We start from the raw sequence: 60,948 nt of genomic DNA, 5'->3' as shown, positions 1-60,948 counted from the left end.
AGTGCAAAGAGTGTCAGTTGACAAGGCGAATAAATCAAAAGGACAGAGTACCAATTACTCCTGTGGCAAGACCAGAATTGCCGTTCCAAGTTGTAAACATCGATATCATTGGACCTATAGATCCGCCAAGTGCAAAAGGTCACAGATATATATTATGTCTAGTTGACCAACACACGAGATGGGCTGAGGCAGTACCACTGACCAGTTTAACTGCCAAAGCTACGTGTGAAGCACTGTTAACCATCTTCATGCGGACAGGTGTGCCTAATATAATAGCATCAGACAATGGGACTAATTTCAATGCTAGTTTGACACAAGAGTTTGAAAAAAGAATGGGATCCAGCCCAAGATTTTCGACACCATTGCATCCAGAGTCGAATGGGCTGGTAGAAAGATTTAATCAGACGTTAAAGCACATGCTACATCATGTCATTTTGGAAGAGCCACGTACATGGCATACAAAAATACCATTCATTTTGTGGGCCTATCGAGAAGTCCCCAACAGCACGACCGGCGTAGCACCTTTTCAGTTGTTATATGGACGAAAACCAGAAGGACCCTTATCTATTCTGAGGAACACTTGGGTGGCAGATGAAGAGGGTTTGCAGTTGTATACTACTCCAGTACCTCTTTACATGGAAAAGCTTAAGAAGCAGCTAGAAAACGCAGCTGAGAAAGCAAAATTGATTTCAACAGTACAGCAAGAAAGAATGGCTCGTTATTACAATTTGAGATCTACGAAGAAAGTCTTTAATCCAGGAGACAAGGTAATTGTTCTATTACCTGATTCTAGAAACAAGCTTTTAGCTAGATGGCAAGGTCCATGTACCATCGAATCATGAAAGAATGAACATTCATTTTTAGTGAAGATGCCTGATGGTAGTCTGAGGCATGTGCATCAAAATAAAATGAGAGAATTTATTGCTAGCTCCGGAAGTGTGAACGTCATATTTGAAGGGGAAGAAGAATTTGGTGACATCGAAAATACTCCATTGAAAGAAGACTCCTTTTGGCAGGAAGTAAAATCCGTAGCCTCACCTGACTTATCAACTACGCAGCAAACAGAATTGGAGACATTATTAAAAGAATTTGAACCCTTATTCAAAAGACCAGTGCAACCAGTTGCAATCGGGGAGCACGTGATTGAACTTTTGCCCAATATTACTAGACGGAAACCGCATTCCTACTGTGTTCCAATGTCTTATAGAGCAGAGGTGGACAGACAAGTGAAAGAACTGTTGGACTTACACTTGATTGAACCTTCGAATGCAGACATTACATATCCTATAGTATGCGTGGCAAAGAAGGACGCATCCATTCGAATGTGTATTGACTATAGAGCCCTTAATGCTGTAACAAAAGTTCCTAATTACCCCATGAAAGATACACAAGAATTAGTTTTTACTGCGGGGATGGCTCAATGGTTATCTTGTCTAGATTTGCTAAAGGGATATTACCAAATTAAAATGAATGACGAGAACAAAATTTTAACAGCTTTTTCCACTCATAACGGAGTATATCAGTGGAAGGTTATGCCTTTTGGTCTGTCGGGAGCATCGGGTACATTCCAAAAAATAATGAATAGTGTTCTTCGAAACCATTCTAGTTATGCTCAAGCTTACATTGACGATATAATAGTGTACTCCAAAACATGGAGCGAACATTTAATTCATCTGAGAAAGGTATTGCAGGAATTAGAAAAGACAGGGTTTTCTGTAAAATTTAAAAAATGCACTTTCGCGGCCCGAGAACTACAATTTTTAGGCCATAAGATAGGAGGAGGTAAGCATGCACCAGACGAGGAAAAAATTGAGGCAATAAAGCGACTAGAAAGGCCAAAGACGAAAAAGGAAGTAAGATCTGTGTTAGGACTAATGGGGTTTTATCGATCATATATTCCTAATTATGCGGAAATTGCAACCCCTCTAACTGAACTAACCAAAGGGAAAAAATCAGGAGATGTAAATTGGGGAAAACGCGAAGAAGAATCGTTTTTTAGATTGAAGAAAGCTTTATGTGAGGCGACAGCGTTAAATGCCCCTGATTTTGGTAAACCTTTCGAAATTCACTCAGACGCTTCTGACTATGCAGTTGGTTGTTGTCTAACCCAAAAAGATGGAAAGGGAAATTATAAACCCATCACATTTGTAAGCCAAAAATTTAACAAAACTCAAAAAAATTGGTCAACCATTGAAAAGGAAGCTTATGCCATTTTGTTTGGATTTAAAAAATTTGATAAATGGTTGCATGGAACTACGGTAGAAATCGTAACTGATCATAATCCATTAAAATACTTAATTGAAAAAACTCCAAAAAGCCCTAAATTAACTAGGTGGGCATTGGCTTTGCAACGATGGAGTTACAAAATTACTCATCGTCCTGGAATCTTAAACAAAGACGCTGATGCTTTATCTCGTCTACAAACTAAACATTAGTTCTTTTTCTTGTTAAAATTAGTTCTCAATATCCATTGTGTTAATGTATGTTTAGTTCAGTTTTTATTTCAACATATGTATGCTATATTCTTATTGTGTTTAATTGTTTTCAATATATGTATTCATTTTTATATAATATATGTATGCTATGTTCATATTTCGTTTAATTATTTTTCATGTATATATATATTCGGAGCTTTCATTGTTATTTCAATATGTGGATGAGATGTTCTTATTTCGTTTAGTTATTTTTCCTTATATGTTATTAACTTTGTCCAAAGGAATCAGAGAAAAACTTTTGCCGTTTGAAGACCAGTTTTTCTCTTAGGGGCTTGTGAGGGCGCTGCGGATGATTAGAACCAGAAAACGAACTGAAGGGAAGAGGGTGGAGAAGAAGGACGGCGGGAGAGACGCGGCCGAGAGAGGAGAGAGATGGATGTTGGAAAGCTCTATGATGTTAACGTACTAAATTTTGTAATAGTGTTCTTATATGTTATGTTTCGTCCTACGTCAATTAAATGTTATCAAAAAATTTAAATATGGTGTCAGGCCAATTATTTTCGTTTACATTTATTTACTAAAAGGGCAGTCTTTGCCTTATTAATTTTTCTGATGAGAAATAAGAATTAAAAAAGCTCGGCAGCGCCGACAACCGTATTAAATCTCTTTCACATTTTGGGAAACTTTGTTGTTTAGGAAGAAAATACACTACATTTAGACTTTTGGCTGTTATAATATGAAAGAGAAAAATGATTATTATAGAATGTCTTTCATTTTTCCTAATAAAGGATTTTTATTCTTAAATCAGATGAGGTATTCATTTTTAATTGTCTCTGAAACTGATGGGACGTACACACCAGTGTCTGTATTTATTTATAATTTTAAGAAACTAAAATGTAACAGAAAAAATCTATAATTATGAAAGGAAGTGTCATTTACATGCAAATGTTGCCCAGACGAAACTTTCGTAATTACAGACCCAAAATTTGGCCCAGATGTAATCGTATTTATGACTTTAATATGCTTTGATGCCTACAATTTAAACTTTAATCTAGATCAGTTTTATGGCTGCCAATTGCATTGCAGGAGATACTAGCTATGTTTAATTTTAGTTAAATCTTTTATAGATATTACTTCATCTCCATGATTTCGTCAAACTATCAGCCATTAAAACGTATTATTTTAATTGTCTTACATATGCTCTTTTCTTTATATACACAAACATTTCTAATGTAGATCGGTCCTATAATATCATGCTGCTTTTAAAAACGTAAATTTACGATTATCTCTTTTCTAAATTTCATGGTAATGAAAGTTTATATTTTTTTTCGTCTCATAAACTACACAAATGTGTGACATAATCCTCCTTCTTTTAGCTTTCAATAATAGAAGAAAATCCTTCTTTAAATATTTGATGAAACAATGAAAACGGTTTAATTTCAGGCCAATAATTAAAATAATTGCTGGAAATGGAGCAAAAATATTTAAAAAATTGTCAAAACATGGGGAAAACTTGCATGACTATTGAATTGTCATTATTAAAATGCCATATTTACAAATTTTGAAACGTTATAAAATTAGTATTTTTTAAATAATACTTTCAGAAGTTTTTGCAGAAAAACGCTAAAATTCTATTTTATTTTTAATTAATTAAAATTACAAAAAAAATCACTCTTGGGTGCACATTCCCACACTCCAAATCAGCTGAAAGTAAAACATTCTGGCTGGTGGAGCCTCAACACATTCATTTACATTTATTATTACTTGAGAGAATCCTTCATGCTGTCATGCAAGAAATTTTCGCTCAGGCTATGATTTAAAAAATTTTAAAGCCTCAATTTTAAACTTTAATTTGAAACGTTTTATTGAGTATGTCGTTGTTTTTGCTAATTTTATGCGTGTATTTGTCCGCAATATCGTATTTTCCCTAAAACTGCGAATTGCTCCACAAAGTTGTTTGGTATCTTCCTAACATTGACCGACATTCGGAATATCGAACAACAGATATCGTACAATAGATGCAATACAAAAGTTATCGTACAATATTTTGTGCTAAAAGGGTGATGATTATAGAAAGGGAAAAATCGATGCCTCATCATTGATCAAACAGTCGCCATTCTAATTAGAGATCCATAATCCACGATTTTTTGAATAACAAATAATTTTGCTATTGTTATTTTTAAATATTTGTTCCAAATATCTGTTATTTCAATCATGTTATTAATTAAAAATTATTACTTAATAATGAATATAAAATTTCTTAATTGTAATTAATACTTAATTTACTCAATTAAGTAACGTGTGATTGAATTAATTTATCTATTTCAGCTTACTTCTTAAATTTGATTTTTTTTTCAAAACTATTTATTTAATTCTTTATTGGAGTAAACCATTTTCTGAAAAATTTGAATTAAATATATATATTATTTCTTTAAATTGTTTACTTTAGTTCTATATTTTACCAATAGATGGCGCCAGCAGTAAAAGGAATATATCCAAAGTCAAGTCACAAGCAATTAAATAGGATTTGTATGGAATAGTGCATCATCAAATGCGAATATCGGAAAGTCAAGGTTACTCTCATGAAGTGGAGCGGCGACTTCACACTTTCCAGTGAAGTCACCGTTCCGATAATTTTCAGTGATATGTAATTCAATGACACGATAATTCCAATAACCGGTCCGTTCACTTTTCAATCCATTCACAGATTTCTCTTTTTCGGTTTTATTCGAGAGCTTCCATTGGACAGATCGTATCGTTTGTTACTTTCCAGTGAAGTCACCGCTCCGGCAAATTTCAGTGATATCGTATCGATTGTTACTTTCTATCGTGATCCCAAACCTGTAATCGAAATATCATCAGTAAGATCGTATCAAGGATTTGAATCACACCCCTCTTTGAACAGTATTGATCACTGGTATTTGTGACCAGAGCGGTTATTACGTAACCAATATCAAAAAGTCACAAATACCAGTGATCAATACTTTTCAAAGAGGGGTGTGATTCAAATCCTTGATACGATCTTACTGATGATATTTCGATTACAGGTTTGGGATCACGATAGAAAGTAACAATCGATACGATATCACTGAAATTTGCCGGAGCGGTGATTTCACTGGAAAGTAGCAATCTATACGATCTGTCCAATGGAAGCTCTCGAAAGAAATCTGTGATTGGATTGAAAAGTGAACGGACCGGTTATTGGAATTATCGTATCGTATCATTGAATTGCATATCACTGAAATTTATCGGAGCAGTGATTTCACCGGAAAGTGCGAGGCTTCACTGGAAAGTGCGAAGTCACCGCTCCACTTTATGGGAGTGGCCGATATTCGTATTTGATTATGCACTATTCCATCCAGATCATTTTTAATTGCTCGTGACATGATTGACTTTGATTACATGTACTCTGTTTACTGCTGGCGCCATCTATTGGTAGAATATAGGACTAAAGTAAACATTTTAAAGAAATGACATATATTTTTAACTCATCTTTTCCAGAAAATGGTTCGCTCTAATAAATAAATTAAATAAATAGTTTTGAGAAAAAAAAATTTGTGAAGTAAGCTGAAAACGATAAATTAATTCAATCACACATTAATTAAATTAGTAAATTAAGTATTAATTACAATAAATAAATTATATATTTAATATTAAGTAATAATTTTTAATTAATAATATGATTGAAATAACAGATATTTGGAACTCATATTTAAAAATAACAATAGCAATATTATTTGTTATTCAAAAAATCGTGGATTATGCATCTCTAGTCATCCCTAATTCTAATACATTTGTTTTGAACATTTAACGCACTTTTCTTAATTTTGTAGAATTTTAAATACATAATTAATTGTTCAAGATAATTTTAAGAATTTAATTTAAAATTATAATTTTGTTATAGTTTTTCAAATTTTATGCGGTAGTAATTAAAATATTTCCAATGCTATATTTAAAGCAAGAACGATCGAAATACTCATTTTTTTAATTGGTGACTCAACCGGTGAGGCCAAAGATTTTTTTTTTTTTTTTTTTTTCCATATCTGCAGTAAAATATATGTTGAGGCGAGTGATCCCTTTTCGATGGATTGTTATCATTATAGTATGTCTTTATTAATTTTACTTAGCACTAAGTCAAATGAAATATTATGAATGTTCCAAGCATCATAACAGAGTAACCTCCACTACATTGCTAGTAAAATTTAAATAAAATTAATTAAGTATGTTATAGAATTCTAAAAAAAAAAAAATGTTAATTTTGGTAAGGCTTGCGCAAATGAAGCTAACAATTCGAGAGAAATGAATGTGGACAAAGAATATATATACTGAATAAACTTCGTAAAACAGCTGAAAAAATTAACTTTTATTGCTTTACTGCAAAATAGAAATTGCATCATTTAAAGTACTTTGTACGTTTTTTAGGCTTCAACTTATTATTTGTTATTTCAATTACCAATGCATTTTGAATTTTTTTTTTTTTCCTCAGATGAAACAACTAGTATTTATTTAGAATTTATACATAATAAATCAAGTGGTAAATAAGTTTTGGAGATATAAAAAAAGCGTATTACCATCTAGAGCACAGAAATGTGCAAAATTTCCAAATTCTAACAGACTGAAAAATCGGTTACAAGGTAGAATAAATTAGTAGCAAAAATACCTGTATACCATTACAGAGTTTTTCTTAACTTCAGAATAATTTCCATTTATCACGTGAATATGAATTTCCCCCATGGGTACTCTTTGGATAAATTATAAAATTTTTATATTTGTAGTAATTAATTTGAAATATGAAAATTGATGTTTTATTAATTCTCAATGTAATGTCTTTTCGTTTTTAAAGAATCCATTTTAAAAGTAAAATGGATACTACAAAAAACCTGTTGAAATGAAAATTGCACTAAACTCTGAATCGTCATTCAAAATAATGATCCTATGCTATGAAAAAGCAAATCTTTAAAACGTTGAAAAGTTGTAAAAAAAATTAAGTCTGAAATAAACATCTTGTTTTTATATAAATGAAAACTCCTTGACCATGCATGAACACTCCTGCTTGAATTTTAACTGTTATTTTAACTGTTTACCATAAAACTTTTGGTTTCATTTTAGCGCGTTTTTTGTTTTCTTTGATGCCCACAGGTAATGAATATATATTTTTAAAAATTATAATTTAAAATGTTATTAAAAATAAAGAAGGATTGTAAAAAATTATTATACTCTTAAAAAGTCCGTATTTATACAAATTTGTTTATTTTCAAACAGGAGTAAACCTTAAAAATATTTCCTAGATGTGGTGTGAACCATGAAGTTACTAAGTTTCAACGGTAGCACATTTTAAATTTTGAGTTAAATAGTTACACTTATTCGTAAATAATATAATTTGCATTCAAAATTTCTGAATTTTCGAATAAAAATATTTTTCCAGCAAGCATTTGATTTAAAACAATAATTATAAAACTCTTGTCTAGTATTGATTTCTATAAAAAGTTTTGACGTATTTAGATAGTCATTAAGGACATCAATTTATCTGCACATTTCGCATATTTATTTTCATTATCTAAATATCTGATTCAACCGTTACATTTAACGTGAATTCAATTAAATTTTTTAAATGAAAAGTCAAAAATAATTATTATAGTTAACTTAAATTATATGATAATTCTTTTTCATTTTAAATAGTTTCTGCACTCAAAAAGTATTACATAGAATAAAACTTTATTTTCTGGATTGTTAAATTATACAGGTTAAAAAAAAGAAAATTATGTTTTATATAAGGTGTGATTCTAGAATTTTTAACCATTTATTTATCTATATTTTTTCTCATGGCTATCAATTAAAAAAAATGATTTCATTATCAACATGAAAAATTAAGGTGTCTTTATAGCAGTAACTTGCATAATATTTTTGTACATCTAGTGCTTTGTTGCCTTTTTAGTATATTGAAAATATACTGGAATAAAAATTATATAAGAGAAAGCTGAAATATTTTTTACATCAGATTGATTATTTTTAGACTTTTAGCAATTTTTTGGGTTTTAATAAGGTAGTAAAAATATTTTAAATTTATCAGACACATTCTCTGCTTGCCTTTCTTCAGCAGCTTGTTCAGTTTGGCTTGTATCAGGTTGATTTTCTTCAACTGCTGCTATTTTGCTGTAATTATATACATCATTATCTTATTTAATATATTATATATAGGTGTAGTTAATCTATAATTTTTTTAGATTGAAAATGTTAGAGTAATTGGTTGATGGAATAGAAGATTTCTTTTCTTTTTTTTTATTTATATTATATTACAAATGGATATTTAATGTATTACAACAGTATTCATGTGTAAAATTACTTTTCATAATCATTGTTTATAATTTTTTTCAAAATTTACCTTAGAATTTTGTTACAAAATTTAAAATGCCATGGTCTTCCAACATTTTAAAAAATGTTAGGCTTTTCTGTTATTCATGCCATTTGGTAAAAACAGGAATTTAGTTATATAAATTAAACATATTAACTGTGCATTTGCATCATGGCAGTTTAAGCCATTGAATTTATCAGCATTAATATAAAACAAGAGAATTTATTTTCATGTTGAAGCTATTGTTAATCAGATAGAAAATTCTATTAACTGAGAAGTACTTTTTTTTATATTAAAGAAGAGTTGAAGAATCTTTGGTTTCAAACAGATTTTAATGATATTTTAATCCAATAGAATGCTTTATGATTTTAAATTGCAGAAATAAAGATGTTAGGCTTTTCTGTTATTCATGCCATTTGGTAAAATAAGAATTCAGTTATATAAATTAAACATATTAACTGTGTTGTTACATTATGGCTACAGAACAAAAAGTAGTCAGTTATTGAAGTGTTATTTTTACAGTTTTTAAATGATATACAAACACAAATTCTTTGTAATATTTGATTTTTTAGTATTTAAAATTTAGTAATAAATTTAGTATTAGAGCATCTTTTTTTATTTCACTTCATTTTCATTTGCCTGTATAAATAAAAATGAAGTTAACAAATAGTTAATATATAATAGAAATTCATGTTCCTAAACATATTTGTTTCAAATGTGCTCAAAAATTGTAAGAAGAATGAGATTTTGACTGTTAATTCAATAATTATTTTTTATTAATTTAAAAACTAAGATTTCATTAGTAGAAGATTGTATTTTATCATTAATTCTGTTTATCCTATTAAATGAAAGTATTGTTGGTATTTTAAATCATCCTATTTATTTGCCTCTCAGTTGCAATTTTCAAATGCTTTCTTAAATTTTATTCTATTGTTTAAAAATTGTAATTTTGGAAAAAAAATAGTTTTAGGCAGCTTTTAAATATCTTTTGGTTTATTTTGCTTTTTCAACAATCTATGAGATTTAAAAATAGTTTTAGATTATAAGAAGATTTTGTGTATTTAATATAATTTGTTTAAAAGTATGTTTGTCTGAAAAATATTATATACATTTTAAAGTGTGATTATTAATATTAACTTTAGCATTCTGATGACTGCTGATAAATCTAACCTTTTTGTGCTGTAATTACTTCCACTTTTTGCTGAGATTCTGAATCTTGAGACAAAAGGTCTTTGAGAGAATAGTTTTTTAATTAAATATAGCAGGAAAATGTATTTATTCCTATAATTTATCAGGTAGTGTGAAACAAATTTTCATTCATCTCATTATAATTTTTTTTAAATTTTATATTCATTTTCATATGTATTCTTGGAATCAATTTAAAATTTTATCAGTTAGTTAAATTTGCTCACTGAATTATATTCAATTGGAATTTTCTGTGTCCTAATATTAACTTTCTTTATTTTAGCTTATCCTCAGATATATAATGGTTTAAGGGAGTGGCAAATGAAGTGGTGTTATGATCCTGATAATAATATTCCACCAGATAGAACTTCAGGATTTCTCTAGTTGATGTCTATGTATGTTGAAAGAAATTTGGTATAAGAAGGTAAGTAACATTGTATCCCTGAAAGAAGAAGAAGAAGGGAAAAAAAAAAAAATTAATATCATATCATGAAGTCCCCAAATAATTTCAATCTGCAGTTATAAAATTTTTGTAGGAAGAAAGCGTTAAAGGAACTACATTTACTGTCTTATGAACGATGTATATGGGATGTATGTTATAATTTTTCCTATTTTAAAGAAATTGTAAGTATAGACTTTTGAGCATGGATGACATTCTATAAGCAAGTTAATTATATTTATTTACTGTTCTAAAAATCACTTCATTATCAGAAAAGTGAAATTTGCAACATATGATTAGTTCACAAATCCTACTTTTAATTGTAAAGCATATCCCCCAACAGCTACAGAAAATTGAGGAAAACTACGGATTTACAGATATACAGAGACAAACTACAGAAAATTACAAAAAAATGCCAAAAATCCTTACTCATAGCAGTTCTAGTAGTGAATGAATTTTTAGCATAGTTAGAGAAAATAAATAAATGGAATCTTGTACTAGCATGAATACAAAAACTCTGGAGTCACTTTTCATTACAAAAATAAATATGAAAATTTGTTATGATGTTAAACTGAGCAGTGATGACTTAAGAAAAGCAAATGAAACAAAATTATTAATATCTGAAAAATAATGTTGATTTATTTGATCAACAATATCATGTTGTGTGTTTAAAATTATTCCACTTATATATTTAGTCAGTAATAAATGTCTATAAAATTATTTTGAATAATGTTTGAAAATATTTGTTTTAACTAATTAAAATCTGTTGGAAATATCTATTCTTCAATAATTTGCTGATAGTAGATTATCTGTAATATATTGCTTAGAAGTGCTACTGTTGACTGGTTAACCAATGTTGGAGGTAATGGTAAATCTATTTTAACAAGCATCCTTTATCAGTAAAAGTTGGATTCTTGCACATTGAACCTATTTGTAGAAATCAATTGTGTGATCAGTTGCCGTTCAAAGAAGTGAAGAATATGTATCAATCAAAGAAATCTCTATAACTTTGTTATTTATTATTGTATTTTCATAAAACTAGTTTCAATGGAAATTACTCAAGAAGACAATTTATTTCAATGGAATAACTGATTAACTGAGTTAATTAATTCGAATCTCAGAATTTTCCCATTACAGGAGTTGAGATTTTCATGTAATTTGATCCAATATGCCATTTTATGCATGTATATTAATTTTCATTCCAACATTTGCAATGGGTTTTGCAATATAATTCATTTTGTTTGTTTGAAACTTCGTCTGCCGAGAGCCTACTCACTAAGGACAGTAAATCTCAGTTTGTTAATACCAAACTTTGCATTTCTTTTCTTTTATTTCACTGAGATTGCAAAAAATTGAATAAAAGTAAAGTAAATTTTTCTTTATTAGATTGATTTCAAATTTCAACGGGTATGATGTTTTTATTGGAAATTTAAGCATTTTGTTTCTCTTCAAAATATTTTTGAATTCTTCTTTATAGTTTATCTGGTTCAGTTTTACCCAGAAATGATTCTCATTTATATGAATTTTTTTTAAAGAAATGAAACTTTTTAAAATTGTACATCGAATTTTACTTCGCTGGGAAAAGACAAATTTGCATCATGGCAGTTTAAGCCATTGAATTTATCAGCATTAATATAAAACTAGAGAATTTATTTTCATGTTGAAGCTATTGTTAATCAGATAGAAAATTCAATTAACTGAGAAGTACTTTTTTTATATTAAAGAAGAGTTGAAGAATCTTTGGTTTCAAACAGATTTTAATGATATTTTAATCCAATAGAATGCTTTATGATTTTAAATTGCAGAAATAAAGATTAATTAACAGAAATAAATTGAACTGATGTCATCTGGTTTAAATAACTGCACATTGATAATATTTATGGTGATGAATTGAAATTTCACCAGAATTAATTTTTTTTTCACTAGAATTAAATTTTTATCTATTATTTATGTGTTTATTTGTAAACAAGACAAAACACTATAATCATGTAACAATTTGACCCCTTAGAGCTATGAAATTTTATGTATGGTCTTTACACCAAAAATATAGTACTCCGATTGAGGTTTTGATTAAATCAAAATAAGAAAGATTAATATGTTTGTCTAGTCAGCCACATGTATGTGAACATGCTATCTCAAAAAAAAAAAAAAAAAAAAAATCTAGAGGGATGAAATTTGGTATAAAGTTTTATTATAAAACTTAAAGATCTGTATCAAAATTTGGACCGTCTCTGTCTAAATGTTGACTGCCTGTTAGTCTGTCAATTCCTGAGTGTTCAAATGAAATTGCTCAAAGATGCAACAAGCTAGATATATAAAGCATTTGTAGTACTAAAACTGTAGTCATATATTGAATTTTTCAATTCAATTAGTTAATGTTAAAAAGTCATTTTTATCTACTTGAAATTAGTTAAAAGATCAGTTGCCTTTTGAATATTTTCAGCAATAGTACACATCTGGAATACAGATATAATGAGGGCAATCGAATCTAGAAAAACAATAAGTGAAAGGATCGAATAACCATTAATTTGTGTATGAACTTAATGATATTGTAGTTTTCCATTCATATCCTAATACAGACACTAAAAACCATAAAAAGAAGCATGAGAATGCAATAAACAGAATTGTATCAAATATGAACTATGAATATGTCATTATATATATTTTTAATATACCTTTGTGTTATAGCTATATAACTTTTGTCTTTTTAAAATCTTATTTTAGTTATCTTCATATAATAAGGTTTTGTGATGAGAACAAGCGATTTATTCTAATTTGAATGAGAATGATATTATTGTTATTGCTAATCTCTTATAATCAAATTAACATAAAAGAATAAAAACCATTTATTTAATAATTTCAAATGAGAGATTTAATTAAAATAAATGGCTGACTTAGCCTCAGGAGGGATATAAAACGGAATACATTTGAAAGAAAAGAAATTCACATTCATATCACAAGAGAAGAAAATTATCATGGAAACAGTTATTTAGTATCGACTTTGATGGGTGCCACCTCTTGTATTTTTCAAAATGAAGCCATCTACAAATACTACTACTACAGATCAAAGTGCAGGCATTTATTACTGCAACAAGAAAAGTGAAGATACATTTTATTTACTTCAACTTTTGTGATAATTGGTTGACTACTATTTAACATAGATACAATTATTTAATTTCTTTGAGTTATACCATCTCAATTTGCAATTTTCAGGAAAAATATAAAATCGTTTTTGAAGCATAGATGAGATAGAAATTTTAACCAAATATCTTGATTGTAGTTCCAATACAAATTTATAAATAAATATAAAATAGCATCCTTTTTTTAATTTCTTGATAAAGAATATTTTTCAATACGAAAGAAAGAAATTTATAACTATCTCTGTCTGTCATGTATAAATAAGACAGTTTTTATCACCTTTATTTGAAATCCTTATGTCTAATGAAATCTTGTAATTAAACTATAGAATTGCAGCTGAAATTTTCCTTAAAATTTCGTAAAAATGTATTCTTTGTACATCTAATTATTTATCATTAAATCTTGGAAAGAAAGTTAAAACTTAAATAATTCATTAAAAATCGCAATCCAGCAACATAAGTATTCTTTTATCTAATAAGAAATTCTTCTACATCTTTTATATCAATTGATAAGATATATTTATTTGTAATGAAAAAGGAAATCCTACTTCATATAAAATCATCTGATCTGGAAATTATTGAAAGCAGTTTTATAATTGTAGTTAAACTGATGTTCCTGATGAGTAGATCAATTAAAAACAATTCAAAATTATATACTGTCCTTCAACAAAAACGCATGTCAAGACATTACGAATCAACAATGGAAATTTTGCGAATTTTTGGAAATGTTTCAAAAACTATTATAAGTATACATAATTTATAGAAATCCAATGTTTCATTATCTCATGCTTTGCTGTCATATAAAAATTTTACTTTTTTACAGTTCACTTTTGTATCACAGAGAAATTTAAAGATGAGTGAAAAATACAATTTTTTAAAATTTTAAAATTTATTTCATCCATTTGTGTAGTAAAAGTATGTTCTTTAAACAAATAGGAAAATTCTTTTTGAGAAATATATTTTTTGAGATATCACCAAAAGTTTTTAAAATTGGACACTCCATTTTTCAAAGCTTTATAACACTTGAAATCTTTTATCAGAAACTTACAAAAAAAATTTTCGTGGCTAATTTCATGATGAGCATAATGTTAAGATTTTGTGATTCTAATGAATTAACTGATGACTGTTCCGCTCAATCAATTTGTCTATCTAAACAAATGTATTATCTTAAGCTGTTTCGATTGGAACCTGTTTTATGAAGAAGTGAAAATAAATAGTAGAGTTACAGAGGTGTCCCGTTATTTTTGTAGATGACTGTACCTGTTGCTCAGAGTTGAAAAAAAAAAAAAAAAAAAAAAAAAAATTACTTTTTAATATGTCCTTTGATATTCTCATGCATAGCAAAATTTGAAGACTATAAATTTGATTTTAAAATTTGAAAAAGAAATCAGAAATCTTCATTAGTTTTTATTTTAAATGTCAAAAATTAATTAGCATTTTAATAAAGCTAGAACGTGTATTTTAGTTTTATGAGTTTAAAAAGATTAATTTTCATGGCCTGCTAGTGAGTATTTGATTTAATGCATCGATTCCAAGATTTAACTCCAATGGAATTCATTTTGGAATCAAATCAAAGCAATGAAATAAGATTAAATATTTAAAAATATATAGTATAGATTTCATCTAAGCTCGTTAAACTTCAAATTTGTGATCATTTGAGGACAAATCATCATAATAGATGACATACATATTCATGGTAATTAATGGCTGACCATAAACATGGTCTGCCAGAGAAATCTCAAAATTATACCTAATTGGAGAATACCAGAATCCCACTTTCATTTGAATTACCCTTTTAAAGGCTTAGTTTTAAAATTTAAGAATTGTTTTTAATATTGATCAGTATTGTACTATCTTACTTGTTTATTAACATGTACTATCTTAAAGAAATTCGTAATTATTAATTTCAAAGAATTTCCATTATTAGTATTAAATTTGTTACAGTAAAAATTATCAAACAGAAAGACAATAAATACCTTGAATGCTCTTCATTACTGTGGCTTGAAGACATTATTCTTGTCTGACAAGAAGATAGTATAAGATGAATTCATCTTAGCTATATAATGGAAAAGAAATATGTCAAACTAAAGAATAATGTTTTACTTTTGTTAAAATGTGTTATAAATACTAATACTTCAAAGTTTATATAATGAAAAGGTTTATCAATAATATTTTAGCATGTTTTGATACAGTTAATTATCTCATAGCTGAAGTTAAAAACAGTGTTTACTTTCTCAGACCGATATTATTTCATCATTTCAATTATATTATATTGCCTTAATCCTTCAGTATTTTACGGAAAATGCATAAAATGTAATTATTTTCCATAAATAAGATGTTTAATAGCAATACTTTTTGGCTGTCAATAAATTTCATTAGAAAATGCAAAATAATCTTTCAACATTTTACAGAAAATTGAATGTAAAATGATTATTTACGTATTATCAAAAATGAAATTATAATTTTTCTTACCTTCCTCGCTTGTCAATTTCCTTAAAAATTTTGAATTTTCTTATTTCGAAGGATTGTACAGATCTGGATTGACGGAAGTAAACGGTTCTATCCTGTACCTAATGACCGAAAAAGACAATGCAGTTCATATTATGTTTGGAATCCATATCCAAAACCAATATTACATAATAGGATTTTATGGCAAAAAGAATATAGTTTTAAAATTTTATATGAGCAAATTCTGGATTATTCACAGATTTTAATCTCAAAATGAAATTCAAAAAATGTTCATGACAAATATAAAAAGAGAAGTTTTAAAACAGGAGGAAGAAAAAGCCTTTTATTTTTTTTAAAAATAAGGTATACCAACAAACTACTAAATGTTGAAGTCTACTAATTATTAAGTCGTAATTATACGTATAGACAGATCTTTACTATATTTAGAAATTGCTGATTTTTTTAGGGGGGATTTGGAAGTTGTTTTTTTTCCCCATTATGGAAATTCTGATGATTTGCGAATTCAGATTCAATTAATTTTTCCAATGATTCGCGAATTTGTATGTTCGCGTATCTGCTACCAAACGATTACATGGTTGAGCGGAAGTTTCCTGCATATAAATTTAAAATTACATTTCCTTCAAATGATATTTAATAGCTCTTTATAGAAGGAATTTTAAAAAATTACGAAGAAGTACAAATAAATATAGGGCTGTTGAATATTTAACCACATTGTATAAGATAATAATATTGTTTTTCAAATTATTTTACCGAAAAATAAGATTGTTTTTATTTCTCAAATCACTTTTGAGTTTAGTAGAATGTCAAAATTATATTGTGAAGTAGCACCTTTCATTGTTAAAATAATTTATTCTTTGTTTTATTTATATATAGTAGATTACAGATTTTGGGTTTAATTTAAATATAAATTAACCAAATCAGAATGACAAATTGCATTTTATTTTCCATTTAATATTCTAGATTCATTGATTATCTAGTTCTGATGATTTGGCTTTGTAACCAGAGGGTCCTTGTTCCGAACCTTCATTCCATGGTAGAGCTGCTGTATAAGCAGATCTTTTACAAGCTAAGACAACAAGGCCGAATCTTCTCTTGTTGGTGTCTTCTGTGATGTGAAAGTACGTGAAGAGGATATTAGTTCACACATCACCCTAATTATGATCTTGTTTCAAAATTACTAGGTCTGTCCCAAAATACTCCTAATGTTGCTTCCAAATGGGACATTAACATAATCAGATTTAAAAATAAAAGCTAATCATTTGTGAAACTCAAATGGAATATACTCATGCTTGTTATTTAGTGGTGAATGACTGTATTCTTCTGATAATTATTACTATCTATAAAAATTGTATCTGAAATAATCTTCATGAGCTTGTAAATTCAAGTATTAAATGTACATAGAGTTTTATATATAGTTTTATTATCCCACATTCCATTTGATTGGTCAATGATTGTGAAATAAATGAAATTACTAATTTGAAGTATATATTCTTTAGCTTTCACTACTCTTAGTTTGCTATTTGTTTGTGTTGTTTCTTGGGCATCCTAATGTTGAATAGACAGTTGGGTTGCCATAGAGTTAGTATTGTTGAAAACTCTACCTGACTACTGTGATAGTTGATGTTTAATGTTTTCTTGGTGTTTCTTATGATTCATTTTGTCAGTTATTAGATGAAGAATTGCTTCAAAGGACATAGATAAGCTTGGCCAACAATAAAATAATGACAGTGATTCATAAAGATATGATAATTTATATCAAAGCAGTTTTGAAACACATTGAACTGCAAAAAGAAGCTTGAAGTATGAATATGATACTTCTTCAAGAATTAATGAAGAAGCATTATATCCTTACTTCAAGATATACAATACAACATCTATAAAACAGCAACAGCTATATAATATTCATCTTTCTACTTACTGTTGCACACATCCACAAACCTGTTTTAACATTCTAGATTTGCTTAAAATCTGCTTTCACTTTTTTATTTTAATAAGGTAGGTTTGGAAAAATTAATAGCTTTTCATTTTCAAATACAGTTATGACAGCTATTAATATATGATGTAAATTAGCCAGGGTCAACCCAAGCAATAGCAGAGGCTGGTGGGAAATTCAGTTGCAAGTGTCCTTTGATTCTCTACTCATATCTGCCATAATGACGATTGAAGTTTTGCTGATAATGGCCAATGCACATATTAGGATGCAAAATATATAATTTTATTTATAACTGAATAATTTAAGTATCCTTTTTTCCTACTGTAGAATGTTTTTTTCTTTGTTTTTATAAATAATTCTTATAGAATAAAATGTGTTTCCCCAGATGCTCACTATCTGTATATCTCCTATAATTTAATATTATGCTCAACATATATTGTCTTGCTAATAATTCATTTATTCCAGCCGAACAGAAGATGAAAAGCTGCTGAGCCTAGGATCTTACTAGCAACCATCAAATCATTGCTGTTCACTTGCAATCCCATGTAAACAAATTTCACACAAATTGTTACACTTTGCTATATATTAGATTGTTTTTGCAAGGACTTAAAGGATATGTGAAAATGTTAGATAATTAAATTATTTCGTATGAATATTTTAATCGCTAATAAATGAAATTAAAATCTTTGTTTTATAAATTACACTTCATTATGTAAATCACTAGAAGTCTATTTATTTTCTCCCATGTTTTATAAAAATTTGTTGAAAAAATTGTCATTATTTAATTTATTTTCTAATTCGGATTTGTTGGATAAATTGATTAAGGTGATAAATTGTTCTTGACCAATACAAGATTCTAAGTATTTTCTGTCCTGAGAAAATTTTATCTGAAGATCTGAAGTTGCAATGTAAATTGGTAATTGATTAAATTTTCAGAACAGTAAAAAAGTTTGAATACAATTCCAATTTTTTTAAAAAAATAAATATTGTAATAATTTTTTAAATAAATATCGTACCACAATATTTGTCATATTGTGAACATGGTAAAAATATTCAAAAATAAATTTTTATTTCATTAAATATATCAATGCATTCAATTCGGTCTTGGAAGTCCATGTTGCCTTTAAATATAATTCTAATAATTTTTAGGGGCATTATTCTAATTGTATTAGAAATTATAGCATGCCATATTTCATGATAAATTTTGAATCTTTTCTTAAAAGAATTAATAGCTTTATAGTGCAACTAGAAAACAGTAAATTTGTAAATATTCTTTTCTTAATGAAATAGTTTAATTAATTTTTCTTAACAAAATTTTGTCTTCCAGTTCTCAAATTTTTAAATTCAGGTATCATTTTCAATCCCTTAGATATTTTCTTTGCAATTATTTAAAAAATATGTCAATCTCAATACACACTACTTTTCAAAAAATATTTAAACATGAATGTACTATACTGTTATCTGTATTATTATTTTGTATTATCTTGCATGCATCATTTATTTCATTCAATATGTCTTACCTAATGACCACACTAAATAAAAATTCAAATGATGTAAGGTCATTTTTGATTGATTGAATTTCATACTTCATTTGCACTAGTATATTTATAAAGATATTTCAGAAATTATGTTGTTTAATATCTTCCAGATTTCATACTTTCGAGACAACATTCCTTCCACATTTCCAGAACCGTACCTATGTAAAATCGTGCTAGGGCAAATATTAAAATAGTGTCTTTATAGAAATTAAATCTAAATAACTGTATAAAAGCCCATTTAAAATAATATGGTCTAGCTGCCAATCCATGCATTTTAATTATTTTTTTATTATTTTAAAGGGGATCCCCAATATATTGTCATTGGAGTTAGCGCCATTGTGATGGCTCCAGAAAGTTTATTTTGACCCTGATGAGAGCAACGAAATAATATTCATTTTATGTTTTTTTACTGTATTCAATTCAAGTATACATATTCATTGTATATTTTCGCACAAACAACTGCTTAATATTTTTTTTTATTATTATTTAAGCTTTTTTTCCAAAGGTTAAAGCATTAATGTATCAAAAATTTCCTGAGCAAGCTAACAAATTTTATTAAAATGTTTGAAATCATTTTATGATCCTCTTTAAAATAATAACATACATTTCAAATCATAAAAATGTAATAAAAAATTTCATAATAATACTATAAGTAATAATTTTATAATATCATAAATAATTTTTTAATATCATAAAAATTTTTGTATCAAGATTTTTATGATATGTTCTTATGATATCTGTAAGGCAGATGAGTGTTCGTTTTCTAAAATTCATTGTGTTAATATTTCTACTAAACTCTCAAGGGTTAATGTATGTATCTGTTTTCTATCTGTTTGTTTGTACATTATAAAACAAACCATCTGGTTTTATGTTATCTTATTTGATGTAAATACATTTTTGGAAGATGAGAATATGCATCCTGGAGGAATTTTTTCAAAACTGTAATCAGTTTTTACTAATTAAAAAAAATGAAGCAAAATGTCATTGGGGGTAGTTATAATTTCTGACGCTGTTGCCATGCAAAAATAAATATTACATCTTTTGAAAATTAAAAATCTCATCTTTTCAGCGGTACATTCAGTTGCTTTACAATTTTCGATAAATTTTAGCAATTTTTATAATATATTAGTAAATCTGATTGATTTCATTAGTTTTCATTGTTGAAATGTATTCATTTTATTGTTCCATTAAATGTATAAATCGTCTTTTTTTAAAAAATGTACTCATATTAAAATAATTTTTTTTAGGGACAGAAAACCAGTACTTTGAAATTAAATAAAGATGGCGAGATTAGTAAGTATCATTTAAAAAAATAAAATTGAAAATTCGGCACGCAATTTCAATATGTGAAAATATTTTGAATTTAACTGAAATTTATAATTTGTATTTCTCTTTTAAGGTTCGGTGAGTTTATGCCGTTATTTTTTTAAATTGATCATTCAGCTTTAAATGCTATTCAGCAATTATACTATATATTAAATGAATTTGATCTTACTAGCTATGAAAACTTCTCCAACTGAATCACATAATTAGACAGAGCAATATCCCCATTTGTTACAAAGAATTTGATTTCTGAGCAGCTTTTCCTGATGTTTTTTATTAGAGATTAAAATCTGTCTAAGTGTATTCCTTTGTTGCTCTTTAATCCAAGGTTTATATCTTTGTTATTCTATGATTTAAATTGAAATAAATTCAATCCACTCTGAAGAACTAGTCAAGATACTCAATTAATAAGTAATTAATATTTAATTATTTTACACACAGCATCTTTTATTTCAGCAAGGTTTTCATTGTTTATCATTTCTACATTTGGGACTTTTATTTTTAATGAAATATATTCTTGGTTCTTCTCATTCAGTTTAATATTCAGAAATTCCAAAGAAAGTGTTGTCTTTCCTAACACCTTAATCGCTGTTTTAATTTTGTGAACAAAAATATATGTTTTCTGAGCTCTTGTCTTACCCGATGTCGTGTTGAAAAATTTTTTCTTACTGTCTTCATTCAGAGGCCAGAAAATCTAATTTATCTTATTTTGCTTGAAGATTAATTTAAATCATGATAATATATGTAATTTTGCTTTTATTAATCACTAAAGTGTCTTCAAATACTTTATTACCTGGTTGTCAATGCTACAGACAAAGTTTGCACAATGAATTGAAATTTGGAAATTTTCATATTAAATGAATATTTATAAAACATTAAAATTAGCGATAAAAAATCTCTATATTAATTTTTTAGAACTTAAAGCATATGAGTCAGTAAAAAAAAGTACTTTTTTATTAAATGAAATTAACATATTCCACACTTTTGCCTCCATTGGTAATGGTGCCCACAGCACTTTCCCTGCCTGCCCCACCCTAATTACACCACTGTTCATTTCTGACAGTGCCTTTAGAGTAAGGTTGACTTGCTCTTATAATTTATTCCCCAGAATTAGCTGAAATATTTCATCTACCTTATTATGTGCCAAAAAATGAATAGGTAAGGAAATATAATTTTGAAATGTCTCCTATTGAATTTTTTTTTTTTTTTTTTTCGCCTTCTGCAAGTATGTATTTGTGCTTGGGACTTTTTTTTTTTTTTTTTTACAGGATAAGAACTTGCATGCTTTAATATGAACTTCTCATATTATTAGATTTGTTATCCTTTCTCTATCTTCGACAATTCCCCAAATTTAATTCTTCCTTTTTTTAATGCGCTTTTAATTTTGGCTGATAAAGCTTTTATTGTTTGAAAGCAAAGAAACTCGTTCTTCAATGCTCACACTTTTCGAGTCATCTACATTAACATATCCTGAAATGATAGTTAATTCTTGATGTAATATGTCTCGATTATAAACTAATTTAGTTTTACTACTAATTGAGAGTTTAACTACCTGAACTCAATTGGTTATTTCCTTCCCCAATTTTTAAACCAGTACAAAGATCAGTTAATAATGCATTTTCAGTGGATAAAGAGGGTAGCCATGTTGATTCTGCTTCAAGATCTAAATACTGTTTCATGATTAAGTCCAATTTTGAAAATTATTTGAGGAGATTCAATACCAAAAAATGATGAAATATATTTAGTAAAGTTTAATAATATATTATATCAAGTACATGTCTTCCTTTTAAATATGGATGTTTTTATTCATTTCATATTTCATTGTAAAAACCTCTTATGTGCGATTAAGCATTACAGTGCATGTACAATCAAGCATGTTTTTACTTTTTTCAGTATTTAGATGCCACATGCTATCTGCAAGCATTATCATTTTCAAATAATCAATAATAATAATAATAATTTTTTAAATTCAATCAGTAGCCTTTCGTAATGCAGAGCCTTATGCACTGTTACCATTAGTATCCCTTTGGAGCCAGTATTTCATTCCAGCCTTAAATTTAGTTTACATAAAATGAGTTTTCTTATTTTCTTTCCCATTCATTCAATTTCAGAAATCCAAATTATGTTATTCTAAAAATGTATAGTATTGAATCAGATTATTTTTGTTCACATAGAGCTTATGTTTCTATATTGAAAGAAACAAACTATTTTTTATGTGTTATTTCTAGTTTTTAATTTGCTATGTGTACAACATGTTAATGCTGTTATTGTGGAATTTAAAAAAAAAAAGAATTGTACCATGACAAGTGGTTCCATTTCTTTATTTAAGTTCAAATTTCTCTGCATTTCCCCTGTTTTTTAGATTATTTTTAAATTCCCTGTATTTTCGCGATTCTCCTACTGCAGTAGTAACCCTGAATCAGAAATATTCTGGAAAAGTTTTAAAACATCTGAATATGAAGATAGGAAATCAAATCTTTCACAGAAAGAAGATATTGTAACATTTAACATTTTTAAAAAAAATGCAATTTTAAGCTAGTCTTGACTTTTGTGAGATTTCCCTCTCCCCTTTTGTAGCCTTAATTAAAAAAAAAAAAAAAAAAAAAAATTGTTAGGGCTTTTAAAACTTGCTTCTTCAATATCCTGCTTGTTTATCAGTGTACTTGAGTATATCATTGAAACCTTTATCGGATCTGTAGTCTTTTAATAAATAGTTTATTATTATTAATTATTATTCTGTATTAAAAAACTACTATTCATATACAATTAAATTTTAGATTTTTTTTTTTTTTCTTAACGATATGGCCTGACTTTTTTAGATAATTGCAACTTTTCTTTCTCCTATTTCCTAGAAGGCAGAAAAACCTCTCTCAATTGACAATTTAAACAGAATTATTATATCTGTTCAATTCAACCACTTCATACCTGACAAGGATATCAATACTGAATTTGAAACACAACATTTTGAAAACAAATGATCAATTAAATGAAGGGTGTGAGGTAGAGAATTGTTAAGAACTGTTGAACTTTATTATTATTATTTGAATAAATTGTTGTTTGCAGTGTTACTTAAAACAAATTTCCATGATTACAATAGGTAAGAAAATATGCTCTGATATCCAAAATTCTCTCTTGCGTCATTATGCTAGCCTCTCTTATTACTCTGCTGATCTTATTTGAAATATTTTCTTTTATATTGTCTTCTAATAACCAAACTGTTTTGTATTGAATATTATCTCCAAGGTAATGAGGTATGCATTTTTGAGTTCTGTTATTATGCATGGATATCATATGCTACAAGGGATGTTCAAATGAAAAAGTACGAAATGACACTGTGGTATAAATGAAGACTATTCAAAGTTTATACCACAGGCCTGAGCACAATGATCCCATTGATTAACGAGCCGAAGGATTCCTTGTTCCCAGAATTCCTGGGGCCGTGACGAGACTTCACAGCGTCCTTGAGTTCATGGTCCGAGTTCCCTTTCAAATGTTTTTTCAGGGGGACCAAACATTTGAAAATCGCAGGGCGACATGTCTGGGCTGTAGGGCGGATGGTCGAGCTGCTCCCACTTGAACTTGGCCAGTTCCGCGTGTGTGACCCTGGAGACGTGTGGAAGCGCGTTATCGTTATCATGGAGCAGAACCATACCCTCCGTGAGTAGCCCTGGTCTTGTTCTTGAAGGACCTACTTAAGTCTTTGGAGTGTCTCACAATACACTTCGGAGTTCATGGTTCTTCTGTGCTCGAGGAATTCAACAAGTAGCGGACCTTGGACGGCGAACTCAAGAACATTGTGAAGGACTGGATCTCGTTACGGCGGCAGGAATTCTGGGAACAAGGAATCGTTGTGCTCAGACCTATGATGTATACTTTGAAAAAAGTCTTCATTTATACTGACAGTGTTGTTTCGTACCTTTTCATTTGAACACCCCTTATACTAGGATAATTTCAAATCTCGAAAATCTTTTCTATATATTTTCAGTAATTACCATTATTTCTTTTGAATAATTTATTACTCAAGCCACGAAAGTTTTGTTTAGCTAAAATCCCAATAATAATAATTCTTCAAATAACATTGTACTAATACTTCGTTTTTTCTTTCTAATAAATTTTGGAATCTCAGATGAACAGTTATATCATTTCGTAATCCTTCTAAGGAATCATATCAATGATATGTAATTTGTTGATCACATCTAACCCTCATATAAGCATTGACATTGCATATTTTCATGTATAGAAATGTTCGAACAATACAAGACTTTTAATTTTTAGGTAAGTAGAAAGAAAGGCTGCTTGTTTTAATAAACATTAAAATTTCACCATCATCACAGATGTATTGAAAAGTTAAATTTCATTATATCATCATTATCATTATCTAATACTACTTGTTTACTTGTTATCTAATCCGAAATGCACATCTTCTTGTGGTGAAGTGATTCAAAATCTCTTTTATCACTTGAAGATATTAGGTTTGATTTATTATTAGAATGTATTATTTTTTATTTTGGAATATTGGAATTAGTTGATTTGATATGTACATACATGGTATATACCATATACATTGTATTAGTGTACATATGTACACAGATAGAAAACATTACGATGGTGTATTATATTGACAACACTGTTGGAATTTTTATATTTTATAAAAAAATTGTACAAATATAAATTCACATAAAAAAGGACCACATAAAAACAGATTTGTATGTATGTACGTACTTTGGTGTGTGTATTGTTAACTAAATTACAAATCAAAATTGTTCAATATGCTTATATATAATCATTTTCTATTTCAAATATCATTGTAGATTGATTTTTAATTCTTTCTTTTGGCATAAATTCATACATTGATCAGAATAAAAGTTTAGGATTTAATCTTTCAATAATAGAGTTGTAGTGTTATATCTAATCATAAAGTTCTGATCCTTTCTATCAGTATAAATTCATTCCATTCTCTAAGTAAATTATTCTCATAATAGAAGTTCTAAATGACATCCAACTTTTTGAGTGAATCTCCGGAAACATTTTGATTCTACCAGTATAGTTATCTTTATTTGTTTATTTCTTTATTACAAATGGAGATTGTCACTAATCACTTAGATCGTAAGTCAAAGAGAAAGTGTATTAACTTATAGATTTTTGTGAATATAGTTATTAGGGTGAAACAGAAAAATCAGCTTTTGAATTTTAATTTGTAATAGCACAGAAAAGTTGTCTTCTGATGTAGATAAAATAAATTATGAGAAATATTGGAGTATGTCTTGAGGTATCCGAAGGATGTTAAAGTTTTATAAAAACATATTTTTTTGGAACTTTCTAAAGATTTTTGTCATGCCTTGATTATCAAATAAAAAGCTTTAAGAAGGCACTGTTATATCAATAGAAATATAAACAGCTGTACTATTGTATTGACATGACACTGAGTTATTGCTGGAGTTGATGTTATTGAGGGGAGGCAGAGATTTGTTTGCATCCGGTGACAAGGACAGAGCTGGTGTCAGATCAGTTACTTTGCTGAATTCAGTTGAGTTGTCTTTTCCTCTCCATCTATTGTATAACTGATTTGTTAGTTTGTGTTCTTTGTTATGAGTAAAAATGGCTCAGTCTAAATTAATGAAAAAAGGACAAATGTCAAAATGTCATATTTTTGGTAAATTTAATGATTTGCTTAAGTTGAACTGTCAACTTACAAATCTGTTAAGAAGTACTACTGATTATTAAACATAACTTCAAAATTGCTTCGTGAAGGATCCTTCTGTAAGTGAAATACGTGACACTTTAGTTCCCATAATAGAACAAATATAATTAAGAGCTTCTAGTCTCGTTATTTCTAGTAAAAAACTTTTACAAATGATAAAAGCTTTTCATGCTTAAAGTCTAAAAGCAGAAAAGGTTCAGATAAATTTAATTCCAACCTCACAAAATTTAAAGAAGCTTAATGTTTATTTGGTATTGCTGCATGTAAGTATGTAAACTTTAATACTTGTATGAAAGAACAAAAAATATATCGATTATGGAATAAGAGTTTCTAAGCAATCAACATTCCAGCAGGAAAATGGGTATAGGTAATATCAGTATAGCTACTAGAAGCACTTTGAGGAAGAAAGAATCAAGAAAAAAATAAAGAATAACAAAGAATAGTAAGTTTAATCAAGAATGGACAAAAGATACTAGTGTATCAGAAATTATTACTGTCGAGAATGACAACAATGAAGAACAACAGTGTTCTTTACAAGAAGAGGCAAACTAACCAGAACCTTCATATATACAAGAAGAGAAAAACCAATCACATCCTTCAAATATACAAGAAGAGATAAAGCTACTAGGTGCCTGAATGGTTTAATATTGTTAAAACCTTCATGTACTTATAATTCCAGACATCTGTTTAACCTTATTTCATATTCACGCTATCTCTAACGATCTCAAGAATGTTATAGACCTGATTATTTAAAGAAATGAGTACTTTGCTGTTTCAGAAGATATCCTTTTTTCCATTCTAAGTGATGAACATAAAATTCAAAGAGAACTTGGTTTATGACATGTTTTAAAAGTAAGAACAGAAAGTAGAGATAGAGTTAGGAAATTTGAAGTTCCAAATTTAAATTTTGAAGTGAAAGATTACATCGCCTTGATCTCAGGGCTTGAAAATGATATAACCGAGTCCCACTCCCATTTAAACAAAAAAAAATTCTGGTGACTTTTTGAAAGACTTTATACAAAAGGTATATGAAGCTGAACCAAATAGTATAGTGAACTCAGATATCAACTTTCCTTTCTTCCTTGTCACGTGCAAGCAGTGGAAAGAGCTGTGAAACTGATGGTCAAATTGGCTCAGAATGTCTGTGGTTCAATCACAAGAGAAGGATGCATAAGAGCAAAAATTGACTCACCTGCAAATTTGTCAAAATTTGATACAAAAAAACATGTGGCAATGAATTAGAAGCAAACATTTTGCATTTATAACATTTTTAATCATTAGGGGTACAGAAGTAAGAAAAACAAAAGTTGACACTTAAAAATATTTTATTATTATTATTATTATATTTTGTAATTAATAATTTTTTCCAATTGTAATGCTCATATATGTATTTAAAACCATCTTTTGTAACATTATATGTACGAAAAATTCATAAAGATATTTTATCAAAGTTTATAATTTTTCGATTTTTTTTTCTTACAAAATTTAAGCTTTTTGTGGCACCTTGAGATATTGTAGTATTGCAACCAAATTTTTAAAAATTCTTTTTGAAGCTAAATGACAATTTTTTTCCACTTTTAAACTAAAATCCAAGAAAAAGTTTAAAGGCCCGTTTTAAAATTTCTCAATTTTTTTTTTTAAACTTCAACTCTTTGTGGCAGCACCTTAAGATCATGTAATATTGCAATGAAATTATTATTATTTTTTAATTTAAAAGGCAACCTTTTCCCACTATTACTAAACTAAACTCTAAAAAATCTAATTTAAATTTCTAAAAGAAAATTCTCTAAGGCTATTTTTGTTCCATCTTAATAGCCATATTGATTCATTGTTTTGATTTTGATTTAAAATTTGATCAAACCAATCAAATATTATCTATTATATATATTATCAAAATCCTTATATCTTGAACCAAAGTATTCAAATATACTAAAAATATCTATTTAGTATATTTATTACATTGTATAATGTTATCAGATATCATGTAGAGAACTGATCAATCCTGCATGTTCAATCAGTGTTTGCAATTGGCATTCATAAAATTTCTTGCTCTGTTAATAAGGGAATATCTAGCAGTTATTTCCCCCATGAGATGGGGTTCATATTTTTTTTATCAATTCTTTTATGTGGAGAGTCTGGATTGGTTTAAAAGCTAAGCTGTGTTGAATTGCAAATATAAATAAATTCAATTACTAAAGCAAAATAGATTTTAAAAGAATTTAATTGATAGATTTTAAAAGAATGAATTGAACAGATTTTAAAAGAATTGATTTGAGTGTTAAAGGCAAAATTGAAATTAATATACCTGAAAGTTTGCCTAAAATGAGTCAACACAACTTTGCAGTGCAGTTGAAAATAACATGGTATCTTTTTGATAAAATTTGAAGAACCATGGGCTTTTTGTGAGCAAGACCAAGTAATAAATGTTAATGATTTTGATTGGGATAAATATGTTGAAGAAAATCTTTCAATGAATGTCAAAATGAGTAAATGAGTATGAACAATATCTAAATGATCTGTTAAGAAATAACTGTTGACAAACAACAGTTAATGATATTTTAATTGTTATTTTTGAAATAAATTATAAACACCTCTGAGGTAAGGGTTATTATTCTTTCCTCTTGATTTTATAAAAATATAGTCGATTTTACTCTATTTGGTAATTATTATCAATTGGTTGATTTTATCATAATTCTTAAATCAGGAAATGATCACTTTCAGTGGCAGTTACTGTAGTTTGAAATTCATTTCAAATAATTATGCCCTGGAATTTGTATTGTCATTTTTGTTACAATGGCCTAGTTAAAAATAATAATTGTGTCATATGAGTTTGATGTACATATCAGCTATGATCAATTTATAATAACCCATTGTAACATTTTAAAACATCTTTCTTTCCATTTTAACAATTTCTTCAGGGAAATTCATCCATAAAACTTTTCGCTATAAGTCATGCAATATCTAGCTTCGTTGTATCTTTTTGAAATGATTTAAAATTATTTTCTGGTGTATATTTACTTTCTTGATAATGAAACTGATTATGTAATGATCATAGATTCATTTTAGTCAACATTTCATTAATTTTTTCTTGTTACGAATCAAATGAAGAAATGTATACTTTCTTACTATTTAATTTCCGATTTCAAAAAATTTTGAGTTGCTCTTATTAAAACTTCATCATGTGCATAAATTTGCTTGATTTTTAGCAGCCTGTGTTTCATTGTCTTTTTGTTGTTGATGAACAGAATTTAAATATATTTTGAATTTCATTCTTATTTTGAAAATATTTCAACTATTCATGAAATAAACAAATTCAATATCTTTTCTTTATATTTGTAACTTAAAAACATATTTAGCTTTGTTGCAATAAACAATACCAGAGTTAAGATCATTCAGTTCTCATTCAACAAAATATAAGGAAATTTTTTTACCCTTGCCCAAGGCTGTATTATCAAATAGGCAAATTAGGCAGTTTTGGTGAAAGGGGTGAGAAACCTTCTACTGTATTTAGTAGTTTTTGCAGCATAATCTAATTTTGTACTTCAGTTTACAAGAACCATGCACTCAAATTTATTCAAATTAAAATCAAGTGTCATTTAAACTTTAAAACAGTATTCTACTAACATTCCTAAATAACAGCATTTTACAAGTTTTATAGTATTTTGTTTAATAGTTTCTCGAAAGATTTTCTGTTTAAAAATTTAATCTTCTGATTCAGCCAAGACAACCTTGCAAACGTCCGCAAGATGTCTGAAATGCCATATTTTTATTTCCCTTCCTTTTTTAAAGAGGGTCATAAAATGGTGCAGAGCGATCTTATCTTTTTGACAATGTTTGTTTTCCTTCCTGCTGTCACTGTTGATTGATGTCCCCAGTAAGTGTCAGAAGGCAGCATAACCTCAATTTATATTGAGCTTTTTGCTTGCTTATCACAAAACAGTTTTGCTGAAACTAACTATCTTGATATCGAAGAATTTTAGCTCAAAAAGAAATTAAGATATTGTTTGTAGACACTGATGAATCTCATTTAGTTTATAAACAATGATGATAATGAATTGGACTTTTTGAATTCTTTCGTCTACTTTGTTAGAAATTGTTTTAATAGAAACAACATATTGAAAATTATATGAAAAAAATAAAATGAGCTGATTATTGGGGCGGCTGCATTTGTTACAATATAAGGTATTTTTTTCCCTACCAGTACTTGAAACAATCTTAATTATGAATACTATGACTTAAATATTTATACTTTATAAAATTTTACAGATAAATATGAATTTTTTAATGATATATTTGTAACAATATAAACATATTTTTAGAACTCAAGCTTTTACCTATGAATTCTTGAAACAGTTTTGTTACAAATAGAATGATTTAAATATTCATGCTATAAAAAAATCTTACAAATCATTTGAAATTTATCTTCAACGTACTTCAATGCTTTAGTCAGAGAATGTAACATTTTAAAAAATTCTATTAAAAGTTACCATGATTAAAAGTACAGGATTTGACTATATTCATTAAAATTCTGCAATTTTTTTCATAACATTTATATTCTGTATTTAATAACAATTATGGGCATGTAAATACATTTGAATGGGAAAGGAGAAGTTTCAATTTTGTTACTTTTTACAGTATATCTATAATATTCGTTAATAGTGAACATCAGCTAGCAGGAAGAAATTTTTTCTAAGTAAATATCTGTCCTTTGCTTCCTTTTGTGCTATTCTGTCATTTTGAATTCTGAAATTTGTAAGTACTAATAAATAAATCTACATAACTGCTCTAAAAATGAGTTTATGTTTAAATAAATTAAAAATTCTCTTAAATTTTGACAAACATAATGCATTATTTAGAGTGATTTATCTAGATTTGTAAACTCTTAAAATTAAAAAGAGAACTTTTAAATGATTCATTTTTATAACACAACATGATTTTAAAATGATTTATGCATGTTCATTAAAATATAAAGCTATGTTTTTGCATCAAATTTGTTATTTGATAATTTACAAATTATTAGCATATACTACGGTGAAAAAATAAAATTTCTAATAAAATTATAAAATGTTATAATAATTTATACACAACTTTTTTGACACTTAATAATGAATTGGATGTTTACAACATGACTATAGAAGAAATTCCATGAGGCAAATTAATACTTAATTGCAAGTGGGCGAGAGCAGAATACTTATCTTCATTCATCTTTACTTTTGGCCTTATTGGATTTTTAAAGAACTAGATTTCAATTAATGTAGGATTTCAAAAATTTAAATATTTTCTAATCCTGTTCTAAAATAGTGTTTCGCATTTAAATATTTTTGTAGTTATATTACTATTGTATCTAAAATCGCTTGTGAATATATGTGTGCGTATATGAGGTTGTGAAAACAACTGTGTAATTAAATGTTTTCTATATCAATTTGTCTCAATTTCTTATTTAAAGTTATATAGAGATTAATTTAAAATCTATAAATATGTAATTAAATGTTTTATATATCAATTTGTCTCAATTTACTATTTAAAGTTATATAGAGATTAAATTAAAATCAATAAATATCTGATTTTGGAAGTAAGAAAATTGAAAAGTGTAGGGTAAACATTGTTTTCAAACTCTTAATTCACCTTTGCTCTAACCAATGGTTTAAAAATGGTGATCAGCGTGCTTTGGAAGTGACCGCACTTGCATTGTAAATGGACAGATTATCGTACTAGCCAGAATTTCAAAACCTGTTTTGAAGCTTAGGATGTATTATAAACCAGATAGACCTTTTGCCAAGTGTTTAATATATGCTGCATTTGATTAGCATTCATTATGAAAGCATTAAATTGTGTGAAAAACTGATGTGCTGAAATTTAGTTTTAGTAATTTAATATCTGTTTCAATTTTATGTTTATACATATTTCTTAGATATTGTTATTGGTATACTTATATACCTCTAGAAGTTATATAATGGTAGGCTACAAATTTTATTTCTGAGCAGTTTTTTAATTTATTACAGTTGAATGTAAGAATATATCTTAAAGTATTGAAATGAGTATTGCTTATTTCCAAATGAAAACTACTGCCCAAGAGGATTTTATCTGTGTCCAGAAATTGCCTTTTTAATGTTTAGATTATAGTATCATAAGTTGTATAGAAAGTTAATAATTGCTGAAATAAAATTGAATAATAAAATATAAATTGTTATTAATGTAAAATGTTTATTTGATTTTTTTATAACTACAAGTAGAATTGCTTGTATTTACATCCTGTCATATTTCACTCATTCTGATTGGTCATTTTTATGTACTTTAGTGTCATGTGACATTTGACTTTGTTTTTATTGGTCAAAGTAGTCTTCTGATTTTAACAGTTGCAATTTCCTATTATTTCTTGTGTGAAGTATTGAAGTAGGTTAAGTAAGCTTCCTTTTGTGGAAAATTACTGTTTTCAAGAAATTGTATTTGGAGGAAAGTACTATATAACGGTACAGCATTCATGCAAATCTAGACCCTTCCATATTTTCAGTACTACTATTAGTATAGATTTACTAATTTAAAGCATTTGATATTTTTAAATGATTCATCTTTTAAAATCTGCAATTGTTCTATTTTCTATCAAGATAATTTATATTCTTACTAAACTTACTTACTATTAACTATTCATGTTAACTGTTTTTAAAGTACCCTTCATGTAAAAACATTTTACATGAAGCTTCATAGAAGAGTTCCTCAATGTATTTTTAACTTTAATATTGATTGTAATGTCATCAATGTATAAAGTTACAATTAATAAAGTATAATGCACAATCTAAAAGACATTCTTAAAATTCATATGTATGCGGAGGCACGATAGTATTTAAATTCTATTTTGCTTAATAAAGATAACTCATTTAAAAATCGCAGAGAATGTGTGGATCTGCTTCTGCTCTATTTCAAAGAATTTGGTAGTTTCAGATAAATATAAATACTTCGTCATATCTTCAAGACAATGGTATGTGAAAAGTTAAAATAGTCGAGTTGTCTGTAAATGATATGTGCATTTCTATGCAGCATTGATATTTACAAAGATTCCTATGAAATTAAAAAAAAAAAAATAATTAGCTACATTAGGCAAAATATCAATTTCTGATATTTAAAGTTAAATTCTATCAGTAAATAACAGAATTTTTAACACATTTAAACCATAGTAGTGACTATTCAGTTGGACTTAGTATTGCTCTATATGGGTTGTACTGATACAGTTCAGTTGTTGCTGACCACTGCTTCAGCCATTTCCCTTCCTCCCTATTTTTTCCTGTTATGTCTGATAAATTTGCCGTTCACTTTATTTTGCCTAACAGTTTTTTTTTTTAATTAGACTGAATGATAAAGTATATATATTGGCAACCTTCTTATATATGTCTATTTTATTTAAGTGTTCCTGTTTCTGTACTCGCATTGTTTTAAAATGGTGACATTTTGGAATATATTGAGAATAGGTATCCTGATATTCTATCTCATATCCAGCAAAATTTAATTCTTTTTTCAATTACATCGCTAAAATGTTTTTAAAAAAATTTCAAATTATTACCAGATGTATGAAATATGTTCTGAAATTGCTCTTTTCATATTTTGATGGTAGTTAAGTTGTATAAGTACTAAATTTATTGAAATAACAGTAAGGAATAAGTTTTGATTTTTTTTTCTGTTAATGTGAAATATTTATTTTACAATTTTTAAAAAATTATGAGTAGTATGACTTGTTTACATTCTGTCATTTAATGAAATCTGATTGGTTGTTTTTGAATATTGTCATGTGATATTTGACTTTGTTTTTATTGGTCAAAGTATTCTACTGATTTTAACAGCTGTTGGTTCCTAATATTTCTTGTGTTGAATTCTAAAGTAGATTAAGTGAAAACTGTGTTTTTTTTTTAATCATAATTTTTGAAAAACCTGTATTTGGAGGTAAGTGCTTTCAAAATATAAAATATACATCAGAATTAGGTCCCTACCCCAGCGTGTGTTAGCATCATTATGAAAATCCTTAAACACTGCTTATTTTTTATGGCCATTATATAGGGACCTTAAAAGTGCTTATTTTTAATGTTAGTGCTTATTTTTTTCTCTAAAGATAAAATAAAATTTTATCCCTGTTAGATTTGCTATAGTATAGGATTAAATTTTCTTTATTTTGTCTCATCTTTTCATGAAAAGTGCTGACCAGAGATGTGACACTGGCAGATGATTCATTTGCATTAATGTATCCAAAGTTGAAAAAAGCTTCCCCTTTAAGAGTATATAGTATGTATGTAATAGCTCTGTAATAATCGAAATAAATAGATTTTATCAAGTTTAATTAATATTAAACTGTGCAATTGATGTTTTGTCACAGCTTCGGAAATGTTTCTATAAAAATTAAAATTATCTGCAAAATTTCAAATGATCGTTTTGTTATTAAAAGATGAGTTTTGAAGTTAAAGAAACTGTCAATTTAAAATCAATAAAATATTTTTTGTCATTCTTAACTTGTGAGTTTATTAATACTTAACTTGTATGTAATACTTGTTTTGTAATACTTAACTTTTTTACTTTAAATTGTAATTTTGTAACTGTAATTTATTCTTTCCATAGGTGACTTATCAAAATGAACGTCATTGTGACTGGTGCATCAGGTCTTCTAGGACGTGCTGTAGTTACGGAATTTACAAGAAATTCATGGAAAGTCTTGGGTCTTGCTCTAACTAGAGCAAGAAATGATTTAATGCAAATCGATCTAACTAATATCCATGCCATTTCTGCCATTGTTAGAGAATTCAAGGTAAATTTTAGCACTTTATCAATATTGCTCTTTATTAAAATGAATATTTTTTATTTTTACTCATTTTCACTAACTTTTAAGCCTATGTTATATATATATATCTGTCAGAATTAAACTTGTTCCTTCTGCTAAAGCTTTTGTAGTTAGTCCTTTTTTATTTGAATTGAGTATTTTAATAGCAATTTGAATTCTGAATTGCTACAAAATTATTTTCTATACTCTATATTGTTTTCAATTTATTAACTGGATTAAAAGAAATTTCTTTTATTTTATAGGTTTTTTTTAATTTAAAATAGTTTGTTAAATAAGTCATTGTTTGCTGCTTTATCGGAGATAAAGTAGTATTTATATTCATTGTTGATGAGATTTTTAGAAATTTTTCTGTGATTATCAGAGGAGTCCATAAAAATTTTGATGGATTTATCTAATTCTTTGACTTAACAGTTGATGTTATAAATAGTATTGAACTCTCCCAATACTACCCTTAAAGAATTCCCTGCCGTTCAGTGGAACATAATTGATGAAATGTGTTGAAGAACAGCATTTTTATTTTCAAAAGTGTTGTGGCTGGTTAAATCCTTAAACCTGATGTGCGTTTTAATTGAGTTGGCTGAATCCTTGGCGTCGACTTTTTAAATGCAGTATCGGGACTACTAAAGTTTGCAATCTCTTTTTTCTGTTCATGTTTTGAAATTTTTCCTGTTGGTACTTTCATTGACCAAATCTTCAAGATTGAATATACTGTTTTGTCCATTATATTGGAATTATCAGCACTAATTGACACTACAGTTTCTTCTTGTTGAGTAAAATTTCATCTGATGCTTTCTGTATTATCAGTATTCATTTCATTATAAGTAATGACATTATCATATTTCGATGATGGCATCATTGATCTGATTTATATTATCAGCATTGTGCCTTTTATCATTATTAAAATCTTTAGAATTTAAGTTATCATGAGGTACTCGTTAATAATTGCCATTTGACCCATTTATAAACTGTGAAAGAAATAATTGGTTCTTTTAAAGTTTTTTTCCATATAACCATTGAAATTAAAAATTGTTAGAAATTATTAATTTCGCATTTTATTTCAGTCATTTGAATACAAAGGTAATTTGGAATTAAATGATTATATTGCATTTAAAGGAAAAAATTAATATAATTTACCATTAGATAGTTTTACTACTAATTTATAAAATAACTTCTTTTAAGGTACATTCTTTTGATAAAATTTCTTTTTAACATATTAAAAGACGACTACTTATTTTAATGACTAATGATTTATAATGTGGGTGCTGATTTTCAAATGTTATTTGCAAATGTTATAAGAAATATATTTTTGATATTTTATTACAAACTCCTTGTTTTGTGTTTATTTGTTCTGTTAGTGGGCTTTTAAAGCAGCAGCAATTCTTCTAAATAACTTTTGTAAATTAGTTTCAGAAATCTTTTCATTCAATCGTTTAATTAATTTTCTTGCTAAAATTATTTGAATAAATGTTTAATTTATCGTTATCTAGGAGACAAATGTCAAATTTTTTTGTTTTGTGTTGCAATTCTAAAATTTTTTGTTTATATTTTATCAGACATAGCAATTATTGAGCGTACATTTCTTTTGGTTTATTTCCTTAAAAGCTGTTAAGTTGGAAATTAGATTTAAATTTTTATATTTTGATTTATTTTTTAAAGATAAAAGAATATAATTTAAATCATTAAGTCCAATCACTCTGCAATCCATCTACAGACATAGGGTCTGCTGATCTGATAATGTGTGGGCCACTTTGTTGGGCAATTGCATGATTGTTTAATAAGGACACAGGAATGCCTCGCAGGACATTCCTATATTGATTGATTTCTTGAATGACATACCCTTAATGTTAGACCAAGACTTTTGGTTCTAACATAATGAAACTTAGGTGCATTTCAACTCCCCTGTATATAATTGGCTGGATATGGAAATACCCAGGTAACTGGAATAGATGTAAGAGCCCTGTTTTATGGCTGCGATCGCCAGATCTGCCATCTTTACATTGGGCCATCTGATGGAATTGATGTTTCGAGACCTAGTTACTATAAAAAGCAATTTATTTCACTCCACATGAATGCATATTTCAATATGCGCAGTCAAATTTTGAACATCTTCTTATGTGAACATACACGATTACCAATTTTCATGTTTCCAATATATGTTTTTTTTTTTTTTTCTCTTCCCCTAACTTGACATAATATTTTTCTCGAAAACTGTTGGTCATTAAGGTATATTTTTTATATACTCCAAGCAATAAATCTGCACAATTTAGGCAGTCTTCATGAGACTCCCTATGTATTATAATACTTACCAATGCTTCCTTACTTCCATGAAATCTTCTTAGAGTATTAATGATAGAATCTCTCTTCTTTTACTATAATATGGTTTTTATCTAATGGGTTAAGTTTTCCTTAATTTTTATTTCTGAACAATGTTTAACCAAAGCTATTTTGCTGGAATTCATTTATGACAATATCAGAGTTCAACATAATCATGCAGCAATTCATAACTTCCAAAATATCAAGCACCAAAAAGAAATAAAATATTAGAATCAAATGACTTTAGTGAAATATTGGTTAAATCCGAAAGATTTCTTTCTGCTTCAGTTTTTCAGTTTCAGCATAGCAAAATGATTATTCAGCTATAATATTGATTATTCTACAATTTAAAAGACTGTGTATAGCATGTATGAGCTGGTGTTAGGAAAAACTATCGTCAACATAACATAATGATAGTTAAGACAATGAAACTAAATAGAGAATAAGAGGCCCTAAATATAAGGAAAAGTGTTACAGCAATTAATAATTAAATACTTATTAATTCAATTCTTTACTATTCATTTCTTTGAAAGTAACTGTATCATCCTAGTTTTTATGCATACTTTTCTCAGCTTTACATAACTCTGATTTCTTTATGTAGGGTCACATAAAGGGCTAGTTTGTTTGCACTAAACATTTAATATGTGAATAAATGTCGATAAAAATGTTTGAAAAATTTAGTAGAATCCCTCTTCAGATGCTACATTGAACAATATTTCAATGGGTAATTACTACAACCAGGCTAATTGAATATTTTTTTAATCTGTGTTTGCCTTGCTTTGAATCATTAATTTGAAGCTGTATGTCATTAGAAATCCTATTTCTAAATTAATCTGCTGCAATATCGAAAAAGAATTTAAAGCATGTGGAATTCCAGTTACCTTGCTTTAAATCAAAGTTACTGAATTTGAACATGCTGTAAATAGATGCCAGATGTTAAAAGTTGATATGATACAGCTTTATATTCATCTTGGGACTTCAGATTTCTAAATAAATTTTTATTCTTGTTTTATTGAACATATCTTCCAAAGTATTCTCTGCATTTTACAATTTCAAGTGGCTTTGCCCATCGTGGAAATTGTAACCAGAAGAAAAAATTTTTGGAAACAATAAATGTATTAGAAATAACAAATTTCTCTGAAAGTGGGCAAAAGAATCAGAGTTTCATATCTAGGTATTACCAGTAACATTCAAGCTCTTCAGCAGCATTTTTATTGTAAGAATATCATAATAAAATGCTTTGTACAAATTCTAGACTCAGTGTATTTCAGGGTAGTAACAGTAAACATTAACTTGCCTAATTTTTACGCCATTTCGCTTGATCCTGGAGCTCTGAATAACTGAAAACGTTGCCTACTTATTGAAGTGAATTTTCCTTTGACAGCCTTTTGAAAATTATAAGTAATATCTTTAGCACATTGTGAACTAGCCTAATGGCAACTTTTTTACTTTCACATTTCACGGATTATTTAGTGAACTTGTTTATACCATGATTTGAACGTTTACAAAATTCATTTAGGAAATATCTGCTTGTAAAAGTGTTTTCAGGAGATGAATTATTAAAGAAGAAACAATCAATTTGTTTTGTTTAACAAGCATAATATTGCTTGTAATAAATTTGTTTTTCCATTAATCTTTGTTTTCATAGGATTGTATTAATATTTTTCTGTGAATTATTTTATTTACGGCATGAATCCACTACCCCCTCCAGTATTGCATGTTCAAAAAGGCCTTTTTTATTAATATTTAAGTGAAGTTGTATGTTTTTCATATCTTTCATTGTAGAGTATTTATCAACCTTTCTTTAAAAATATTTCGAAAAATTACCATTACTTTTCTTTACTACTGTTTTTAGTCATTTGTTCATGATTCATAATTGATGAATTAAAATGATCCACTTACCTGATTCTTTTGTCTTTATATGTCAGTAAAAATGCCTTGACTTGGTTTGTTTCCATTTAATTTGTTCTATGCCATCTTTCTTAAAACCTTTTTTGTTCATGAAAAATCTTGGACGTTTAAAATATATTTAAATGTTAGTTTGTACAGATTATATTTTAACAAGATTTGAAAAACACACAAAAAATAATAGAATGCTCTTTCAATATCTTCTAAAAATGCTACTAAATGCCGCTAAGTATGTAAAACTCTTTATGTAGAAGTTAATAGCTTTTCACTTATGATATATTTCATCGTATATATACAAATATTAGAAAAATCTTGGATTTCCTTACTTCAACAGTCCATAATTTAGGTAATGGTATTTATAAGATTCTTTTTGAAAGTTTTGATTTGTTTAACAATTAATAGCTTAAAATTGTTTGTAGAAGTGTATAATTCAAATATTGAGATATCTGTTAATATTTACGACATTTTCCGTATATTCATTATGACTTTCCTTCTTAGCCTCATGCTATAATCCATTGTGCTGCTGAGAAATCGCCTGACAAAACTCAAATGGATCCAGATTCCTATTATCCATTAAATGTTACAGTTCCAGGAGATCTTGCTAAGCTGGCCGGTAATCTGCTTTCTTTTATTTATTTTAAATTATATTTGAATCTGTAAAATCAAATACGAACTATTTTCAGTTTATAGAAACTTATGGGCACTCTTTTTAATTCTTCCAAAATGAAAACCATAATCCAGTTCTTGAACTACCATAAGCCCATGCCGAACATATGAGTCATATTATTTATAAATTGAGTGCATAGCATAAAGTCATTCCATTGAATTAACTTTCTATGAGAAAACATGCTGTGCTGAGGATATTTGAAAAAGAATTCTAACTCAGAAGTCGTCCTCATTATTTAACCGTAGTTCAAAATTACTAGAACCATCTCATAATGCCGCTTCAAAAATGTAGTGTCTATATGAAAATATTTATCATCTAAATTGAAAGTAATATATTTGCTTTCTCATAGTATTGTATGTTAAAAGTATAATTCCAATTATTTTTTTAAAGGAAAAAATTGTATCTAACAATTCTTAGGATGATGCTCAAACATTAATTAATTTTAGTTTCAAATATTTGTCAAATTTCATTATCTATAATATTACTATTGCATTGTTCAATGTTGCTTTTATCGTTTTCTTTATTTTCTAGTTAATTGACGAATCCACTTAAAATCTGTGTCATTATATTGAATCATTTTAATTTTTTCATAATCTGATACTCAAAAAATAATATGAACTTTGTATAGGTAAAAAATAATTTGAAGTTTTGCAATGTTTTGCTGAATTAACAAACTTTTTCACAATGATGAAAATTTATGGGGGGAAAGCAATAGCAGTGCATTTATAATTATTGCAAATGCAATGCATAGAATTTCCTATAGTGTGATAGTATTATTTGTCTGTAACAACATGACTGTATTTGAATATTTCTTTTATCAGGATTTTTCTTTAAATTATTTTATTTGGCAGTTTGTGATATAGTTAAACTAAAAAATCGTGATTATGATAAGCAAATGAATAATAATTAAAGAAAAATATCAATTTGAAATATCAAAATTTATCTTCACTCTCTTGTCATCTGTTCTCTCTGAAAAATAAATGAGTACAATTTCCATTAATGTTTAGCATTTTGCAACTATTTACCAATCATTTGATTCCTGTTGTCTAATTTTTTAACTAGTTGACCCATCTGTATGCATTTGAAAAAAGAATTATTTAAATTAAAAATTTGAATTGTTGTATAAATTTATTAACTGTATCGCCATTTTTAACCATTGAATCATACTGAATATTCTGTGTTCTAATTTCTTATTTAGCTGAAGTGAAGGCTGTTTATGTGTTTATAAGTACTGATTATGTATTTAGTGGTGACAACCCCCCATATGCTGAAGATCGGAGTCCTGATCCTTTGAATATATGTGGAATTTTTAAAGTTGAAGCTGAACGAATTATTACTGAGATCAATCCAGGTAAAAAAAGTATATATTTTTACTGTTAGTAAACATTAGTTTTAATTTATGCAATTAATTTTACACAATAGTTTACACAGTTAATTTAATTTTTTTAATCAAATAACAAAATTATACAAATGTGTGTTGTTCTGGAAACAGTGTAAGGAAATTAAATCACAAAGAATATCATAAAGCAATTTGTAAACATTAATTAAAAACAAAATGTGTACCATTATAATTGGGTTAAAATACCTGTGTATTTAGAGTATTTCTATCAATGCATCACACTTTTATGATTTTCATTTATCCTCCTATTTTTTTTAATATAAAAACTTTATTTTCTTTTAATGCAATAATTTCTTTTCAAGATTTTATTATTGATTAATAAATTTTTCTGTGGGCATTATCTGTATATTTTGTTATTCTCTGTGTATTTGTTATTGAATGAATGTCTAAGAAAGAATATTAATGTAAATAAAATTGTTTACATATTTATTTAGTAAATTTTAATATTAATTGTCTTTATTTTTATTTATTTACCTATTTTTCAACAAGCATTTAAATTTTGATTGAAAGTAATTAAGGACAATGGTACCAAAAATACTAAATCTTTGAAAAAAATTGATACTTTAATTTTAGCAGTAGTAAGATCTGTTTTTTGTTCGGAACATTTCTATTTATCTTAAGATGATATAGACAATTTACACAAGATATAATGATATGAATTTGTAATTAGAAATTTGAATTCACATTTTATTCAAAATAAAACTTTATTTAATTACAGAACATCACTTCTATTCTGCAGAAATTAATTTTTGTACTTTATAACTTGATGCTGCTAGATAGTTGAATTTGTTTTGCATTAGAAAAGTATTAAGAATTTATGATAGAAAATTATGTAATTTTTTTCACAGGGAGTGTGGGCAATTTATCACATCCGAATAACAAATTATTTACATAAGAATAATGGAAATTTAAACCAAAATAAAATTCAATTTATTCAAAAATTTGGCCTTGGCTTTCCTATTGCTTTTGTTCATTCGAATTACATTTTCAGATATCAAGCCACAGACAAAATGTGAATTGTTTAGTTTGAATTCAGTGGAAAAAGTAATCACTGTATAATAAAATCAAATTTGTTCTTTGATTGAAAACCCTAAATTAATCTTATTTTTAACTTATTTTATGTTATAAAGTCTATACTTATGTACAAGTACAAGTATAAAACTTTTCTCGAATCTCATATATGTATCCACCAGAAATGTACAGATGGGTGACAAAATAATACGAACACCCATGAAAAGGGCATGGTGCATTTCAAAGAAGTAGAACATGCATGTCATTTTGCAGTCAAATCTGCCACCTAGTGGTCATGACTGTAAGGTATCAGTCTCTCAACATCAGTCATAGGTATTGCTTGCATTTACCTTACTCCCTGGAAAACTCAGTAATGCCTTACCTGTCAAAATACGAAAAAAACACGATTATTAAAAGGCAATGTACTAGTTTTTCTTTGACAGAAACAGCTAATGGGGTGTGCAAGGAGTACTATATCAGTCGTAATGACAGCATACACGAAATGCAGTGATGTTGCATCTGCAAAGCACAGCAATGGGCGTTGAGAAATCTTAGTGAGAGGGATAAAAAAGTGTTGACTTGCATAGTGGCCTGAAAGCACAAGCAATCATTATTACAGATAACATCTGAGATAAGAAGTAATTTCTTGGCTTGGTCTTGTGTCCCTCTGTATTCTGCATGGAAAGATTACAGCTGCTCACTATGTTGATATTCTGGGAAGATCAAGTGCATCTTTTTCTCTACACTTTACTTCCTTGAGAATTTCCACTTTATCAATATGGATAGGACTACCTTTTCAAGTGCTCTTATCCATATTGCTAAAATCTTTCAAACATGATTTAAAGAGCATAAGGAGGAAGTAGATCATCTTGATTGGCCCACTGAATCTTCTGGCTTGAACATTATTCAACAATTAGGAGGATATTTGGAGTCAAAACTTTGTGCTCGATTGCCACCATCATCTACGCTTTTGGAATTAGAGACGGCTTTCTAAGGACTTCTGAGGAAGAATGACTTCATATTCCGTTAATTGTTGTTCATGACCTCTATGCATCCATCCCATGTCACATAGAATCTGTAATGAAATTAAAGAATGACCCAACCCTCTATTAATAAAGCTTTTATTTCATCTTATTTTGTCACCCATTTGTATTTTATCAATGCATTGGATTTGCTCTCATTTGGACTTCATGTTTGATGTAATTATTGATCCCCAGACAATCTGTCTCTGATTCCTTAGGAACTGATTTTATGCATCACCTAAACATCTTCATTTATGTAATTTGAAGAGGGGAATGCCAACCCAAGTTCTTTTACTGTAATCTGATGGCGATTCCACTTCACTTAATCGTTGCCTCTGGACGATTCCTACAAGATACATTTTGTAATGTCATCCATAGCCTATTAACACATATCTGGTGTCGCATTTATCCAAATCAAACTATTAATGTAAATAAAGCCAAGCCATCTATGTAGCTGATCTGTATGTAAAAAGCATTTGTATACAACAAACATTCAATTAAATAAATCCGTTCTGAGTCTACAAATAGGCATTAAATTACTTTTAAAAAGTACTTTAATACATGTCTCTTATTCTAAAGAAATCCTTAAATCCTAGTTTATGGATGTTTTTAATTTGATATTAAGAGCTTTCTCAGGACATTGAAAGGAAAATTCGAAGGTAAATAAAATTCCAGTTTCTGTATCATCATTAAAACTTATACTGCAGAAAAATAAACAAGGACCATGAAAACTGCTTGTTTTTCATTACTCCTTTTATGTAGGCCTTAAAATTTCTTTTTTTTTTTTTCTTTCTAAAGAAAATGAATTTTTTCCACGCTAGATCAGCCGGGTTATATGAATATATTTTCACTGTGCTGTCTCATCAATAATCTTCTCAGCGGAAAGTGTTACAGGAGGTCAGTGTGTAAAGTTTCCCCTTCGTTAGGGAATTACTGAGACAGTGTTTGTATGGGGGGGGATATATTTTCTTTCATATATTTTCTGTGCATGTTCAGGTAGGGAAAAAATCGTTTCTCTTCAGGGATAATTTTATGCCTTCTTGAAAATGACTGAGGTTTCCTCCCCCCCCCCCAAGTGTTTGCTGTTGCTCTTGTGCACATAGTTACAACTTCATACTTCATTTGTTATATTTCAATATTGTTATTAGTGAATTATTTAAGTATTTTTCCTGCAGTTTTTATGCAAAAGGTATAGAATTTTTTAAAATATGCAGGGAAAATATGTATTTAATTCTCTGTGGACTTTCAAAATAAATTCATTGAATGGTTAAAAGCTTGCAAAATTGAAAGTAAAGCAGTAAATAGTACTAAGGAATTGAGAATATCAGCAACCTATTCAAATTTAATAGTTTGAATTTTACATTGTGGTAGAGTGGACCTTGCTGCCTTGTCTTTTTCTGTACTTAAAATTTCAAGAAAATGTTATTAGTTTGTGTACTCATGGTATCATGAAAAATTCACGACAATCGTAATGAGAGGTAGCACAAGATAAGAAAATCTTTTATTAAATTTTTGTCAATTTTTAGTATAAATTTCACTGCACATGAGAAGATTAATGCATTTATCAAGAAAAAAAATTTCCTCTTTAATGTAGTTATTTTTGTTAATGGCTTTTTTCCTATCTGTCTTATCTCTGTTACATTATATAGACTTTCTTCCTGCTTTTAGATAGCTGTATTTTACGTATTCCTATGATATATGGGGGTGAAGAGACTGTTGAAGAAAGTTCCATATCATCTCTAATAAATTCTATTAGATCAAATGGTTCAATGGAAGTGTCTAATTATGAAATAATATTTCCATCTCATACTACTGATATCGCGTTCATCATCTATCAGTTAGTGCTGAGAAAGCTTCATGTAAGTTGTTCACTTTTGAATACTTTTGAATAATTGAAAATTCTGTGTTTATTCAAAATGTTTTTGGTTCAATTATTTATAATTCGATGTTTGCTAAAATCTTATTATTTAAAATACAAAATAATGCTACCTAAAGGAATTTAGAGACCCTTTCTCTGAAAGATCTTTCCAAATTCGAAACTTTACTCGTGAAATAAATAAAATGTAATATAATGAGTTTTAGAAAGCTAACGTTGTTAATTTCAAGTTTTAATTTCTAGATCTTTTGTTATTGTTAAGCTAGATCTACATGAAATACACTGCTGCAAACTCAGTTGGGAAGATGAATAAAAAACTAAAGCATATTTAAATATTATATTCTAAAAGGAAGTTTATTTATAACAGATATTTTTGTTTGAATATTTTTATTTATAAATGTTGAAGAATCTGAAAGGAAGTACTGTGTGTTAGGATTCAATATTTTTCTGCTTGATTTAACATGTAGTCGGGACCAGCAGTTTAAAAAGCCCTGTCTGAATAATATTATAGATTGCACTTTTTAATATGTTACAAATTGTTTTCTCCAGGGTACATCATTAGAACACATCATTTATCATTGGAGCGGCGCTGAAGTATTTACGAAGTATCAAATGTCAAGGATGATTGCAGAGAATTTTGGTCTGCACCATAATATGATTCCTTATAATTTACCAAGTTGTGGTGTTCCAAGACCAAGGAATGTCCATCTTAGCTGCGAGAGACTGCAAAACCTTGGTATCCGACGCCATACAAGATTTGAAGAAGGCATTCAAGAATTTAGAAAGTTTTTTCAATAAAACATCAGCACTACTTAGGTTTTTTTTATGTGACTAAATTTGAGCTGTATTCATTTTATAAATGATTGTGCTATCTGCTCAGTTTGATATTCTTGTCATTAACTAATTTTTTATATTCATTGTTGTGAACATCATTCCAGTATTTTATATATGGTATTGACTGTAAATAAATAAAATTTTACTGTTTATTTTTGAGAGTTTTCCTCCTATTTGTAATTTTAAAATTATAAGTATTTCTATAATATTAACTTTCATGAAAAGTGTTTTCCTGATTTGCTACTTCTCAAATCTGAACATACTCTTTAAACATATAAGTAGTTTCAGAATGATGAAAGAAATTAAATATATTTGTTTTTTGGGTATCTATATGTTTACAACATGTAAAAAAATACCCAAATTCAAATATATAAGACAAAAATAGTAGTAGTTTTGACAATTGAAATAGAATGGGAGCTTTAGAGCAAGAAATTTTAAGCTTATTAAAAAATATTATCACAGCAGTTCTTATATTAGTTTTGTCATAGATATGAGTTGTATCAGAATTTTATCAGGGGAAGGTATTCTAAAGTTTTACTTTGAAACAAACTGCATTCCTCTTGTCAATTAGTGTGTGAGACACTAACTGACATATTATAGTATTTGTCAAACTGCCAAAGAAAATTTAAGAAACTTAAGAGTTATCACGTTTGTTGTCGCTATCTTTTACCATAAAAAATAATTTTATGGTATATAAATATGTAGTCATTATCATTTTGATTTTTATATATTTACTACGGTTCCGTATGTTAATGTACTAATGAATTAAATATGCTTTATGTAAAGATAGGGCTATTCTACTGTGCTGAGAAATTCGAACAATGTTTTTCTACAAACAAACTTTCCCCAGAAAGATATAGTTTTAGAGAAATAACATGTTGTATCTCAGAATATCTCAAGGCATAACAGTGTTTAAATGAAATGTAGTATTTAGTTTTAAAGCAAATCTGTTGATTCAATTTATTATACCTTAGGTTTTCTCTTTTTTTAAAAAAATCTTGTTTAGGGAAGAAAAGAAGACAATATATTATTTAGATTGACATTAAATGACAAAACTGCCAACAATACCAAATTTTAAAATTATAGTACATTTCTTAAATAAGAGGTTTTAACATATAGAAGTTGACATATATATATTGAAAACAGGCCCCATCTAAATGATAGTTAATCACATTGCAAAATTTGGTTTGAGGACTTCTGATATTAGTAATTGCAAAATAAATTAATTCTGTTGCTTGCTTTTTGAAATATTTTCATGTTTTACTATTATTTAGTTCTTTCTTTGTTGGTTGCAAAAATAGCTACTGTTTCTAATCTTATTATTGTTGTAATTTTGTCATTGATCTTGACTGAAATTGTTATAACACGGAACTTTATTTTCCTCTTTTTTTATGATGAAATTGAATAAATAGATTAAATTTTATTATTGGCATTACTGCATACATGTATTAAATCAAACTAGAATGGGCTGACCTAGATCTCAAATTTATAACACATTATAGTAAAATTTTCGTGACATCCTAATTTTTTCCGACAAATGTCCATTCATTCATGAGATTCATTTTTAAATTATATTTCATAAAAAATTTTAATATCCTTAACCTCGCTGATTAAATTACTTTACTAAAGACTTTGAAATCCTGCATAGAATTAGACATTAACAAGAAACCTTTATGTGGTCTGAAAACATATCAGCAGGGTCTTGAACCCATAATCTGTTTCTCCCTATTTTTCTGTGTATATAATTATTAAATTATATCATACAAACCACCATGGCTAATTTCATGCAACATCAAATATTGTACTAAATACCATTTTTGTATTTTCCTGCAACTATAGATTTAACACACATTTATAACTCTCTATAACATATAAACTATTAAATTATTTACCTTTCCAAATATTTATATATTACATAATAATTTACAATGCTGCTAATAGGTAAAAAACACTACTATTATCGAATTGCTTTTACAAATTTCATGATCTAAAATCTCACTTTAAATATTTACAGCAGGCAATTTTGACTGGGGACTTACAATGTACCATCGATGCTTTCATTTTGATAGGATGATTCAGTTAGAAAGCCATTGCTGAGGCTTTAAAAATCCTACTAAAGTCCTTTAATTTCACAAGTTGATTTTTTTAATTTTTTTAAATTTTAATCCTTGTAGATTTGTTCTTTTTTCCTTTTAAGAAAATATACTTTGCAGAATTGCCCTTATAAAGACGTAAAAAAGGATTATAAGCCTTCTTTTGCCACTTCCTTGAGAGACTTGGTATTTTATTTATTTTGGAAGTTGAGAATTGGGTACTTTTTAGCAAATTCTTCATGTGGGGAAATGTTTTATGAGATTAGAATTTTGCTAATGGAGGGAAATAGCGAAATGGGTCTATAACTGGCCGGTTCTGTGGGATCTTTGCCCGGTTTGAGAATGGGTGCAACAACAGCTGTTTTCCATTTTGTAGAAAAGTGACCAATGGCCATAATTTTAAAGATGATAAGTTGAAGCATAGAAATTAAATTTGGAGGGAGATTACGAAGAACTTTGTTATTAATACCATCTAAACCAGGGGCTTTATTATTTTAAGATTTTTAATGCAGTCAGAAATTTCAGTGATAGATGGTGGAGTAACATCATGAAAGTAATTAATAAGAGAATTCTGAAAGTCTTTGACTGCATTATTTACAAACAGCTCTGTATCATCATGCTTACGATTATTTAATTGAAACTGGGTCTCAAGGCTATTTGCCAAGCAGTTTGCTTTATCAATGTCAGAATTAACAATACTAGCCGGGCCTTTAAGGGCGGAAATTTTCTGTTTACTTTTTAAAGGATGAGACAAAATTCCAGAAGGTGCCATCATATGTGTTAGCATTAACCAGTTTATTAATGAATTCATTTTGTTCAGTTTTTTCATTAAGAATTTGGATAGTTTTATTGAGTTTGTTCATAATTCTCTTGAAGACTGGGTTTCTAGTGTTTTGAAAGACCTTTCTGGCTTGATTTCTTTCTTTGCGAAGAAACCGAATTTTTGTGTCAACATAATTTTGATTAAATTTAAGTAGTTTCGACGCAGCAACTTTGGCATCAATAATTATTTTTTCAAAATATTCAACCAATTCATCAATTCGCTCAGGGGTTTGTGGATCTAAATTATGTTCGAAGCTAGCATTAGATAATAATTGTTTAAAATTGATCCAATTAGTGGCAACTTTTCTATTGTTATTAGGGAGTGAGTACTTAAGAAAAAAGCTAAGAACTGGATTATGATCTGAACTGAGTTCAGGGATAGATGCAATTTCGAATGCGAAAAGAAAGTCTTTGACAATTGCAAGATCTATTGTACTGGCAGAATAAACACCATATCTAGTGGGGGAGCAAGGAGCTAAAATTTCTAAACCTGCATGGAGTGCAAAAGAATATAATGAGTTACTGCGTGCATTATTATTTTGACAACCCCAACTGATAACTGAGAACCCCCAAATTATTTGTGGCGTTAAAATCGCCACAAATAATTTGATTCGAATTGATTTGAAGCAGGTTTTCTATGTCAAAAGTGAAGAGAGCATTATCAGAACCAGGGGGGATGTAAATAGAGGTAAGAGTAATTGGATCATTTTTAACGTCTAGGGCAACCACCGTATCCTCAACATAGTATAGCGTAGGAGGGGTGATCTCAAGATGGGGAATACCATTTTTAACCATAATTGCAGTACCACCACCAGTATTATCAATCCTGTAACTATAGTATGAGTGGTAATTGGCCAGAATCTTTCTTTGTGATCTAAGGTGAGTTTCTTGAATAAGAATAACATCGGTTTTATACTTATTTACAAAGGACCGAAAATCATTAATTTTGTTTGAAATGCCATTTGCATTCCAGAAAACAATACGCAGACTGTTACACTTGAATATTAATTTTCAGAGGGGTTGACAAGACTAGCAAAAATTTCTGACAAAATTAAAACTTTATCTACTGATGTTTGCGCATTTTAAAGTTTTCTAATTTGTATAAGTAGGTTAGAAAATTCGTTTAAAAGCTTTCATTTCTTTCATGCCCTCAATGAGTTCCTTAAAGTCATTCGAATTCATGAAATTGAGTGTAGAAGAATCATCCTTATCGATTTTTTTGCGTTTCTCGCGGCGCCATCTGCCGTGCATCAGCTTGTTTATAAAGGTCAGCGAAAGATGTATTTTCACGGATACTGGCCTGATTATTGTTGAATGTAGTTCTGCGCTGATTATTAAAGTTATTTCGATTTTGTTGGGGGGTAACCGTCTTAGGGAACGCCTCGCATCCTCTGTATGAGGCAACATGCCCACTTTTGCCACAGTTGATACATTTCGGTATTTCAATACGTTCCTTAATTACACATGTATTGGTTTGATGAGTATCACTGCATTTAAGACAACGTGGCTTAATGTTGCAGCAATCAGCACTATGATGAAAATAGTTACATTTAAAACACTGCCTTGTCATGTTTCGAGCACGATATGGCTCAATGGAAACGCGAAGATAGTTGATACAATTTATGTTGTAAATACTGTTTGCTTCACCATTGTGTTCTAGTTGAGCTAGAAAGAACGGCAGCGCCCTCTTTGTTCTTGTTTGTGTGAGTTGCACAACTTTGATTACTGGGTATCCAAGTTCATTTTTAATGTATGCAAAAATATCTGCTGATTCATGATCGATAGGTAGACCTTTAATGACTACCTTGACTGGGTGTTTGTTTTTTGGTTTTATGATGTAGTAATCGTAGCCCTGAGATGATGCATAAGATTGGATTTTTTGATGTTGCACAATGGAATTCGGGAAGATTTTAATGAAACCGTTATTAAATTTATTATCTGTGGGGCCGCAGACTTTTTGAATATCTGCTAATATCGTTTGGAATTTATCAGCATACCTATGCATAATAGGCGGTACTTTAGTGGGCGTGGCTTCAGTTTCGCGCTCTTATATTTTCAATCGATGAGAATCTATTTCTAGTGGTAATTTCTGAGTTAGAATTTTGTGAGGGGTTATTTCTTGCTGTTTTACGTTTCGTGGGGGATTGAAATTTTTCGTTCTCTTGCGCTTTAAGGAAGGTTGGGGAATTAGGAGTTAAATTACATTTAGCATCCTGACAGACAAAATGAGAAAGATTACCTTGTGCTTCCTCCAGTCTTGAAATGGCGTCCGCACGTTTGGCATCTATATCCAGTAGAGTAGGGTGATCTTGGGGCAGGATTGGGTTCTTAATCCAATTTTTCAATGCTTTATTTAAACCGTCAACTTCCATTTGGATTCCATAAATGGCAATTTCTGTGAAATTTCTCTGAGCACATGTCTGGCAGGCAGGTGCATCCTGAATATTTGGATCATTTTCCAGACGATCTATAATCATTCCATCGTGGGTATCTAGCATCCTCCATATCGCCACCGTTCATGACGGTAGCTAGCGAGAGAAATGCGAAATGTGACAATAGAGCGGGGCCCCGGGATTGAGGGGGCCTCAACATGATCAAGAACTAAAATAACGATTCGAAAGCAGCCATGTTCTATAGTATCAAAATGGTTTGTACTCCTGATATTTCCCATAAGGAACAAACGTCAGTCATTATTAGATATGAAAGCTTTCAACAGAAAAGTTGAACTATAAATGGGTCATTTATAGGGTTTAATGAAGTAACTGGTGTGACTGGAGAAAGAATGGAAAAAATTCCACTCTTTTAGCAAATTTAAATTAATAGTCTTCGGGCAAGCATGTGTGAAGAAAGCTTAAATACACCTGCTGTATTAAACACCGAAAAGGAAACTGCAAAAAATTCTAATTTCTATGAAATAATTAATAGCAAAGATAAAATCACGCAATATATAATAATAAATAGACACGCAATATATAACAAATAGACATGCAATAGTAATATGTATGCACGCGATTGTATTTTTTTAATCAAAAATTTAGGGTCCCAAATGATTTTGCACCCAGGTCTCTAAAGAAGGCCGATTCTGGATAATTAGACGGAGCTGCCGATCTCAACGGATCACAATTTCCGGCGCCAAATCTTTAATTAGTTAAAACCTGGTTGCTATTGATTTAACTTTATGATCGTGAATAGCAACGGATATTTATTTATTATCAATATTTATTTATTTATTAGACATTTATCATGATACACTCATACAAACAAGCATTCATTTATCATTTGATATACATATGCATTCATAATCTCTTGCACCAACAACAAAAAAGTTTCTTTACCTGTGTGTAACGCCTTTATTGTTTTTATCATCATTTTTGCTAGAACAAAACAAGTAGTAAATCTGAATATATAAAATTAGTTATGGCAATTGGGAACAAATTTTGCAGACTTTGCGACTTCCTTCTATTTGAATAAATCATTTGAAGTAAATAATAATAATAATAATAATAAGCTGCAAATTTATGTAAATACATAAGATTATTCTGAAAGGGTCATCAAACAATATCTTTTCCAAATTAATTTGTTATATAACCTGTCATTTTCCAAGTTAATTTAATAATTAAATTATCTCAGTCACAGCGAAGCTCATAATTACCCCAATATGCTCCTATTACCTCGGAGACTATGGAATAACAGAAAACACTTGTTTTCGCTTCTGTTAACAGTAGCAAACTGATTTAAAGAGAATATATTTAAAATTACAAGAAACTATTGCTTATTACCAAAAAATTATTTTACCATTCGCAAAAGCGAATACCCAAAATACCCAAATTACATTCTGGTAAATCAATAAAAAATAACATTCGTAAAGATGCATTAAAATATTTATCTCTCAGCAGAAATATTTGGTTTCCTCAAAAAATTATTTTAAAAAAATGGTGTTAAAGCATTTTGAATGTTTTACCACTATTTTAATAAACTTTTGACTTTTATAGAATTTAGTTAAAAGGTTTGTAATTGAGTTTACTCCGGCATTAATGCGTGTCAAATATCATGAACGCTGTTGAAATAACAGCGCATATCGTTAAGAGAAGATAACTTTTCTGTTGCAGTAGCGTTCTTATTCTCAATGCCAGAGCGATCCTAACACGGGCGTCTTCTGTACATCTTTCTACAACCAGATATTTCTAGAGAAAATTAAAAATAGCTTTCGCATAGATGCATTAAAAATTTATCTTTTAGCAGGAATATTTGGTTTCTCCAAGAAATTATTTAAAAAATTAGCCTTAAAAGCATTTTGAATTTTTTCTTAAAGGATATTTTAAAATTACTATAATAAGCATTCGACTAGTTATAAAATTGAAAGTTATTGTGTCTGTTAGAACACCATTTAATGTCTAACTTCTTAGTTGGCCTGTCGGCTAAAAATTAGTTTATATAAGGACGTAATCAGAGTTTGTGGAAAAAATTCCAATGGAAATTCTGAAATATAGATAAACGACAACAGCGACACTACTTTTTGACGCTGGAACTAAATCACTTGTCTTCAACGTTGAATATTCGGTGTGCTTGCATTGAATTTCATAGCATTATGAAATACATCCTGAGTGTTTTCATTGAAATTTGCAATTATATTCCATTCTTTTTATATTCACATTCATTTTATAATCTTTTCATGCAACTGATTGTTAATGAAAGTTGTTTTTGATTTATTTTAAAATGTTACATAGAAGTTTTAATAGTAATTTTTTTTTACGCAGAAAAAAAAATTAATTTTACGCTTGTATATAAAATAATGAAAATTTCGCATTTTGCAAACTAACCTATGTAATAATAATAATAAAAACTGCCCTAAATCGCTATCTTAAGTAACTTTGTGAAAATGTGGCTATGCTCTATTTTTGTACTCAGTGTGATGTTATATTAATAAAGTATGATCCTGTTCAATTTTTTGGTGCATTGATCCGTTAATTATGTTGACATTTATCAATGAATTTACAACTTTACTAAATAATTTGAATTAATGTTTTTAAATATTTTGGATTGATATTTTTAATCAGTTTTTACAAGACACATTTCTTATATTCCCAATAAAAACGTTACTTAACAAATCTCTTTACTTTTTCCCCCGCAAAATACCATCATATTTTAAATTTACCTGATATGTCCAGGTTTTAAACATGAAGCTTGAAAAAATCTAATCATCCAGAGGAAGATAGGATTATAGAATCAGTTTTACGTGATATATGTTTTAATTTATCATACATAAAATTTTCAAGACATTAAAATCTTTGCAATAATAATACTCTGTAAATTAATATTGTTGTTCAGTAAAATTATGCGACATTGTTTTGAGTACGTTTAGTTTACCTTTTTGCTGCAAGATCAAATATAGAATTTAATTTGCTGCAAAGGTTGAAAAATTTGTTTTCACAAATGATTTTGGTCTATAGAATTTGCATTCTTTCAATTATTTTTAGTGTTTTGATCATAGAAATTAAGTATTAATTTATTATTGTTGAAGATTAAAAATATCTTGCAATATAAAGAATAAAATTAACTTAGTCAATTAAAATAATTTTCTGTTGAATTGAAAAAAATATGTGATCTGACAGTTTCTAGAAAACGTATTCATGCAATTTAACAATTTGGAAAATACTTTATCTTTCTTAAATTTTTTGAAGCATATCTTTGGTATACTTCAATAATGTTTTTAATATTTTGAAAATATCGTAAATTTATTTGTGTATTAATGAAACAGATATTTTGATTTTAAAAATAATATTTCAAAATTATGTGAATTGGAATGTTTAAGTTAGGAAACCAATGAATCAACTTTTCTTAGATTTAAGGCAAATGAAATAAAAAAAAATGGTATTCATACAATTATTGATTTAATCGTTGTCGCGACAACAGGAGCATGTTATCTTTCTGCTGAGAATAGAACATGATCTCTATATATTTTCACTTAGCTTTGATGTCTGGATTACTGGAGAAATATTGACGATAATCTTATTCTTTTTTTAATTTAAGCTATTTGTTATTATTTAAATCATAAACATGAAGAACTTCAAACTTATTCTTAAATTTAATTAATTAAAGATTTATTTAATTTTATCGTTTTTTAATACTAAGAAAATGATGAAATTTTCATGGATCTATTTTAAACTATTGAGTTTGTAAAAAAATATATGTTTTATGAGATGGAAAAAAAAATGTCTTCTATGGTCAGTCTGCAATGTATATACTGTTTGACAACGGATTGTAAAACCCTCCGCGCTTTTGAGCATGCGTTAGGATGGGTTTAATTCGTCAAAATAGGGGTGAAAGTAAAGAAGAAAGGAGGAGATGTTAACATTTAATAATGAAGACTCGCGGTTTTATGAGACGTAAAAATTACAGATAATTAGTAATACAGAAGGAAAAAGGTACTAATGTACAGTAAAATATTTCAGAACAATTTTTATTTAATGCGAGAGGCATAAACATTAAATAGTGAAGAATAAATATTAAAAAAAAATTCTGTTCTTAAAATTACGTATTAACATTTTTACAAAATAATAATGATTTTTTTAATATTAAAATGCTTTTTTTATGTGTTATTGAATTTTTTGACAATATTTTAAGATTAAAAACAATGGATAAACCAGATTTTGTTGCATTTAAAACATTTTATTTTTATTTAAGGAATTGCTGTAAATATGGAGCCTCTTAAAAATATTATAAATATTATCTTTAAAATATATGATATTTTATATATTTTGATATTAAAAGAACATTATTAATAATTTTTCTATTTAAGAATATTATTATTTTTAAATATATAACATGAAATAATTATCAAAATTTTCTTCGTGCCACTCCTTAAAACTTTTTTGCCATTTGAATTAGCCATATCAATACGGATGCTTGAGTTAAAATAAAATGCGATCAGAAACGACACAACTCTCACATACAAGTGAAAAAAAATTAAACTAAAAAATATCTAATGGGGGAAATCCAAGGTCAAAGGTGAATACCGGAAATGTGCTCATCGTTCCGTGCTTCACCCCTTAATAAGATGGAATCGTCGAAATGTGGCTGTCTCAGAATCCGTTAACGAACAATATTCGAAGTGCTTCTTTATGCATGTTTGAACTGTTGAAATTTCGTCAGTCCGATAAACTACAGTGGAATCATAAACCAGGGAATATGTGTTTTCAGATGATAAATGATTTGTGATTAATTATTGGTATTCTTGACTTAATAAAAGAAATTCACTGACAAGCAATATATCTTCCTATTTATGGTTTGTATTAATTGTTTATGTGATTTTATTATTTACTAGCCGCCTTTGGCGACCAGCCGGTTCGCCAATCTTAATGTTCGTTAAAATTTTAATAATTAAATATTTTATGCAATTTCTACTTTAATAGCTTCTTCATCAAAATATTTTAAAACTTGAATTTTGATTATCATATAATTCATTCATAATATTATAAAGCCCTTCAGTCATAACGTGATATGTATCTCTCTCATTTTCTGTTAGCACCCGTAGAATTTATGCTTTAAATTAAAGTGGAAAGAATTTATCTTCAATTAATATAATAATATTTTTTACTGAAACAAAGCATTTTTTTATAATCTGATTACTGAAAATAGAGTCACTCAGCGTTTAAACTTTATGGGCACTAAAGAATATCTTTTTTAAGTTATGTAATATCTCAAGAGTTGGTCAACAAAATTTTCTTAGATTCATTATGAGCATATCGATTAATTAACAATGTTTAAATTTAAATGCATCAAACACTAAGAAAATAAAACGAATCGTTTAAAATAAACGGTTGAAAACAGGTTTTAAAAAAACTACTTAAAAAACGATGCACTTAAAACTATAAGCATATACAAAAAAATATATAACTAACATAAATACAATTTACTTACAAAAGCATGCAACTAATCCAAAAATAATTTAAATCATGCATTGATAACGTTGTCATGGCAACAATGAGAACAGAATGCGCATGCGTGAATTTTCTTCGCCGGTTACGTAACGCAAATACGTGATTTTTTCTACGCCAGTTGGGGTAACGCTATGCGGATTAGAAATTTTTAATTTCCTTTATTCTGTTTTATTTTAATTCAAAAGTACTTCAGAATGAATCTGAAAGATCGATTCATTAACAATGTTTAATTTTAAATGCATCAAACATTAAGAAAATAAACAGAACCGATTGAAATAATCCGCCGAAAAATTTTAACCCTAGCCTCATTACTGTTGGGAGAAAAAAAAACTGGAGCCTTTCTCGTTTGGCGCTGGGGATAATGGAAGATTTTTTTGGCGGAAAAGTTGGCGGTGGGGAAAATGGAAGATTTTTTTGGCGGGAAAGTTAGTTTTTAATTAATAATTAAAATTCTAATTAGAAAATTCGAAAAAAGGAACCCCAGGTGCAAATTCCCAACCTCCAAGGTATACATGTACCAAATTTGGTAGCTGTATGTCAAACGGTCTGGCCTGTAGAGCGCCAACACACACACACACACACATTGAGCTTTATTATAAGTATATAGATAATATTTTGTTTTTATTTAATTACTTTATTTGTATTTTTTATTCTTTGTATATTTATTCATACAGTAAAGATTAATACTGAACATAGATGGCGCAGTATGCGCTAACCCATATGTATGTTTGGAATGTGAGGGAGGCGCACTTAAGCTGTTTTTGTAAACACTTGTCCCTGAGAGTTGGTGTGAAACTGGTGCAAGTAGGTACTGCTCGCTCTTTTGTTAGCGGCAAAAAGTATTCGTTCGCTCTTTGTTAGCGGCAATTTCTACTTTAATTGTATATAGTATTATGTGTTACCTTATATATGTGAAGTCATCGTCCATGTGTTGTTATATGTGTGTGTGTGCAAAATAAATAAGAAAAGAGACAAGAAGGCATCTTTCCTTGGCTTAAATACACACAACCAGCTACATTAATAAAAGAAAAATTAACCCATTTGCTTGCTTTCAACATGGTACATATTTTGAAATATTAATCAGTATGTTATTTAAAACTTTAATTGAGCATGAAGAGATTAATATTTACGTATTAATATAAAATGTATCTGAAAGATTTCTCTCTAAAAATACAAAAGTGAAAAACCAAGAGAATCGATTAGAAAATAAGCAATCAATATATGCCTGAATAGCTAATGTGCAAAGTTTTTGTATCGATTTTGAAAAGCAGAAGTGAAGACAAAATAAAAGTATTTAAACAAATATAGTGATTTTCTTTATTCAGACTCAATATTATTTCTCACATTCTCTTTCTAAGCTCTCACATTAATGTATCGTTTAGTTAATTTTTTGTACAGTAAACTTTTTAAAAGAGAGCAAATGGCAATTACTGTAACAGCAAAAAATTTGGATTATATATATATATATATATATATATATATATATATATATATATATATATATATATATATATATATATATATATATATATATATATATATATATATATATATAAATTAAATCCTAATTAATTTTCTAATTTTTATCTTAATTTACCCATATTAACTTCATTCTAAAATGTTCTCTTATTTCCTGAACCAATTCCGCCTTTTTTTGTTTAATTAATGCTACAGAAGCTCTGTAAAAATACTTAAATCAACGATTATCGCACTCCGAGTGAAGGGATAAAAATTTGTCGATCTAAACAAATTATTTGAAAAGATCCCTGTAATTCCCTTGAATAAATCGCTAAGCGTAAAGAAATCCCTATCAGAATCTCATAGTTTATAATCATGGGGATAAATATTTGGATAGCTATTTTCTCTTTGCTTTTGTGTTGTGCTGTAGATTGAAGTGCCTCGTTGCTTCTTGCTACATAAATTATATATATAGAGAGAGAAAAAAAAATAGAAATGAAATAAGAGCCTAAGCAAAAAATCAAAATCAAATATAGAATGAATAAAATTAAAATGCAAAATAGTTAGCAAAACAAATAATATCATGTTTACCATATCTCAACCGTGCAGCAGCCAGGGATAGGCGATGATTTCGGTTTGGTTTCGGTCTAATTTGCACTGCAGGTGGGGCGCTGCAATCGTTGATCAAATTCCTGAGTGAAACATTTAATTCCTTTTCTTTGTTCTATAATATATTCAATTCTTTTTATCACATGCGGATAATTTTTCTTTTTCTTTTTACTAACTAATATAGTAAACTCTAATATAGTATTTCTTTCCAGTCAGAATGCCAACAATTCTTGAAGATAAGTAAATAAATGTATTCTAATAGAACTTGTTCGAGAAACTAATAAACACAGAATCAAGGTCAGAATACTAATGGGCCTGACATCTACCCGATGCTGAGTACTTCAGCCAAATAAGACTAAAAAGCCTTTCCCACAAGAATATTCATTGACAATGGGAGACATAAACACATAGAACACATTTGTACACACATCGATTTCTAAAGTTCTGTTTTCATTAGAAAGATTGTGCGCTGATTTCATAGCAGCGCCACCAACCAGCTGTTACGTTTCGCTTCTTTTCACAACAGAAACAGCATAATTCTAATCTAATTTAGAATTTTTGTGAAAGTGAGGTTTTTTTGGAATGCAATAGTTGCTTTTTTTCATAGTTACTGAAATAGCTATTACTTTTTACGAATAATATTGTTTTCATTTTATTTGGAGATATTTTTATCATTGCAATGAATTTCAATTTTTAAAGGCGTCTGTAAATTTGTTTTCTGCTTTTGTTATTTACATTTCACATACTGCATTGAATAAATTACTGTCCATGTATCTTTTTTTTTATATCTTGCTATATCACGATTTGTCTAAGCATTATATTTCGCATTAATTGATATTTATTTTAAATTGCTGCTTGCAATTGTTTCACAAAAATGGCGACGTGTCATATGATGCGTTCTCCTTTTTTGTCATATATTTTTTTTTGAAATTAGTGTATCAATTTGTTAAGACTCCATTATTTACATATTTTAAACCTGCACAAGTCGCAATTTTCTTTATAAAATAATTTAAGAAAATTTTACCTCAAATAATTTCTTTTCCGAGTTCTTTTGTACGGGTATTATAATTTATTAGGAATACAAAATTATCTACAAGAATTTTATAAAGAGGAATTTATTTGTATTGCCACAATATATATATATATATATATATATAGAGAGAGAGAGAGAGAGAGAGAATTTGAAAAACTCCACATCATTCATTTGATTAGGATTTATTAATCTGCTTATGTACTAAGGGATAAATATACCGTTTCAGAACGTGCGAATATATATTGCAAGCCCTATTAAGGCGGCGATCTATTTTGCAAATTATAAAAAAAAGAGAATGTTATACTAAATATTTACCAAAATTAGAAATATAAAAGATAAAAAAATTTTATTTACTTCATTATTGCTTACATTAGAACTTTTTACGTTATAAATAATTTTTTTTTTCTCGGCTTTCATAAAACCTAATAATTCTAATGTTGCATTTCGATTCTTTGCAACAAAATCAGCGAACTTACGAAATTGTTTCGAAACATTTTCTTTACAGCAAAGCTGCTTTTTAAATATGAAGAAGCCCTATTATTTTAATTTTAAATCATTAATTTTTAAAATATGTGCTGATATTTGTAGCTGAGAAAATCTTCTCAAAGACGTATCAAAAATTGCACAAGACAC

The 60,948-nt window shown here is 28.2% G+C and overlaps 1 protein-coding gene across 3 annotated transcripts; it reads left to right on the top strand.

Moving 5' to 3' along the window:
• Nucleotides 1-7,487: 7,487 nt before the first annotated feature.
• On the top strand, nt 7,488-46,517 carry LOC129958668 (methionine adenosyltransferase 2 subunit beta-like). Of its 3 annotated transcripts, none has more exons than XM_056071295.1 (10): nt 7,488-7,574; nt 10,256-10,396; nt 16,978-17,135; nt 18,416-18,495; nt 20,736-20,781; nt 35,111-35,297; nt 40,050-40,164; nt 41,417-41,569; nt 45,319-45,509; nt 46,076-46,517. In XM_056071295.1, the coding sequence occupies exons 6-10, from the start codon at nt 35,124-35,126 to the stop codon at nt 46,322-46,324; spliced, it is 882 nt and encodes a 293-aa protein (XP_055927270.1). In that variant the 5' UTR covers nt 7,488-7,574; nt 10,256-10,396; nt 16,978-17,135; nt 18,416-18,495; nt 20,736-20,781; nt 35,111-35,123; the 3' UTR covers nt 46,325-46,517. The 3 variants fall into 3 exon arrangements, with proteins under 3 accessions (XP_055927270.1, XP_055927269.1, XP_055927272.1); XM_056071294.1 differs by having other exon boundaries at nt 16,978-17,198; XM_056071297.1 differs by lacking the exon at nt 16,978-17,135.
• The last annotated feature ends 14,431 nt before the right edge of the window (nt 46,518-60,948 follow it).

The sequence above is a fragment of the Argiope bruennichi genome, chromosome X1, assembly GCF_947563725.1.
Source record: "Argiope bruennichi chromosome X1, qqArgBrue1.1, whole genome shotgun sequence".
NCBI lineage: Eukaryota > Metazoa > Arthropoda > Arachnida > Araneae > Araneidae > Argiope > Argiope bruennichi.
This window is presented reverse-complemented; position numbering and strand designations above follow the sequence as displayed.

What these genes read in the sequence shown, in the direction of transcription:
- LOC129958668 (XM_056071297.1), top strand. Translation starts at nt 35,124, where the DNA reads ATGAACGTCATTGTGACTGGTGCATCAGGTCTTCTAGGACGTGCTGTA. An exon ending in AGATCTTGCTAAGCTGGCCG is followed by an intron (nt 40,165 to 41,416) that starts GTAATCTGCTTT and finishes TTTCTTATTTAG; the next exon opens with CTGAAGTGAAGGCTGTTTAT. An exon ending in TAGTGCTGAGAAAGCTTCAT is followed by an intron (nt 45,510 to 46,075) that starts GTAAGTTGTTCA and finishes TGTTTTCTCCAG; the next exon opens with GGTACATCATTAGAACACAT.